Below are 72089 nucleotides of genomic sequence, written 5' to 3'. Positions count from 1 at the left end.
GTGGTGGCCGGTGGTGGTGGTTTCTCTCACCTCTCTCTCTTCTCCCCTCTTTCTCTCTCTTCTCTTTCACCCAGCGCATCCACCTAATAAGAAGCCCACCCATGGGTGCCACTGTGCATTCACAGGATTAGTTAACAAATTGACATGTGGCACACACTATTCACACATTGAAAAATAATTTTAAAATAATATGGTATTTGAAAAACTTTGCAGGTCCATAACTTTTCAACCAAATTTCCAAATTATGTGTACCACTAGTCTATGGACTCATATCGATGAGTATTTTATAGCCATACATGAGTCAAAGCTCAATTTTACATGAATAAAAAGTCAACTCCGACACCCTAGGACAATTCGAATCTCAATTTGTTTTGCTCATAACTTTCAAACCATAGATCCTTTTTCGACGTGCTACTAGTCTACGAACTCATGTCAATGCATACTTCACAACGATGTCTCAGTCAACCAAGAATTCTTGCCAAGTTAAAAAGTCAAAGTTTGACCCTTCTCGGTCAACAACGGTCAAACCTAATCAACTTCGGTCAACTTGAGAAAATTTTGACGTACTTTAAGACAGGGTGATACAACCTTCCCCTCTTACAAAAATTTCATCCTCAAAATTTTCTATGTCGCTAAAACGTATAAGAATATTGGTTGCGGATTTGTGCCTCAAGCTTCCACGTCGCTTTCTCGACTAGGTGAATCCGCCACAAGACTTTGACTTGAGAAATAGTCTTATTGACCAATACACATTCTTTGTGACCTAAAAGCTGTACTGGTAACTCCATGCATGATAGGTTTTTCTCTCAATCCAATGTCGGGAGCCTCGAACACGTGCAATAGATCTTCAATGTCTTTCCGTAGCAGCGATATGTGAAATACATTACGTACCTATGTTAACTCTTCCGAAAATGCTAACTTGTATGCCATAAAATCAATTCTCTTGATAACCTCATATGACCAATATAACGAGAACTTAGCTTCTCTCATCGGCCAAAGCATACTACTCTCATCCATGGAGACAACTTTAAGAAAATCTAATCTCCATTTTTGGATGCAAGATCCTTTCTACGCACATCGACATAACACTTTTGTCGATCTTGGGCATCCTTCAAACTTTCGTGGATGATCTTCACCTTGTCCATAGTCATCCATAGGTATTCAAATCCAATCACATTGATCATCGTATGATGCTTGTCCTTACCCACTTCACTCTAACATATTGGGGTTCGACACTGCCGTCCATATAGAGCCTTATACGAAGACATTTCGATGCTCACTTGATAACTATTATTATAACGACTTCTATCTATGGCAATTGCCCATCCCAACTTCTTCCGACATTGCATAATGCACGGTCTTAGCATATCTTGCAAAGTATGAATTTTGCGCTCGCTTGTCCATCAATCTGTGGATGAAAGGAAATACTATAATCTAATCTCGCTCCTAGTGCATCTGCTAACTTTTTTCACGATCGTTAAGTAAAAATATGGGTCTTTATTGGATTTGATGATGATCAACATTCCACATAGACTTACAATGCATCTCACGAACAACTTGGCTAGCTTCTTTGGCAAGAACTACTCTCGTACCGATAAAAGTGCGCTAACATGGTGAGACGGTCGATGATCACTCAAATGTCACAAATGTCATGGTGAGAACCACTCTCGCAATGTCGCTGCACCCTCTCAATGTGGGAAAAGTTTGTACACAGAATCCATGTTGAGATCTTCCCACTACGACATGGGAATAAACGAGGGTTAATGCTACTTTTAACGTTTATGCTTCCCGCTTTCACTTGTCAACAACTTAATTACCTTGATTCGAATTTTACAACTTCCTTTATCGTGCCAAATCACCAATGATACTTAGTGAGCATTCGATACATCCCCACATTTCCGGGGTGTACTGCATAAATCGAATCGTGTGCTTCCTTTAGGATATCCTATTTAAACTCAACGATACCCAATTCTTTAATTCTAGATTGATGATACTTAGATCTTAAGTCGATCTGGGAAACACCTTGACACCTTGGGGTTGATCGACACACATCCAAACTTGGCAATGGGTATCGATTATGGGTGGTCACCTTGTTAATTCGTTGGTAGCCAATACACACCTTAGGTTATCATCCTTTTTCTCCATAAACAGTATAGGTGCCTTTCATGATAATATGCTTGGTCTCGCAAAATGCTTATTTACCAAAGCTTGCAGTTGAGCCTTTAACTCCCTTAACTCTGATGGAGCCACACAGTATGGTGGTAAGGAAATAGGTTGGTGTCCAAGCCAATTTGACGGTGATTCGATCTCTTTTATTATTGTAATCCAAGTAACTTATCTGAAAACACCTCCGAACGGTCTCTCGCTCCAAGAATGACTTCCAACACTCACCACCTTCTTGGGCATCAACCATATGGGCTAGATACCCTTGACAACCACTCTTTGATAGCTCCTCGGCAATGAAGGTAGAAATTAACCTCGGTAAAGGCCTTCTAACTCCTCCACGAAGCAACACTTCAGGTAGGCCAAATCGCTTAAACGTTACTTCTTTATGGTGGCAATCCACAAACGTAAGATCTGCAACTACCTAATTCATATCTCAAATTACTTAAAGTCCAAAAGATCTTACCTACAGGTCTCCTTCACTCACCTGATCTTCGACAAAGAAGAGGCAATCGTTGACCCTTTGACTAGGCCATAAGGATTCCCCTTGATGATAGGTGATTTCTAGTTAGCATCTTCGAAGATTAGAGTTATTTCAACTCGAACAACGAATACGCTTCGAGATAAGGGAAATAACACTTCAAGACGATTAAAACAAGAGAATAGATGTGGATGGGACACACAAAATGTTTAGTCCCTTAGGAATACTAGAACATAGAGCTTTGATACCAATTGTTAGGACTCGTCCAAAATTCCTCACCGGAACCCTAGACAAGCTATGATCCCAAGGAAGCCCTACCAGACCCTCCAATGGAAAATCCGATAGCATCTCCCCTAAGGGTTGGACTTGCCACAAAATTTGCTATACAAAAAAATACACTTCTATATGCACCACCTTATTCCTCCGACCTTACTACAATTTATTTCCACAAGTTGCAGCACTTCAATGAATAACAGAAAATTAGTGCATAATTAAATAAATAAACGTCCAAAACAATATATAGAGTTTTACAAAGATACAACTGAGTATGGAATTTACTACTACAAAAGATAAAAGAAACAATACAAGATAGAAAGAAAAAGAAGGGAAAGCTCCTTGGACTTTCAGCAACGAACAAAGACGTCAAGCTCGCCTCCGGACAATCAATGTCTACTAACTGGGTCTAGGGGAACGAATTTAAAAATGTGATATGCTAATCATCTCAGTGAATTACCCTAACTACGACACAATTATAATAATAATAATAATAATAATCATAATATAACGATAAGATTAACTTGATTAATTAATAATAAATAAGTACTCAAATAATAAGTGGTTAAAATTAATATTTTCTTTTAAAACCCTCACAGTTCCCTCAGTTGGAAAAGTTTCCATTTTAAAACGTTTTCACAAAACCCATCATTTATACCCCAAAAATCCAGAAATAATTAATTAAATAAATTGCAAATAAAATACAATAACTTAAAGATCTAAAATTAATAATGAGAAAAAAAAATTTCCATAACAATTATTAAATTGTAACACATTGTCATAAATAAAATAAAACAACTCACAATAAAATTTATATCAGAAATAAACAAGGAAATGTTAAATAAATAAAATGCAATAAATTAAAATGCACAAACAATACAATTGATAATTTAGAACTCAAAATTTTTTAAAACACTTTAAAAACCAATTATTAATTTAGAATAAAACATCATTAGATAAAATAAAATCAAATCAAATATAATATAAATTATTTTAAAATATCAAATCAATTTAAATAATAAAACCAAGGTAAATACCTTTTAAACATTAATGAAAACATAATTAAATACATTTTAATTTTAAATACTGTTTAAAAACATTATTATTTTGGAAATCGTATCAGAAAACCACTTGATGCACCAAACTATATACCAGTGGTACCAACGGTACTCAGCGTCCCAAGCACCACCAAACAGGGGGTTAAAGAAAAAAACTGGCATACGGTCTCGTGGCATCCCACAGTGCCACTACTTACAAGCATCCTGGTCATGGAGGGGGGTGGTTATAGCCAATATCAAACTTGCCTATTCTCGGTCCGATGGCAACCACAGGACAACCTCATAAATCACCTGCGTGCTAATCACATCCACCTACGCACTAACCACATCCACATGCACGCTAATCATATCACATATATAGTATAGAACATCGGTACTGTATGGTGCGTCTAAAAATCATAAAATCAGTATATTTTTCAAATCTCAAAATCTCATAAATATCACCGGATTTATTCCATCCATTTCAACCCGTAATATTCCACATTCCTTTTTAAATCCTCATCATAAATCCATATATGTAAACCCATCGATTTGAATCCATCAATTTTATCACAATGAAACCAAAATCATAAATATTTGATGCATAAATTCATTTTTGAACATAATACTTTAAAACTATATTTTCCTCAAAAATCAAAATATAATTAAATCTCATAATTCATCAATACATAATAAATTTAAAATAAATAATTTCCTTCAAATCCATACAATCAATCCATACCGAAACTAATATTAAATCACATAAATTCATATATTATTAAAATCATAAAATTATGCACATATTGATTGTATAAAATCATAAAATTATGCATCAAATAATTAAAAGAAATCAAAACCACAATTTCTTTAATTTCCAAAATATATTTTTGGCACCAAAACATATAATAAAAATTATCACATATTGGCAATACAAATTTAGATGGAAAATTCCCTTAAATATCAAATGCATAAAACATATTTTTTTCAGATATTTAATTGTATAATATTTCAACAATAAAATCTAATAATTATTAATGAAATTCCAAATCCATAAAATCCTTAAAACCAACATATCTTATAATGCACAAATATTTAGTTACTTAATTTTAGCATCAAAACTCAAATTACATTTACTAAATATTTAACACATAAAATATTAAATCTAAACATTTATTTATCACAAAATACATATAATTTAATGCCCAAAAATAATATTGAAGGTGGGTCTCTCACCTTGAGCACGCAATTAAATCAAGATCCTCCACCGGATCAATTCTACAATTCACACATGCTCCTAAAATATCAATATTAGACAAGACCGATTAAATTAATATTTTAATCGTGTATATTGCACACAGGTATCAGGGAGACCTAACACAAATGGTATCCAAAATCCACAAACAGTATACTGAATCGAAGCTCACAACACAAGGACTAAGGATTGAGTCTCACCTTATGGAGACCAGACCCATGGTGGCCGAAATCTCCCCAGAAAGCTCTCGGACTTAATATCCTCAGATCTCACAAGCCACCTTGAATTGGAAGAAACCGACCTCAGATTTTGGGTTCAGGGGGTTCAGATTAGTGGGAAAAGATGGGCAGTGTGATCGGAAACTCGCCGGAATCAAATTTTTTGACAAGCCTCCATGGTCACCGGAAACCATTATAGCCGGCAGCGCGTCCGATAGCCACTGGCCATAATTTTTGGTGCGAAGGTAGACTGGAAGATGGGTGACTCAACGGGACCGGCAATGAGGCAAATGGAGGTCCGGTTTGGGAGAAATCAAGGTTGAAATGTTTTCGGTACTCGCCGCATAATGCTTCGATCCCGGCGCGTCGGCGGTTAGGTGGCCTTGAAATTTTCACGGTTGGCAAGAAATGGAAGGGCGGAGATGGATGGCTGGTGCATGTGGCTTAGAAATGACCGGAAGATGATCAACAGTGGTGGCCAGTGGTGGTGGTTTCTCTCACCTCTCTCTTTCTTCTCTCTCACCCGGCTTATCCACCCAATAAGAAGCCCACCAGTGGGTGCCACTGTGCACTCATGGGATTGGTTAACAAAATGACATGTGGCACATACTGTTCACACATTTAAAAATAATATTAAAATAATACAGTATTCGAAAAAATTTGCAGGTCCATAAATTTTCCACCAAATGTCCAAATTAAGCGCGCGCCTAGTTTATGGACTCGTATCGATGAGTACTTCACAGGCATACATGAGTCAAAGCTCAATTTTACATGAATAAAAAGTCAATTTCGGCACCTTACTACAGTTCAGATTTCAATTTGTTTTGCTCATAACTTTCAAATCATAACTCCGTTTTTTACGTGCTACTAGTCTACGAACTCGAGTCAATGCATACTTCACAACGGTGCCTCGGTCAACCAAGAATTCTTGCCATGTCGAAAGTCAAAGTTTGACCCCTCTCGGTCAAGGACGGTTAAACCCGGTCAACTTAAGAAAATTCCGACGTATTTCAAAACAGGGTGTTACAGGTAGTGAATAGTAGCTTTCTTAAGAAACACTTCTTAAAAAACAGAAGCAAAAGTAGAAATTATGCCAAATAAGACCTAAATGTAAGAAATATACTGACATTCCAATCACTTGTGACAGTCAATATCGAACCCATGAATTATTTTTAGAGGGGTGATGCTATGTAATGTAATGACAATTTGTTCTTTTTCTTTTTCTTTTTTTTTTTTTTTTTTTGGGAGGGGGGGGGGAGCAATTTTGGACATTTATATGTACATAAATTTTTTTCTTACACTGTAGCTAGCCCATTTAATTAGATTTTTTAAATAAATTGAATAGGTTTTTTTGTACTATTTTTCTTTGATTCTACTTTTTTAGAACAATATAATTTTAATATTTTGATAATTATTTCACATTCACAATAAATACATCATAATTTATATATAAAAAAACACAATTTAAATAAGAAAAAAAAAATATATATATATATATATATTAGATTTTGTTAGAAATTAATTAACCAAAATAAATTGAAAACTAGAAAAATAACAACAAAATTAGTCATTAAAATGGGGAATTGGCATCTCTATAATTAAAACAACATAAAATAATAATTAAAAAAATATTATTTATAAATAACTATAGTTTTTGTTTTAATTGTGTAATTATTTTGTTATTCGCTAATTGTATTCATTGTAATTGTAAACGATCATTATTTTTAAATTTTGTATTTAATAAATATTATATTGTATTTCAAAAAAAAACTATTATATTTTAGATAAATATTATAAATATATTTAATAAGTATAATTGTAAATAAGTAATATATGAAAAAAAAAATAAGATAAGTGAGAAAAAAAATGTATCCGAACTAAGAAAAAAGAAGCTGTAAAATTGGGTGGGCATGTGCGGTCCCCCCTATGCTTCGGCCTTACCAAGGTCCTTAGTGACACTGGAATGTCTTGATTTCCTAACTCTTGATGTAATAACCTTAAGTCCAGACCACAATAGCTACTACTCCTCACAAGAATGAGATTCCGTCTTCAATGCCTCCCTCACAAGGGTCCTACACTTCCACCGTCATAGTGGTACACTTCAATAATGTACAAATGGTATTCGTTGGAAGGAAACTCCTCCTCTAAAATCTTGTCACAACAAATCTCAAAGAGTATTAACTCATGTATGGTAAAAAAAAAAAAATGTGTTTGAAAAAATTTTGAGATGGGAAAACCTATGGGTTTCTTTCACTAAATGGGACAAGTGAAAACAAAGAAAACCCAAGATAAAATCACGTATAGAAACTCATAGTAAAGAGGGAAATTCAATCGAAGATCAAGATAATCAATGAAAAACTGTTTGATATTGATTTTCGACTTCTAAAACTAACAAAGTTTGTAAAAATTCAATAAGGCCCAAAAATCATTTCCCTAACCTCACACTCAAAAAGAGTAGTTTTTTTTTTTTTTTCTTTTCAATCTAATATGTTGTTCGAAGGACATAATAGGTTATTCAAACAATGGTTAAAGATCAAACCCAAACATGACAATTGTTCAAATGTTGTTCAAACAACATATACACTAGATCTAACAACTAGAAACTGACACATGATAGGAAGTTGTTCGAAACATAAATCCACTACTAAGAACTAGACATGTGGCTGAGACATTGTTCCAACGACATCTTAGCATTCTTCCAACAATATCTGAACGTCGTTCCAACAACATCTTAACATTATTCCAATAATGTTTAAAATTAGTATTTTTGACTTCTAAAAAATTATGAAATTTATTTTAAACTCAAGTAAAAATAATCCAAGTGTAAACCCAAGTAAAAACTTAAAAAGTCAATGAAAAACGAACTTGGATTTACATGAAAAAATATTGTGTTGTAAAAGTATATGCCTAATCATCTAATAAATGGAAACGAAGTTTCAATATCATTTACCAGCCTAATGAGATTCACTTACCATCCTAATGGGATTTATTCTTCGTGGTCCAATACTAAGATTAACATACTTTGAAACTCATGAAAGTTTGCAAACACATAAAAACTAACTTAATAATAATTTATTTAGAAGTTTTAGAAATAAAAATGAGTGAGAAAAAATCATGGTCATACATTAAACAAGGTCTAAATTGTAACAAATTATAAAAATTAAATGCCTAAATACCCAAATTGAAAAGTTGAAGATTTAAATTACAAAATCCTAAAAAGTGAGCATATCAAATACAATTAACCAAAGAGAGAGAGAGAGAGAGAGAGAGAAGAGTATACAAAAAAAGTTGGAAGAACTTTCCTTAACTTGTTTGATTCATAATTAATTTGGTGGTTGAAATATTCTTCAAATCTTTTTCCGTCATTCTGTTTTTCTTTGTTGCAACTTTAGCTTTGTCCATATTTATATGTCAAACCATAAATATTATTCAAATGAAAGATCATAAAAAAATTAATACATTATTATTTGTAATTAAAAATTAAAAACACTGAAATAATTGAGAAACTCCTTGTATTATTCCTACAAGTTGCATTTAATTAGAAGCTTTGCTTGTTTCCTTATTTTTAGAATCACATGGAAATTATTGGAAATAATTAAATATGCATTACATGCCTTTCATCTAGAATACCCCTCAACCACGGAATTAGGACCATCCAATGCCACGGTTTGAGACCGGCATTTTAAGGGGAAAAAAATAAAAACCTTTGGTGCATAAAATAATGTAATAGGAATAAAACTGTCAAAATGTATATAAAAATTCAAAAAAAAAAAAAAAAGCCCTAAAACTCAAACGGACAAAAGACAAAGGTGGCCTAGCATACAATAAACTAAAATGTTTGCAAAACATGCGGAGTCTTCAACATATTTTTCTTATTCCCTTTTTTTTCTTCTCATTTTTTAATCTTTTCTTTGCCTTAGTTATCTTTTTTTCCTCATTTTAAACTCTCAAGCTGGTTATTGAGACTTAATGGCAAAAGAAAATATAATAGATCAAATAAATTTATCAAAATTTTGGATAGCAACAGTGTATCTTACACAGATCTAACATTGTTTTATAAACTAGGCTTCACTTATTGTTATGTATAATTACTTTATTATTATTGTATTAAAAAATTGTTTCAGAAAAAAAAAATGAAGAGAGAAATTTTGATTCATTTCTCTTTTTTTATTTTTTCTTTTGTTAACCTTTTATATACAACAATTTCTATGTCTAAAAAAGGATGCATATGCCAATTTAAGCATATCTAATTAATACAAAGTTATTAATTGTGTCTTTTAATTAAAAAATAATTGATAAGATATTGTTATGTTTAGATATGTTATTAAAAAAAAAAGAAAAGAAAAAAAACCACACAAAAACAAATTATCATCTTATATTTTTATATTGACACCTCAGTCTCAAAAACCATTACGTTTTAATTATAGGTATGAATGACTTATCAACTAAGTAAAACTAACTTAACTTGTATTGACACTTATTACTTTTCATAAGTACTTATGTTTATTTACATATAAGATGAAGAAACAAGCACAAGCTTAGTTATCGATTTGTTGTTCCTCATTTTAAAGCCTCAACCACGTTTACGAGACTTAATTAAAAGAAAGTTATAATACATCAAATTTAATTTATCAAAATTTTGGATAGCAACATTTTATCTTACATAGATCTAACATTGTTTTATAAATTTGTACTAAGCTTTACATATTTTTATGTATAATTAATTTTTAAATAATTCAAAATATTCATAATTCAATTTTTGTGTTAATTCAATTTAAAATTTAATTAATGGTTTAATACTAACATGTAAATCAAGTCATGATATATATAACCGGCTTTGCATTAAGTTGACTCGATGGATTTGTTATTAGGAATTCATTTTATCAGATTTTGGATTATTTCAAGAATTAAAATGTAAAAATGCACTAAAGAATTTTTAGATTCAAGTTTCATTTTGGTCAAATAGAATTTTAACATTTGCGTATATTAAGAGATAATATGCAAAAGAAGGTTCTAATGCTAAAATTATTAAGTTAATTTGATATGAGCATGTTAATCTAGAAAGATGCAAATTGGACTTGAATTACTATGGTTTTATCATAGGATTTCTTTAAAAGATTAAGATATAAAAATATAATACGGGTCCTTATATAATTTACTTTACCTAAATAGAATTTTAATATTTCATTAAATATATATTTTGATATAATTTATTATATTTAAATCTTAAGATTAATAATAAAAAAAGGTTTTAATTTTAAAATCATTATGTTAATATAATCTAACAACATCTTTAACGGATATGTGAATTATAATAATAGATAGCTACATAAGCAATATTGATAGTATTTTAAGAAAATTGATCTTAAATAACAATGTTTATATGGCCTAGATGTTATCTTGATAAATGTCGACTTTTGAAGGTTCCGTCCATATTGTGAAGTTTCTTTAAAAATAAATTTTTTTTTGAAAAGTTAATTTTTTAAAGAGAAAAAGACTTTATATGCATATACATATATATATATATATATACATACATATATATATATATTATAATTAATAGTAATAAATAGTCTTCAGCATATTATCATTATAAAATAATTTTAAAATTAATTATCCATCTATATCATCTAATTTTAAACAATGTAGATTTCTATAATATATAAACACTAAAATGTTCTAAGCATTGCTTATCTATCCATCTATATGTATGTATATATATATATATATATATCAATCACAATGAAATCACATCCTTAATGTCAATAATAACATTAATATTTCATTTTTCAATTTTGGATAATATCAAAATGGTTGAAATTTAAATCTACAACAGATCAATTCGTTTTTTTTTAAATAAAATATTAATATACCACAAATCTATATTTAATTATTTTTAAATTTTAAATTTTAATATTTAATGTAATAATTTAAAAACTAATAAAAAAATATAATTTTAAAATTATAAAACTGTGATATGAATCTACTTATGCATATATATATATATATATATATATATAACACGAATATATTATTTAAATATAAGAGAGTGAGAATGGGACCGGGAGAGCGGCTGCCGACGGATATGATGAACAGTCAAACAACATCTGCTCGACAATCAATGCGATCCAGATCTGCTCAGCGGGTGGCTGCTAGTAGCATAATGAGAAAGGAGGTCAGTCCCACCGTTTTAAGTTCTAACGCAGTCGTTTTAACATCTAAATATTACTGTTTTCCGTGTAACACGTTGTCAAAGACCCTTTTTGATTTGACCAAAAATAAATAACCTCCCTCTTCTTCTCTATTTGCAGTCTTTCTTTGCTGTCCTTTTAAGCGTACCTTCACATCATAATTGACATATCCTCTGGTCCCCCTTCTTCAAACAGTTCCACTCGGTTATCTATACATATATATATATATATATATACACAAGATATATTACAAAACAACTACTTGCCCATTTATGAATCTCGCGTTTCTCTTTTTTGATGAATAATCTCGCATTTCTCTTATTCTAAAGTAACAAGGCCAAATATATATAGCTTTACAGCTAGCTAGCTAAGTGCATTTTAGATCCTGACTTGGTATTCAAATATATGAAGCAAAGGCTGTGATAGTTGTTAGAAGAAGACCTTAAAGAATGGCAGGAGGAGCATCAGAAGGACGATCTCTGGAGGACACACCAACTTGGGCAGTTGCCTTCGTTTGTTTTGTGCTTGTTTTGATTTCAATTATCATTGAACATATCCTACATTTGATTGGAAAGGTACATGAAAATCTAGCTATATATTTGAAGCTTAATTCTAACATGCCTTTTCTATGTGGGTATTTTTATTTGTGTATATATATATTTTTGAGATATCAACTAATTGAGGTTTCTCTGTACTTGCAGTGGTTGGTAAAGAGGAACAAACGAGCTCTTTGTGAAGCACTTGAAAAGATAAAATCAGGTTTTCCAAGCTAATTAATTATTATAGTAACATGAAAATCAAAATTTTGTTTTCTGGGTTTTTACATGTATTTATGATCTTATAGTTTGTTGACAATTTTCTGTATATGTTTCTCATATGTACAAATACATAGAGCTTATGCTGTTGGGGTTCATATCATTGCTGCTGACAGTAGGACAAGGACCCATTTCGAACATATGCATATCTAAAGCTATAGGTAATACTTGGCATCCATGCAATAAGAAGCAAGAGACTGAATTACTTCATCATAAGGATGAACATAAAAATTCAGATCACGAAAACGGCGGCCATAGAAGGCTTTTACTGGTTTCAGATCCCGGTGACAGTGCGCGGCGTGTTTTGTCCGGGGGAGGAGCTGACAAATGTGCTGCCAAGGTATGAATGATCTTCAATTATTCCCGTTTCCAGTTTTTTTTTTTTTTTTCCTTTTCTTTTTTTCTCTCTTTTTTTTTTTTTTTTTTTCCAAAAAGAATATAAATCCATTTTGAGTCATCAAACTTCATGATATGTAATATACTAGGTGGACAATAGTAGGCAATACAAGAATTGTTCTTTCAGTCCTAAATTGCATTCTTCGGGCTGAATAATAAAATTCTTATATATTAAAATCATATGGATGAAATACCAATAATAGGATTTTTGACATGATAAAAAGTTATACGTCAAGATAAATAAATATTTAAAATAAAATCATACACTATATGAAAATAGTATATTTATAATGTATAATTTTTTTATACATATTTCATTGTTTGGACTTTTAACTGTGTCGGGAATCTTGAGATTTTCATGTGAATAAGAGTAGGAAAATTTTTTTTTTTTTTGTTTTGTTTTGTTTTGTTTTTTTGGCAGGGCAAAGTACCATTTGTTTCAGCCGATGGCATTCACCAGCTCCATATATTCATATTCGTACTAGCAGTCTTCCACGTGCTTTACTGTATAATAACCTTAATATTGGGCAGAGCAAAGGTATGGATCTGAATCTTAATTTTCCTCTTCCCTGTAAAATATTACAATACTAATTAATTTGCAACTTGCACTTCTGCAGATGAGAAGGTGGAAAGCATGGGAAAGGGAAACAAGAACACCTGACTACCAATTTTCAAATGGTATGCTTTCAAATTTTGCCACCATCTTCATTATACATGTGATCCTCTAGCCCTTCCAAGTAGTATGATATTAAAAATGTTATAAGATTAACATGAATTGAAAATGTGTCATAATAATATTTGAACTAATAATGATATAGACCATTTTAATTGATTGCATATTATTTCTTTGAAAAATAAAATCTCGATGAATTCCTTTCAGAAATCAAACGTGATCTTAGCAGTAATATTTTTAATTGATTGCATATTATTTCTTTGAAAAATAAAATCCCGATGAAACCCTTTCATAAATCAAGCATGATTTCAGCAGTACTATTTTCATTTGACTTTAAATAAAATAAGATAAAATTAATTTATTATTAACCTCATAACAAATTTCAGTAGAAATGAAAGTGTGATTATGCGTGTCGGGTATTACTTCATAGTGTTTATTTATTTATTCTATTTACCATTATCATTATTATTATTAAGATTCAAAGTCGAAATTATTATCCAAAAACAAAGTCAATTTGCCAATTCCGGACAAATTTTGCTCATAGTTAAAGACTATGATTTATGAAGATGATATTAAATTAATACAATTTACGGCTAAAAATAAGATAACGAGTTTTCACCTAAAAAAAAAAAGAAAATGGGGTTTGTTTGTGTTGCGCAGACCCTGAGAGGTTCAGATTTGCAAGGGAGACATCATTCGGAAGAAGGCATCTGAACTTTTGGAGCCAGTCCCCTATTCTGCTATGGACTGTAAGCACTAACTCTTTTGATAATTTTTTCAGATAAAGTTACCAATTATATAGTTAATTAATATATACATGTAGCACGCCATTGCAAGCATATATTTATATATAATCGTATACAATTAATAATACCATATATAACAGCAATACAAGTAACATACAATTATATTTCTCTGGGCTGCCAAACATGATAGTCTTAATTGTAAACAAAAATAAATATTAACGTGAGTTTTGCAGGTTTGCTTTTTCAGACAATTCTTTAGATCTGTACCTAAAGTTGATTATCTGACCCTGCGCCATGGGTTTATTATAGTACGTATCCTACCATTAATAATTTTATTATGTCATTGGTTGAATACTATAGCTGGTGGTTGTATTAATAACAAGGTTAATTATATATGTACAGGCACATTTGGCACCTCAAAGTCAAACTAGGTTTGATTTCCAGAATTATATTAATAGATCTCTTGAGGAGGATTTCAATGTTGTAGTTGGGATCAGGTGGGTCATCATCACACTTGGCTCTCCATCAGCTTCTACCCCTCCACATGAAATTGACATCGATACTTTATTTTGCCAAACTTTATTTTTAATTTGGTACTTTCAAAAATGGCTTATATAACATGTCCTCAATGACGAGAGAGAACTTAATGAGCAGTTCAGATACAAGCCAGAGCCTTCGGATTATGACTTCGAACATTTATTAGAAAAATAAACAATAAAAATAAATAAAGTAACAAAGAAAAGAAAACGGCTATAGAATATGGAGACTTTCAATTTTTTGTTTTTTTATTTTTTTTTTATTTTATTTTGTTTTTTAAAGTTTTAACTTTTTTTTCCTGATTGCAGCCCCACAATCTGGTTCTTTGTTGTAGTATTCCTATTGTTTAATACAAATGGTATGCCACTGACATCTCATCTTCCCCCACTCCTTTGCTCACCAATTTTTTTATTTATGCTTTGGCTTTAAGCATGTTTTTATATTTCATGTTAACTTTTAAAATTTTGACCCTACATCGGATATTGTTATTATAAAAACATTTGTATTGATTTGATAGCAATAATTTATTAATACTCTACTATTTACAGGCTGGCGTTCTTATCTATGGCTACCCTTTGTTCCATTGATTGTAAGAACACCATTAATCCAAAAATAATTAGATTATCTTGTAATTAATCTAAGCTCCAGAAGATGGATCTAATGGCAAATATGGTATGCAGATTATCTTATTGGTAGGTACAAAGCTACAAGTCATCATAACAAAGATGGGCCTAAGGATCCAAGAGAGAGGAGAGGTGGTTCGTGGGACCCCGCTGGTTCAGCCAGGTGATGACCTCTTCTGGTTTAACTGGCCGCGCCTCATCCTCTACCTCATCCACCTTGTTCTCTTTCAGGTCATTTTCTACATAGCTCTGTAAAAATGACAATACTTTTGCGTCTAAACCTCCATCAAATCCTTAGTTATAACGCTGTTTTCCGGACATCTTTTGTTTTGCTGTAACAGAATGCCTTTCAGCTTGCTTTCTTAGCATGGACTTTGGTATGTTGTTGAATTACTCTACAAATTGCCAGACAGGCCCCAAGTTTCTTGATTTTCTTATCCTCTCCTCTCGTGTTTTTCTTCTCAGTATGAATTTGGGTTGAAATCTTGCTTCCATGAGAAGGTCGAAGATATAGTCATCAGAATATCAATGGGGTGAGTTTCCTGACTGACACAGATACATATTAGATGGTTTCCAGTAGGCTTACGGAGTGCGATTTCTGCAGGATTCTCATCCAAATACTGTGCAGCTATGTGACTCTTCCTTTATATGCATTGGTAACACAGGTGAGAATGAGAATATTTCTCTATGTTCGAATAAAATGGAATCTAAAATGCTGCATGCAGAATTCTATTTAACCAATAACCAAACCATCTATAATTACCACACATATGAAGTATGTGAAGAAAAAGTTTTCATTGTTTCTGAACCTCAAACAGATGGGTTCGAAAATGAGGCCTGCCATCTTCGACCACAAAGTAGCAACAGCTTTACGAAAATGGCACCACACCGCAAAGAAACACGTAAAGCAGAGCAAGCATTCAAGTTCAACCAGTTTGCCAGGGACACCAACACAATCCATGTCCCCCGTGCATCTATTGCGCAATCAACAAGGCGAAGGAGAAGACAGTGGTGAAACATCCCCAAGAATGTCCAATTTCAAGAATGAAGGTTGGGAGAGGGAAGGGTCCCTCTCACCACCCCATCCTCCTTCAACTCATCATGGTTTTCCAGTTCAGCATGAGATTGACATTCAAACCAGGGAATTTTCATTTGACAAATCCTAAGAGATTTGAAAGATTAGTTAAAAGGAAAAACTAATAGCCTGCAGCAATAATATAACTGCAAAACTCTATACAATCGTGGATTATCATTTTTGTTTCTTGTACATTTATTGTGAATAACAGTGGTTGGCAGAAACTCAGAAAATGTAAATATATCATAAATCTGTTGCAATCATTTTCGGTAATGCCAAGCTGATTGTCCATAGAAATTTCAATTGATGCCAGTACTTATTGCAGACGACATAACTAAATTCATTGAGAACATGCAAAATATAGTAAACTAGATAATTCAAACCCCCCATGAGCCCCAATTTACAGCAGCAAGGAATTGCCACTGTTTTAAAGACCCATATAAATGAACCACTGGCCAACGCAATCTGAATCACTCGGTTGCACCTCAAATTTGAACGTGGTCACAGTATTTTAAGATCTATATTATCAGAACAATTCATATTATAGATTATGGATCCTCTTAACATGATCAAACTTCTAGACAAATATTTATGCTCTGATCTGAAGTCGATGGAAATCATAATCCAAATGAACTAATCTACAATCAACTTCTAAACGGCCAGACAATCTTTGCATACAACTAAATTAGGTGTTGCTTATCCATTTGATTGAATATATGAAACGCTAAAACCATAACCTAGGCACCACTTTTACAACCACGATACAACTTATATTTTCAATTCCTTATGTATCAGCACTCCTATGAATGAAAGCGAATGGTAAAGATCCCAGTTCACAGTAAGATAGCAAGGCAAACAACATAGAATGTACTCAAATATAGATGATTCATCCGAAGCAAATATAAAAGTGGAACCATAAAGCATCATAACAATTGATTAAATCATACACGTGGTAATCAAGCAGAAATCATTACAAAATTTCTTATATTTGCAATTCCTTATGAATCAGAACTGCTATGAATAAAAGCACGTTACAAAATTCTCAGCATCCTAAGCCTGAGATCCTAACAAACAAGATAGCAAAGCAACATAGATTGCACTCAAATTCAAATGATTCATACAAAGCAAACATAGGACAGCAGACCATTATAGCAGCAATCAAGCAGGAACCATTAAAACAACAAAATTTAAAAACGATATAAACAAAAACTATAATATTACTTTTATAAAATGCATCAAATAACTAGTTCCAGGTTGGACCTCATAAGGATCAAATTAACTAGTTCCAGGTTGGACCTCATAAGGTTCAAATTAACTAGGAAGATATGAAATACAACAACACAAAAAAAAAAAAAAAAAAAAAAAAGGAACACCATATAGTTTGTTTATTCAGACACAGCATAAAGACTTCTTCAGAATTCACCACCACGAAGACGAAGGACTAGGTGGAGGGTCGACTCCTTCTGAATGTTATAATCGGCAAGGGTGCGACCATCCTCCAACTGCTTCCCAGCAAAGATGAGGCGCTGCTGATCCGGTGGAATACCCTCCTTGTCCTGAATCTTAGCTTTCACATTGTCAATGGTATCCGAGCTCTCCACCTCCAGAGTGATCGTCTTCCCAGTCAGGGTCTTCACGAAGATCTGCATGCCACCTCTCAGCCGAAGCACCAAATGCAGGGTCGATTCCTTCTGGATATTGTAGTCGGCGAGAGTCCTTCCATCCTCCAATTGCTTGCCGGCAAAGATCAGACGCTGCTGGTCCGGAGGGATGCCTTCCTTGTCCTGAATCTTGGCTTTGACGTTGTCAATGGTGTCGGAGCTCTCGACCTCCAGAGTGATCGTCTTTCCTGTCAACGTCTTGACAAAGATTTGCATGCCTCCACGAAGCCTCAGAACAAGGTGGAGAGTGGATTCCTTCTGGATATTGTAATCTGCAAGGGTTCGACCATCTTCCAATTGCTTTCCCGCGAAGATCAGACGCTGCTGGTCCGGAGGAATACCTTCCTTGTCCTGGATCTTGGCTTTGACGTTGTCGATGGTGTCGGAGCTCTCAACTTCTAGGGTTATGGTCTTTCCGGTGAGAGTCTTGACGAAGATTTGCATACCACCACGGAGACGAAGGACCAGATGGAGGGTCGATTCCTTCTGGATGTTGTAATCAGCGAGAGTCCGGCCATCCTCTAGTTGTTTTCCGGCAAAGATGAGCCTTTGCTGGTCCGGTGGAATACCTTCTTTGTCCTGGATCTTGGCCTTGACGTTGTCAATGGTGTCGGAGCTCTCGACCTCCAAAGTGATGGTCTTGCCGGTGAGGGTTTTCACAAAGATCTGCATACCACCACGCAGACGAAGGACCAGATGAAGGGTTGATTCCTTCTGGATATTGTAGTCGGCAAGAGTCCGACCGTCCTCGAGTTGTTTCCCGGCGAAGATCAACCTCTGCTGATCCGGAGGAATACCTTCCTTGTCCTGGATCTTGGCCTTAACGTTGTCGATGGTGTCGGAGCTCTCGACCTCCAAAGTAATTGTCTTACCGGTTAGGGTTTTGACGAAGATCTGCATTCTGACAGAAAATTGAGATTGAGAGAGAAAAAATGGAGAGAAATTGCTAGTTAAAAGAAAATCGCAATTTGCTGTGATTTCTGAGAGGATTGATATGTGGAGGCGAAAGAGAATGGGAGACGATTATATAGAAGGGGATTCAAAGGCGGTGTAGAAAAGATTAGGGTTAGGAGGAGGCCAGAAGGAAGTTTCTATCCTAATCCGAAAAGCACCGAGTCAGTTTAGGATGGCCTAATTGTGCGGTCCAGAAGTTTCTGGTTGTTGCTAGTCTTCTTCTTTTTTTTTTTTTTTTTTTCTTTTTTTTTTTCATTTATTTTTTTTTTTTTTTCAGTCAGTTTATTTAAACAGTGGTCTAAGGCCTCCCACGTCATCAATAACTGTTTTTAATTTTTCTTTTTTATTATACAGCTTCAACATCAAGATAAGATCACGGTTGAGCATCTCTTTGTTATAAAAGTATAAATTTAATTATAAAAATGGAATTTGAGATAATTTATAATTTTTAAAATAAAAAAATTAAATAAAATCTCTTATTTTTATTAAAAAATAAATAAATAAAACCTCATATTTATATATAGATCCTGTATTTTATTTCTATTTTGAAAAAATCCAACAATTTAGCCACATCCCCTGGACGAGTAACGTTTGTTTAAAAAAAAATTTCTTCAAATCATGAAATGACTTAGATATTTTGAAATTCAATAAAACATTTTAATAATTACTTATACATTTATTATTACACACATACTTATATAATTTTATCACTTTATGATTTTATTTTATCCCATATTTTACATATATATTTTTCATTTTCTATTACTCGAAACTAGATTTAAAAATATGCAGTCTAGGATTTCGAATAACTCAAAAACATTTTATTTTTACCGATTTATGATTCAGTCAAGTTAGACCTAAATTTTTGTCTAAGAATTTTGTTTTAGTAAGTATTTCTAACTCTACTTTATTGATAAACCAATCTAGAAATATGCTTTTAAGCTGAATACACACATTCCTTAAGGTGTTAGTATCAAATCTGGAAATTTTTTATGATTATATTTATTGGAAAATTTTATGGACTCTATATATCTATTATGCAGAATGTTTAAGAATTTTTCTAAGCTATTATGTTCAATCTGAAATCTCTAAAAAGTACTTTTACAGTCCTTTATTTCATTTTATATCATGTTTTAATAGGCCATAGGGGTGGGAATAAACTGAGACCTAAACCATTTGAAACTAGATATCCTAGACATTTGAATTACCTTATTTGAGAAAGAAACTGAAGATGTTATGATCTTTTATAGTTCGGACAGGAAAACTACCCTGTTTTCTACACAATGTAGATCACCTTAAAATTGTGTCTCATTGAGTGCCTTAAAGATGTCTAGTTAAGCTGAATTTTGTTATTCATGTATTTTAATATGTTAGCTTGCGATTTGAAATTATAGCTTTATTGAAAGTTTATATGAATTATGGTGAGTTTTAGAAGTTGGATGCTTGAAACTGATTTTAATATTGGGCAGTTTTGTATATTGAGCTGTGGATGTGATTTAAGATATTTGGCATTATCCTTTGGACTTGAAAATTTGCAGCAATTTACTTTATATATTTAGATTGTTTTTGGAAAATCTTAGGTTAGGAATCTCTGTCAAACTTTGGAAATTGTCCTAGCAAGTTTAGTGGTTTGATAAGATTGATAAAAGTATATTTTTGCGTTTGTACTTTAAAAATAGTTAAGTTTCAATTTTTTTCATTTGGTAAGAGTTTTAAGTGTTAGGTACATATACGGATTTATGTTATGCCCTATTTTTATAGGACTTGGCGATAATTCCAAGAATTAGCGAAGTTTCATATTTTCTAGGTAATTAAACTTGCACATGAAATCACAACTCTAAATGTGGTTAAACTATGTTATTATATATTTTGATGAGTATGTAATGATATAATTTGTATTTTGATGTTGTTGATATTGAGATCAATGTGATTAGTCTATGTTGTTTCTGTTGAACACATTGATGGTAAAGTCCACAAGCATAATATGAAAGAGATTCCAAGTATCAAAATTTCCTTGGTCTTTTAAAATATAGTAGGCATGACATTGCATCACATAGTTTAATTACTCACTAAGCTTTTAGCTCATAGAATGTTGTGTTGTGATTTTAGATAACCACATATAATACGAAATTAGTAGAAGTATCTGAAGGTATCAATCAGTCACAGCGAAGACATTACTAATGCATTTCCAAAATCCATATTTATTTTAACAGAATAGTAGCAGTTTGTATAAACTTTGGCAATAAAGTTCTTATTTGTATATGGACACCACTTGTGCAACTTTTATTACCCTACAATATTTTCGAAACTTATGTAATATAATGAGTTTAGGAAAAAATAAAAAATAAAAAATAAACCCTATTTTTTTCATTCTTGGCAAAGTAAACTTATTTACACACATGCACATATAGTTACATTCCTTGGTTATGCAGTCTAATTTATAGGAGGTTTGGACACGTGACTACAAAATTTAAACAAACCAAATTAACTAATATTTAACAAATTAAACTAAAAATTATCTAATAAAACAATGACATATGAATTATGAAACTGTTAGTTGTGCGTTAAATGTGAAAAGATCCACACAAGAGTTCAAGGTTGGCATGTGACGACGATCTCTAACAGTAACAAGAAATAAATAATTGTGATGACCTTTCCAGCTTTCTTCCCAACTTAACCCCTTTTTTCTTCATCAATAAGTTTTGCTGTTTAAGAAAAACAAATATTTTTTTTTTTTATCTATTATATAACTCGTAACAAAAGTATGTGGCCTTTAAACAAAATAATCATAATAAAAAAAAAAATGGGTTTTTTGCACCAATAAGCGAAACTCCATATGTTATAATGTTAAAACCAAGAAAGTCCAACCAAGCTTTCGGGATCGTTTCAATTATGGTTGAGAAATTACTAATTTTTTCTCTTTAATTGGTATGGCCCATATTTGGTATTAGCAAGGTTCTGTTCAATTGGAAGATAGGGTATTCGTTAATGGAAAAACTGGTGTATGCTCTAGTGATAATGGCCCAAAATCTAAAACTACTTTCCAATGCCACACAATCAAAGTTGTGACTACCTACCCACTACAGGCAATCCTTCATAAGCTAGATCTTACAAAGAGGATGGCATATGGGCAACGAGCTTGGAAAGTTTGATATCAGGTATGTCCCTTAAAATTCTATAAAATCCTAAGTGTTGGCAGATTTCGTGGCAAAATTCTAAGTATCTACCAAAGATGCAAAAACCGAGACAGACACGTTTTGGATCGAGTGGACATTATATGTGCATGGACTATCCAACTCCGAAGGAAAGCAGTGCTGGAACACCTTTGAAGAGCCCGAATGGAGACATTGTTGAGCATTCACTAAGGTTGGTTTCAAAGCATCCAATAATGAGGCAAAACATGAAGCACTGATAGCAAAACCTAGGCTAGCAGAGAGATTCAGAGCCACCTCAGTAATGATGTACAATGATTTACAACTTGTGGTTAGCCAAGTGAATGGTAGCTATTCAATCAAGCTGAGTGAAGGAGCTAATATAGAATTTTGAGAAAGTAAAGTTGAAACAACTAACGAGGAGTGAAAACAATCATGCCTAATACAAACCTAAAGTGACTTGCCTCTAAATCCATAACAAAGATTGATTTGGACCGTCTAATTACAAGTTATCAATGGAAGACCTCAACCATTTACCTATATTTGAGCTAAGAACCTTGGTATGGTGAAAATGCCACAATAAGGTGCGATATAACCTATTGATAAGTCAAATTTGAACTCCACAAGCAAAGCTTGAAAAGTTCAATATAATTCTTAAAGAACCAAAAGAATCACTCTCACTTTGAATCAAAATTGTAATCTAATTTTTATTCATGACTTTTGTGCCTTTAAATAGACAAAATAAATTACAAAGCTTTACTAAATTTACTAAAAATAAAGATGGACAAAAATTAGGTTTACGAAACCTAATTTGGTTAGGTTTAGGAAACCTAATGTGGTTAGGTTTAGGAAACCTAATTTGGCTCCTAGTTTCCTAATTTGAATGGTCTTTAATACTTTGACCAATTCAACTCTAATAAAATTAGGAAAGCAATTTAAAAACCTAATAAAAACTAAATTAGGGAAGTAAATAGGCAGCATGCCAAAATCCAATCAAGACATAAATAAAAATCAATGTTTTCCTAATTATAAAATTCAGCTTAGCTTAGTTGGAAGCCATGAAAGCGCATATCACCCTCGACATGGTAAAAGTATCATGTCACTATAGGATGCCACGTCACCATCCATGTCATCAAAACTTGCCACATCACCATGTTGTAGGATTCCTTGCATTAAGCTATCTTTTATGTTGGCATCCACCGTTCCAATCATATAGACCAATTTTGATTCATCTTCAGTAATGAACCTACTTCCTTGAGATGTGAACACTTCCTGGTTCAAACTATTTAGTACTTCTTTAAATCTCTTTGCTCTTACCCTGGTTATTGGTCCCATAGAGATTTGAAGTGGCTCTGTACTCCATCTTGGGGTGCTCCTGATCATGTCCTTATCATTCCCCTCCTCTTGAGAAGGATTTGTCCTCAAATGCACTCCATCTTGGGGTGCTCCTGATCATGTTCTTATCATTCCCTCCTTTTGAGAACGATTTGTCCTCAAATCATCACCTGTAGAAAAAGGAAATAAATCAGCGACATTAAAGGTAGCACTGACATTATACTCACCTGAAAGATCTAATTTGTAAGCATTGTCATTAAGTCTCTCCAATATTTGAAATGGACCATCTCCACGTAGCATGAGTTTAGACTTTCATTGTGCAGTAAATCTTTTATTTCTCAAATGCAACCAAACTCAATCTTCAGGCTCAAAAACAACTTGTGGGCGCCCTTTGTTTGCTTGCTTCATGTATTGTTCGGTTCTTCTCTCAATATAAGCTTTAGCCTTCCCATGTAGTTGCCTAACAAAATCAGCTTTTTTTTCCCATCCAAAGTAGCATGCTTATTCAAAGATAAAGGTGTTAAATCCAATGGAATTAAAGGATTAAAACCATATACAATTTCAAAAGGTGAAAATTTAGTGGCTGAATGTACAGATATATTGTAAGCAAATTCAATATGAGGTAAACATTCTTCTCAAGTTTTGATATTCTTACTTATCAAAGCACGCAACAAAGTAGACAATTTTATTTATTACCTCTGTTTGTCCATCAGTTTGTGGATGACAAGTAGTAGAAAATAACAATTTAGTACCCAACTTAGCCCACAATGTTTTCCCAAAGTAACTCAAGAATTTTGCATCTCTATCAAATCCAATTGTTCTAGGTATTCCATGCAACCTAACAATTTTTTTAAAGAACAAATCAACAATATAAGATGCATAATCGATTTTATGACATGCAATAACATGTGTCATTTTAGAAAACCTATCCATAACCACAAAAATTGAATCCCTACCATTCTTTGTTCTAGGCAACCCTAAAACAAAGTCCATAGAAATATCTACCCAAAGGTGGTTAGGTATAGGAAATGGCACATACAACCCATATGGTTGCAGCCGTAATTTAGATTGCTTACATTTAATGCATCTATCACAAATTCTTTCTACATCTCTTTTCATATGTGACCAAGAGAAGTGATCTTGTAGAACAGCTAAGATTTCAGCTATTCCAAAGTGTCCCATTAATCCCCCACCATGAGATTCTCTAACAAGTAAATCATGCAAAGAACAATTTGGCACACAAAGTTTATTTTCTCTAAACAAGAATCCCTCAAATCTATTAAACTTTCTCTCAGCATGCTTTTCACAAAGTTTGTAAATTTCACCAAAGTCATGATCTAAAGCATATAATTCTTTAATTTGATCAAAACCAAGTAATTTAGCATCTAAAGTAGAAAGTAGTATATACTGCGTGATAATGCATCAGCTACAATATTTTTCTTATCTTGCTTGTAGCGAATAACATAGGGAAACGTCTCAAGAAATTCCATCCACTTGTCATGGCACCTATTGAGCTTTCCTTATCCCTTTATATGCTTCAAGAACTCATGATCTGTATGAATCACAAACTCTTTAGGCCATAAGTAGTGCTGCCATGTCTCCAATGCTCTAACCAATGCATATAGCTCTTTGTCATAAGTTGGATAATTTAAGGCTGCCCCACTTAGCTTTTCACTAAAATAAGCAATTCGTTTTCCCTCCTACATTAAAACAGCACCTATATCTATTCCTGAGGCATCACATTCAATCTCAAAAGTTTTGAAAAAATTAGGCAACACCAATAAAGGAGCATATGTTAGTTTTTTAGAGTGCTTGGTCGCTGGGGTTTCCTTTTCCTCAACCAATTCGATTGTGTCAGCTCGGTCTAACATTTAGTTATAAGCTGGTTGGACAAAGATGGATTAAAGGTAAGATAGATTTGAGTTCAAATGGCACAAGACCTTTGATCCACCATAGGGCGTATTCTACCCTTATCGAATTCATTCTATTGAAGCGTAAAAAGCTCCATATCTTAAGGACTAAGAATCCCAATGCTTGTGTAAAAAATGAAAGCTAGGAGATAGTTAAGCGTCAATATACACACTTAACCACCTTTTTAGATTAGTGATCAGTGATAGGCATCCAAAAACATAATTTGACTTACGCATTGAAGTGTTTTTGGGTGGCACCATAGCGGTGCCTTGGAGACCTTCACGTTGGTTCTATTTTACAGGTACTATATTTGGAGTCGCCATTTGGAGAAGGTGCAAAATTGTGTGTCTACATGGATTATATTATTTCAAAGGGTATAAATGAAACAACTAAGGAGAAGATAATAAATTTTTGAAACCTAAAGGGAAACTTATGATATTTCTTTCAACTGGACAAAATAAATTATAATTAAGTCAAACTCAAAGAAGGTGGATGAAATTAACTTTAAATTAAAAAATTAAAAAATTAAAAACTAAGGTCATGTGCACTTCACATGTTATTTAATGGAAGAAAAAAATGGAGTTAAAGTGTGGGACTACAATTGCAAAAGTTTTGATAGTTCAAAGGGCATAAATGGTGAATATGAAGTTAAAAGAGCAAATTGCAGTTTTTGGAAGTTTGGGAGGCATTAGTGCCAAAAATCCTAAATAAATTGATGAGTAATTTATAATTGTAATCATACTTATTTTTCAGTTGACACAAATCAACTAATATTTATTAGGAAGATTTTGTTGAGATGGTTAAGGGTCCAAAAAAAGGTTTAGAAGGGTTATATAGGCTTTTAAAAACTTTCTACTTATCATTTAGCGACTATAATAATAAAAATCAACAATGTCGTTGCCCAGTTCATATCATGTCTCTATATCTTCAAACTATAAATTCACAGTGTATGTATATGTTAGCAATAAAAGATTCAATCCTTTCATAAATAGATACTCAAAAGCAATAAATTTAGCATACAATCGGGACTTAGTCCTCCTACAACATAGAATAAACCACAGTAAATTCAATGATCGAGAATTCTCTCATAAAAGATATAATGAAAAGAGTAAGTACTGAAATTTAAATAGCAAAAAAGTAAATATTCAAGCACATAGATTTTTATGTTGATACCTTATATGAGAAAAATCATGGGTGTCAACTACTACATCTAATCTAAATGTCCATTAAGTAAAGTTAAATCATAGTCATATAGTCCAATCCTAAGATCCTACTCGGCATAGTTTTGGGGAAGCCAAAAATAATTTTTAAGGCTCAAAAAATACTTTTGGGAGTGTTTGGATAAATTATAGGAAGTGATTATGGACTGCATAGGCACTTTTAACCAGATGTAGTAAATAGTAACTTCTCTCAAGAAACACTTCTAAAAAAAACAGAAACAGAAGCAGAAGCTATGCTAAACAGGGTTTAATATAAGAAATACACCAACATTCCAAGCCACTGTGAAACTCAATGACGGACCCAAGAATAATTTTCAAAGGGGGCACATTATGTAATATAATGACAGTTTATTCTTTTTCTGGAAACTTTGGACATTTGTATATGCGTAATTTTTTTTTATATTTTAGCCAGCCCATCTAATTATTTTTTTCTCTTATTCTACTTTTTTAAAAACAATATATTTTTAATATTTTAATAATGATTTGACATTCACAATAAATACATTATAATTTTACATAAAAAAATCCTAGTTTAAAGTAAATATATATATATATATATATATATATATATATATATATATATTTTAGATTTTGTTACAAATTAATTAACCAAAATAAATTGAAAACTAGAAAAATAACAACAAAATTAGTCATTAAAATGAAGAATTGGCATCTCTATAATTAAAACAATATAAAACAGTAATTGAATAAATATTATTTATAAATAACTATATAACTATAGTTTTTGTTTTAATTATATAATTATTTTGTTATTAACTAATTGTATTCATTGCAACTGTAAATGATTATTATTTTTAAAATTTGTAATTAATAAATATTATATTGTAGTTCAATAAAACTATTATATGATAGATAAATATTATAACTATATTTATTAAGTATAATTGTAAATAAGTAAGAGATGGAAAAAAAAAAGAAAAAAAAAAAAGAAAGATAAGTGAGAAAAAAAATTTGAATTAGAGATGTGTGGAATTTGGGAGGGGGAAGGGGAGAAGTGGGCCTTACCACCTAATAAATATAAAACTAAAGGGGTTGTATTCAATTTAGAATTTAAAGGATTTTAAAAATCTTTTAAAGTCTTGAGATATTCGATTTACATTTTAAGGGAATCCATACAAGTCTAATGATATTCAATTCAGATTTTGATGGATTTTATAAAAGTCCATTAAAATCTAGATGTATTTAATTAGGATTTTATAAAATTCTTTTAAAATATGGTGGTATTCAAAAAGTCATTAATTTTAAAAGATTTTAAAAATGATGGATTTTAATGGATTTGAAAGGACCTTAACAGGGAAATTGTGAAGAAAATTGTCAATATGAAATCCAGCTTTAAATCCAAATATTTCATTGGATTCTTATAAAATCTTTATGGAGTCTGTAGAATTCCATAACAATCCATCAAATCCTTTAAAGTCTATAATTCATTTTAAATCTATCAAACTCTAAATTGAATACATCCCTCTAAGTTTCCAAGTATTAACCATCCTAATGAGATTTGTTCTTCATGCTCCAGTACTAACTAAGATAAACACACTTTACAATTTAATGTTTTGACTCATGAAAAATTTGCAAACACATAAAAACTAACTTAAAAATAATTTATTTATCAATTTGAAATAAAAATGAGTGAGAGAAAATCATGGTCATACATTAAACGAGACCTAAATTTTAAAAAAAATAATAAAAATTGAAGGCCTAAGGTTCTGTTTGGCAGGGTTTTTTTTTTCTTAAAATATCTACTAGAAGTTCAAAAGCTCTTTTATCAAAAAATAAAAGTATTTGGCAAAAGTCAATAAGTATTGACCAAAAAATACTTTTTTAAGTTGTTTTAAAAAAGCCCAAATTTTAAGCTTCTCTAAAAAAGTTCTTCTTTTTTACCTTATATAGAAATTTAATAATTATTTAATATAATTTAATGAGTATTTAATGCAGTTTTTTTATTTACAACCAAACACTTATAGTAAAAGTTATTTTTCAAAAAAATCTATTATACAAAACTCTACACTAAAGCTCTACTTTCATCAGTTATACCAAATGAACTCTAAAAGTTCTTTTTCGAAAAGATCTATTATACAAAACTCTACAGATTAAAGCTCTACTTTCATCAATTATACTAAATGGATCCTAAATATCCAATTGAAAAGTTGAAGATTTAAATTACAAAATTCTAAAAAGTGAGGATATCAAAGTGCCATTTAAAAAGAGAGAGAGAGAGTATGGAAATAGAGTTGGAAGAACTTTCCTTAACTTGTTTGATTCATAATTAATTTGGTGGTTGAAATATTCTTCATATCTTTTTCCGTCATTCTGTTTTTCTTCCTTGTTGCTACTTTAGCTTTATCCCTATTTATATGTCAAACAATAAATATTATTCCAATAAGAGATCATCAAGAAATTCATACATTATTATTTGTAATTAAAAACTAAAAACATTGAAATAATAGAGAAACTACTTGTATTATTCCTACAACTTGCATTTAATTAAAAGCTTTGCTTGTTTCCTTATTTTTAGAATCACATGGAAATTAATGGAAATAATTAAATATAGATTACATGCTTTTCATCTAGAGCTGACCCCTCAGCCACGGAATTTGGACCATCCAACGACACGGTTTAAAACAGGCATTTTAAAAGGTGAAAAAAAGTAATTAAAACTTTGGAGTAATAAGAATAAAACCATCGAAATGTACACTAAAATCTAAAAAAACAATAAATAAAAAAAGAAAGAAAAAAAATAAAACTAAAACTAAAATGGACAAAAGGCAAAGGTGGCCTAGCATACAATATTAAACTAAAATGTTTGCAAAACATGCGGAGTCTTCAAAATATTGTTCTTATTCCCTTTTTTTATTCTCATTTTTCAATCGTTTCTCTGTCTTAGTTATCTTTTCCTTCTTCCTCATTTTAAACTCTCAATCTGGATTATGGACTTAATAGCAAAAGAAAATATAATATATCAAATAAATTTATCAAACTTTTGGATAGCAACATTATCTTACACAGATCTAAAATTGTTTTATAAACAAGGCATCACTTATTGTTATGTATAATTAATTTATTATTATTTTATTAAAAAATTGTCTCGGTAAAAAAAAAAAAAAATATATTTGATTCATTTCTTTTTTTATTTTTTTATATATTAACCTTCTATATACAACAATTTCTATCTCTAAATAAGTATGGATATGTCATTTTAAACATATCCAATTAATACAAAGTTATTTACTGAGAGTGATTGGAACTTTTAACTAAAAATTTATTGATAAGATATTGTTATGCTTAGATATATTAAAAAAAACACACACACACACACATAAAAACATATTATCTTATATTTTTGTATTGACACCCCTTATTGTGATGCATAATTATTTAACTATAGTTGTAAATAACTTATCAACTAAATAACTTTACTTATATTGATACTTATTTCTTTTGATAAGCACTTATATTTATATACACATAAGATGAAGAAACAAACATAACTTTAGTTATCTTTTTGTTGTTCCTCATTTAAACTCTCAACCAGGTCTCAACCAGATTTACCAGAATTAATTTAAAAAAAGTTATAATACATCAAATTTAATTTAACAATTTTTTTGGATAGCAACACTTTATCTTACATAATCTAACATTATTTTATAAATTCATCCTAAGCTTTACTTATTTTTATGTATCATTTATTTTTAATAATAAAATAAATTTAGAATTCAATTTTTTTTAATTCACTTTAAAATTTAATTAATAGTCCATTACTAATATGTATATCTAGTCATTAAGTATAAAACTGGATTTGCATTAAGTTGACTTGATCATTTGTTATTAGGAATTCATTTTATTAGACTTTGGATTATTCCAAGAACTAAAATGTAAAAATGCATTAATAGATTTTTAGACTCAAGTTTCATTTTGGTCAAATAGAATTGTAACATTTCACTAGATCAAGAGAGATAACAAGTAAAAGGAGGTCCTAATGCTAAAATTATTAGATTAATCTGGTATGAGCATGTTACTCGAAATAGATACAAAATGGACTTGAATTACTATGATTTTATTATCAGGATTTCCTTTAAAAGATTATGATTTAAAAATGTATTAATGATAATCTGGGTTTTTATATAATTCACTTTATCTAAATAGAATTTTAATATTTCATTAAATCTATATTAAGCTAGTAATTTATTTTTAAATCTTTAGATTAATAATAAAACAAGCTTGTAATTTTAAAACCATCATGTTAATATAATATTGCAGCATCATTATTGAAGATGTGGATTGTAAAAATAGATAGTCACATAAGCAATATGGATAGTGTTTTAAGAAAATTGATCTTCAATAGCAATGTTTAGAATAAAAAATCAAGCTAATATAGTCTAGACATTATCAATTTGAATGTCTACTTCATCACGTCGTGAAGTTGTTTTAAAAACAAAATTTTCTTTAAAAAGTTAATTTTTCAAAAAGAAAAAGACTTCATATATATATATATATAGAGAGAGAGAGAGAGTATAATAAATAGTTACAAATAATCTTCTACATGTTATTATTGGAATACAATAAAAAAAATTAATTATCTATTTATTTTACCTAGTTTTAAACAATATAATTTTTTATAATATATAAACAGTAATTTACATTTACTATTGAAAATGTTCTAAGCATAGTTCTATGAATCTATATATATATATATATATCTAGAGAGAGAGAGAGAGAGAGAGAGAGAGAGAGAGAGAGAGAGAGAGAGAGAGTCTAGCATCCGGTCAGTCCCGATGCTTAATTTTCGGACAAAAAACATGCCAAAATGCCGCAGCCCTTGGATTGTGTACAATAATCACTGACGGCTCCATTTTTTTCGTTCTCTCTGTAGCTCTCTCTCTCTCTCTCTCTCTCTCTCAACAATTTCTCTTCTTCTTTTTTTCCTTCTCTCTCTCTCTCATTTTTAGTTAACAAGTGCCTAAAATATCTACGAAATATGTGTTTGCAGTGGGCTTTCATGACACTTCTAGACCTAAGTTGTGGCATGAAAAATCTTATGTACATTGGTTATGCTGGTGAACCTGCGTATGCTTTTACGGTAACTAGAAAGAGGAGTACAGATCACAAAATGACTGCAGAGCAAGACAATTTCAGCTAACATTTATAAAGGTCTGTTGAAGGAAGCAATGGCAAACTCGGGTGGATTAGATGCATAAAAAAATAAATAAATAATATTTTTATTTAACTTTTCTTTTGGGTGTGTAATTAGATGCATAAAAAAAATTAAATAATTTTGAAGTCATTGTGCTTGAATAATCTGGGCAACAAATCTCTAGCAAACTCAAGTGGATTCCACACAATAAGGCTTTAATTACTGGAACTCCATGACACAACGGATCGGTTGAAGGATCGTCTACCATCTTATACATCTTCGTAAGGAAAGGAGGCAGCGAATTGGAGCTGCCCTGAGCTTCATCCATCCTAATTCCAAAATCCCTAAATCACAAACCTAAACCCCCAAATTAATAAACCCACAATAAAACATCAATCACTTCGCAGAATCCACATTGGCATCCTCGAAATCCCAATAAATATCATGTTTTCTTTCTCTGTTAGGCTTTCTTTTTTTTTTTTCCCTTGAGCTTCTCCATTTTTTGGTTTTGTGTGAGAAAGAGAAGAAGACCAAAAAAAAAAAAAAAGGAGAAAACAGAGAGATAGAGAGAGAGAGAGAGAGAGAGAGAAATAAAGAGTCAGAAAAAAAAAAAAAAAGATTATAATGGTGGCATTGAAGTAAGAAAAAAAGGTGGTGGAGGAAGAGTGGAGACAGAAGAAGAAGAAGAATAGAGAGAGAGAGAGAGAGAGAGAGAGAGAGAGGAGAGAGTCCCCATAAGCTACGAGAGAGAAAGACAGAGGAGAAAGTCTCCGATTGGCCCCACAAAAAAAATTTTAACCATCCGTTTAATCGAACGGTCAACAAAATTCCTTACAAAATATTATTTTTTTGTTCGTAGGAATTTGGTCCCAACAGTCCTAACTATAGACTCATTCTCTATATATATATATATATATATAAATAAATCAGTGTTAAATCACATCCTAATATTATATTTATCATTAATATTTTATTTTTTAACCTTTGATCACATCAAGAGCCAAAATATAAATTTATATTTATTTATCACTTGATTGATTTGTAATTTTCGAAATAAAATTTAGTATGTCATCCAATTTATATTTTATTTTTTTTATTTTTTTATTTTAAGATTTAATATTATAATTTAAAAATTAATAAAATAATACTTAATTTTAAAACTATGAAATAGTGATATGAATCTACTTTTGTGTGTGTGTGTGTGTGTTACAAATATATTATTTAAATGGGAAAGCGAGAGTGGGACTCTGTGTGTGTGTGTGTGTGTGTTACAAATATATTATTTAAATATAAGAAAGTGTGAGTGGGACTGGGACAAGGACTTCGAGCATATGCGCAGCTAAAGCTGTAGATAATACTTGGCATCCATGCAATAATAAGCAACATGATCTTAGCAGTACTATTTTTAATTGATTGCATATTATTTCTTTGAAAAATAAAATCTCGATGAAATCCTTTCATAAATCACACATGATTTCAGCGGTACTATTTTCATTTGACCTTAAATAAAATAAGATAAAATTAATTTATTATTAACCTCAATAAGAAATTTCAGTAGAAATGAAAGTGTGATTATGCATGTGGCGGGATATTACCTCACAGAATTTATTTATTTATTTATTTTATTATCATAATTATTATTAAGATTCAGAGTCCAAATTATTATCCAAAAGCAAAGTCACTTTGTCAATTTCTGATAAATTTTGCTCGTAGTTAAAGTCTATCATTTATGGTGATAATATTAAATTAATAAAATTTATGATTTAAAATAAGATAACGAGCTTTCACACGAAAAAAAATATAAAAAAAAAAATGGGGTTTGTTTGTGTTGCGTAGACCCTGAGAGGTTTAGATTTGCAAGGGAAACATCTTTCGGAAGAAGGCATCTTTTCAGATGAAGTTACCAACTATATGGTTAATTAATATTTACATGTAGCACGCCATTACAAGCATATATATATATATATATATATATGTATAGTCGTATATAATTAATAACACCACACAATTATATACAATTATATTTCTTTGGACTGCCAAACATGAAGGCCTTAATCGCAAACAAAAATATATATATTAATGTGAGTTTTACAGGTTTGCATTGTCAGACAATTCTTTAGATCTGTACCCAAAGTTGATTATCTGACCCTGCGTCATGGGTTTATTATCGTACGTATCCTGTACCACTAATAATTTTATAATGGCGCTGGTTGAATATCATAGCTGTGGTTGTATTAATAACGAGGTTAATTATATATTTACAAGCACATTTGGCACCTCAAAGTCAAACTACGTTTGATTTCTAGAATTATATTAATAGATCTCTTGAGGATTTCATTGTTGTAGTTGGGATCAGGTGGGTCATCATCACACTTAACTTCTCTCTCCATCAGCTTCTACCCCTCGACATGAAATTGACATCCATACTTTACTTTGTGTGCACGAAATTTTGGTTCTTTCAAGAGGCTTATATAGCATGTCCTCAATGACGAGAGGAGAAAATGAGCAGTTCAGAGACAAAACCAGAACCTTCGGACAATGGCTTGGAACATTTATTAGAAAAATAAACAATAAATATAAAGAAAGAAAGAAAGAAAGAAAAGAAAGCGGCCATAGAATATGGAGACTCTCAATTTTTTTTTTTTTTTTAATCTTATTTTTTAAAGTTAACTTTCTCCTGATTGCAGCCCCACAATTTGGTTCTTTGCTGTAGTATTCCTATTGTATAAGACAAACGATATACCATTGACACCTCATCTTCCTCCACTCCTTTGCTCTACCAATACCAATTTTGACCCTGTGTGGGATATTGTTATTATAAAAACATTTGTATGGATAGCAATAATTTATTAATACTCTACTATTTACAAGCTGGCGTTCTTATCTATGGCTACTCTTTGTTCCTTTGATTGTAAGCACAACATTAATCCAAAAATAATTAGATTATCTTTAAATTAATCACGGCTCCAGAAGATGGATCTAATGGCTAATACGGTATGCAGATTATCTTATTAGTAGGGACAAAGCTACAAGTCATCACAACAAAGATATCTGGTTTAACTGGCCACGCCTCATCCTCTACCTCATTCACTTTGTTCTCTTTCAGGTAATTTTCTGTAAAAATGACTATAATTTTGCGTCTAAACTTCTAACAAATCCTTAGTTATAACGCTGTTTTTCCAACATCTTTTGTTTTGCTGTAACAGAATGCCTTTCAATTTGCTTTCTTAGCATGGGCTTTGGTATGCCGTTGAAAACTTTACAAATTGCCAAACAGAACCGAAGTTTCTTGATTTTCTTATCCTCTCCTCTCATGTTTTTCTTCTCGTGTGAATTTGGGTTGAAATCTTGCTTCCATGAGAAGGTCCAATGTATAGTCATCAGAATATCAATAGAGTGAGTTCCCTGACTGATTCAGAAATATTGTATCTCCTTACGTTGGTTTCCAGTAGACTTACAGAGGGTGATTTGTGCAGGATTCGCATACAAATACTATGCAGCTATGTGACTCTTCCTCTATGTGCCTTGGTAACAAAGGTGAGAATGAGAATATTTCAATCTCGTTCGAAGAAAATGGAATCTAAAATGCTGCATGCAGAATTCTTAATTAACCAATCACCAAACCATCTATGATTACTACACATATTATGTGAAGAAAAAAATTTCATTGTTTCTGAACCTCATACAGATGGGTTCGAATATGAGGCTGCCATCTTCGACCACAAAGTAGCGACAGCTTCACAAAAATGGCACCACAACGCAAGAAACACGTAAAGCAGAGCAAGCATTCAAGTTCAACCAGTTTGCCAGTGACACCAACATAATCCATGTCCCCCTGAGCATCTACTGCACAATCAACAACGTGAACAAGAAGGCAGTGGTGAAACATCCCCAAGAATGTCCAATTTCAAGAATGAAGGTTGGGAGAGTGAAGAGTCCCTCTCACCACCCAATCCTCCTTCAACCCATTATGGTTTTCCAGATCAGCATGAGATTTCCATTCAAACCAGGGAATTTTCATCCGACACATCAGAAAAGATTCGAAGATTAGTCAAAAGAAATAACTAATAGCCTGCAGCAATAATATAACTGCAAAACTCCATGCAATCATGGATTACCATTTACATTTCTTGTTCATTTATTGTGAATAACAGTGGGTGGCAGAAATCCAGAAAATGCAAATGTATCATTAATCTGTTGCCAATTATTTTCGGTAATGTCAAGCTGATTGTATACAGAAATTTCAATTGATGCCAGCATTTATTGTAGACGACTCAACTAAATTCATTGAGAACATGCAAAATATAGTAAACTGGATAATTAACCCCCCATAAGCCCCAGTTTACAGCAGCAAGGAATTTGGCACACTCTTTTACGACCCAAATAAATGAACCAATGCCCAAACGTAATCTGAATCTCTTGGTTGAACCACAAATTTGAACGTGGTCACAGTATTTTAAGATCCATATTATCAGAATAACAATTCATATCATAAATTGTAGGTCCTCTAACATGATCGAACTTCTAGACTAATATTTATGCTCTGTTCCAAAGTCGATGGAAATCATAATTCAAATAAACTATTCTACAATCTGCTTCTAAACGGCTAGAAAATTTTTGCACACAACTAAATTCGGTGTTGCTTAACCATTTGATTGGATATATGAAACACTAAAGCCATAATCTATGATCTACTCTTAAAACCACAATACCACTTATATTATCAATTCCTTATGTATCAACAATCCCATGAACAAAAGCGAATGGCAAAAAATTCTCAGCATCTAAGCAGAGATCCGAATTAACAGTAAGATAGCAAAGCTAACAACATAGAATGCGATTCATCCGATACAAATATAAAAGTAGTACCATAAAGCAACGTAACAATGATTAAATCATACACAAGGCAATCAAGCACAAATCATAACAAAATTCCTTATATTCGCAATTCCTTATGTATCAGAACTGCTATGAACGAAAGCAGAGTTACAAAATTCTCAGCATCCTCAGCCTAAGATCCCAATTAACAACAAGTAGCAAAGCAACACAGATTGCTCTCAAATTTAAATGATTCATCCAAAGCAAACATAGAACATCATCACAGCAATCAAGCAGAAACCATTAAAACAATAATATTTAAAAACGAATTGAACAAAAACTAAAAGATTACTTTTATAAAATGCATCAAACAACTAGTTCCAGGTTGGCCTTCATTGGGACCAAATTAACTAAAAGGACTTAGAAAATACACCCACACACACAAAAAAAAAAAAAAAAAAAAAAAAAAGGACATAGTTTGCTTATTCAGACACAACATAAAGACTTCTTCAGAATTGACCACCACGGAGACGAAGGACAAGGTGAAGGGTCGACTCCTTCTGAATGTTGTAATCAGCAAGGGTGCGACCATCCTCCAACTGCTTCCCAGCAAAGATAAGACGCTGCTGATCCGGCGGAATACCCTCCTTGTCCTGAATTTTAGCTTTCACATTGTCAATGGTATCCGAGCTCTCCACCTCCAAAGTGATCGTCTTCCCAGTCAGGGTCTTCACAAAGATCTGCATCCCACCTCTCAGCCGAAGCACCAAATGCAGGGTCGATTCCTTCTGGATATTGTAGTCGGCGAGAGTCCTTCCATCCTCCAATTGCTTGCCGGCAAAGATCAGACGCTGCTGGTCCGGAGGGATGCCTTCCTTGTCCTGAATCTTGGCTTTGACGTTGTCAATGGTGTCGGAGCTCTCGACCTCCAGAGTGATTGTCTTTCCTGTCAACGTCTTGACAAAGATTTGCATGCCTCCACGAAGCCTCAGAACAAGGTGGAGAGTGGATTCCTTCTGGATATTGTAATCGGCAAGGGTCCGACCGTCTTCCAATTGTTTTCCAGCGAAGATCAGACGCTGCTGGTCCGGAGGAATACCTTCCTTGTCCTGGATCTTGGCTTTGACGTTGTCGATGGTGTCGGAGCTCTCAACTTCTAGGGTTATGGTCTTTCCGGTGAGAGTCTTGACGAAGATTTGCATACCACCACGGAGACGAAGGACCAGATGGAGGGTCGATTCCTTCTGGATGTTGTAATCGGCGAGAGTCCGGCCATCCTCTAGTTGTTTTCCGGCGAAGATGAGCCTTTGCTGGTCCGGTGGAATACCTTCTTTGTCCTGGATCTTGGCCTTGACGTTATCAATGGTGTCAGAGCTCTCGACCTCCAAAGTGATGGTCTTGCCAGTTAGGGTTTTCACGAAGATCTGCATACCACCACGCAGACGAAGGACCAGATGAAGGGTTGATTCCTTCTGGATATTGTAATCGGCAAGAGTCCGGCCGTCCTCAAGTTGTTTTCCGGCGAAGATCAACCTCTGCTGATCCGGAGGAATACCTTCCTTGTCCTGGATCTTGGCCTTGACGTTGTCGATGGTGTCGGAGCTCTCGACCTCCAAAGTAATAGTTTTACCGGTTAGGGTTTTGACGAAGATCTGCATTCTGACTGTAAATTGAGATTAAGAGAGAGAAAATTGAGAGAAAATCACAAATTTGCTGTGAGTTCTGAGAGGATGAAGATGTGGAGGCCAAACAGAATGGAAGACGATTATATAGAAGGGGATTCGAAGGGGGTGTAGAAAGAGTTTAGGGCTAGGACGAGGTCAGAAGGAAGTTTCTATCCCCATCCGAAAACCACCGGTCAGTATAGGTTGGCGTAATTGTGCGGTCTAGAAGTTTCCCATTGTTGCCAGTCCTTTTATTTTTTTTATTATTATTGTTTTTTTCAGTTTGTTTATTGAAACAGTGGACTTAGGCCTTCCCCGCGTCATCCATGACAGCTTTTAACTCTTTTTTTGGTTTTTTGTTTTTTTTTTTTTGGTAATTAAAACTCTTTTTTTGTTTATTATTATATAGCTTCGACATCAAGATAAGATCCCTTATCTTCATTAAAAAAATAAATAATAAGATCTTGTATTTATTGGAAAACATAGAATAATATATATATTTAAAAAATAATAATAACATAAACAAAGGCGTAATGATATAAAGAAATAACCTAATAATTACTTATACATTTAATATTATATACACACTTATTTAATTATATCACTTTATGATTAAAATAGTTTATCCCATATTTTACATATATATTTTTCATTTTCTATTATGTATTTACATATTTAGAAATTTTATATACTATATTAATTTTTTTTTCAAATTTTACCATATTAAATTTGATTTACATATGTAGAAATATTAAACATCTATTAATTTATAATCATGAAAATATATGTGTATATATATTTTACATAAAAATAGTAAAATTTAGGGAAAAAAAAATATGTTAAAACTTTTTATTAAATATTTATTCTACATAAATATTTTTTTTATTTTCTAACTATATATCTATATATTTTTAAATGTTAAATTTGATTTATAACACATCTGTTTATTTTTGTTAAAAAGAAAAAAGAAAAAACATCTAATTTTTTTAAACTCTGTTTTTTTCCCCCCATTGATCTACATATATAACATCTTTCTAAATGTCATGGATTCGATTCAAAGCAAAATAAATATATAAATAAACAAGATTTTTTTTGTTTTTTTTTGGTTTTTTGGGGATCTAAGCATTTAACCAGTCAAAATGATTACGCTCCATTTGGGCCCAAAACGACGCCGGATCTGCTCACCTCCTATGCACCAAAATGATCAAGAAAAAAAAAAGTTACAAGAAAAATATCCAGAAAAAAAAAAAAAAACTTTGGGACAGACCCATTCTTCTTCATTTACTAGATTTTGTTTTGTTTTTGTGAAGTGAAACTTTGGGACAGACCCATTCTTCTTCATTTACTAGATTTTGTTTTGTTTTTGTGAGTTTTCACTTCTTCTTTTTTTTTTTTTTTTTTCACTTTAGAAGAAGAACCCAACTAAAAATTATTATTATTATTATTATTTTCTTTCAAAAAGAGAAGGGAAAGAATGGCTCTGGCTAAGCTTCTCCGATGAGGCATTTAAACAGGTCCAGAAGAGGAGAAAAAGAAGAAGTGGGAATAAAAAAAATGAAGAAAAGAGGAAAATGAAGCATCGGGTTTGAATGGTGTAGAGGGAAAATCAAACAATGAAGGAGGAGGTTCAAGATCCCAAGAAATACAATTGTTTCATTTTTTCATTTATAAAATATAAATAATTATTAATTTAATTAAAATAAATTGGTTTTTTATTTTTTTTATATAATTTTTTGCACGTTTTTCAATGAATATAAGATAAAAAATTTAATTTTTCAAACTTTTAATAATTTTAATTACTATTTTATATTGTTCAGTTAAATATAACGGAAGTTAATTAACAGTAGGAATGTTTTTTAAATGTTTCATAGGATGTAATTTAAAATAGAGATAAAATACAAAGACTTAATATCAAATTGAGGAGGTGTATTTAATTAGAAATTTAAAAAATTTATATATTTAATAGAATTATTAAATTTTATAAGAATTTTATAGATTTTATATGCATTTTATCATAGTTTTATATGGTGTTTAATGGAGTTTGTGGGAATCTTTTTATATATTTTTAACATATTTTTATTAAATGCTAATGATTTCAATTTTTTTCTATATAAATTGTTTTACTATTTTGGTGAATAATATAATTTATTTTAGTAAAACAACTATACCATAAGCATAGTTCTTTTTATTATTTTTGTTTATTCATTTTTATTATATCATTAACGTTGTTGAACATTTATGATATCAGACAAATTAATTAATATTAATAAATAAGCAAACAACATTTATATAAATATTAAACTTTAATAACATCATCCTTGAAATATATTTGAAAAAATGAAAAATAGAAAGAAAAAACACTAACAAGATGAATTACAAGAAAATTAGATAAATATATCAAATAATCTTATACATCTATATTATTTATTATTCTATGCAAAATTTTATTTAAAAGAAAATAAATTCATTGTTCATTACTTTAATTTCTTGCATTTTGGACATCTATCCATATATTTGAAGCCATCGTAGTTCTCCATTCATCATCATTTTCTCGTTGTTGCTCTTGACTTTCAAACAGGTCCTCAAAATTATTTTTTTTAGTTTTTTGTGTCAATAACGATGATGAAGATTCATCATTTAACTCTATAGGAAACTCGTCAAAATGACAATCCTTGCAAAGAAAATTATGCAATCCCATACAAACTAAAACTAGCTCTGCTTGTGTCTTCAATAAAAATGGAGATGCAAACTTAAAAATTGTGAATCTAGATTTGAATATACCAAATATTCCCTCAATTATATTTCTTAAAGAAAAGCGACGGAGATTGAACAATTTAGCTGTAGTTTTGGTGTGACAACCTGGTCCAGAAAAATCTTACAAATGATATCGGACCCCTCGAAATGGAGCTAAAAATTATCGACGATTTGGAAATCCACAATCCACTAGAAAAAAATTTACCTAAAAATATAAGATATTAATAATTAATTCATAAATATTATTTTTGTAAAAATTAGTACATATATATATATATATAACAAAAATATATATACCTTGTGGCACTTTAAGTCCATTCCTTATTGATAAAGCATCATGTAGCAATTTTGAATCATGAGCTGAACCCTCCCATCCACTAAGCACGTATATGAACTCCAAATCAAAGTTATAAGCTGCTAATACATTTTGTGAAATTTTACCATAGTGATTAAAGTAGCTACTTACATTATGACCCTTTACTATTGCTGGTATATGTATGTCATCAACAGTTCCAATACAATCCTAAAAGAGATAATAAAATTAATAATTAACATATAACAGATAATAAAATTAATAATTAACATATAACATAAGATGTTAGAATAATAGTTACAACACCAATAATAACAAAACTATAACAATAATTATTATTATTACCAAAAAAAATAAATTGATAAAACATCCACTACTTACCTTGAAGTAAGGATAAAATCTTGTATCTTCTCTTATTTTACTTAGTACTATAGATTTTGGTTTTACCATCATATCTGATACTATTGTGTTCAAAGCCCTCAAAAATTTATTGAAGTTTTTGCTCATTGTGAAATGTGACCGATTAAACATTTCACGAGTCATACGATAGCGAGAATTTTAACCTATGATAAGTAAAAATGTTGCAAGCATTTCTTCAATGCAAATGAATCTTGTATCTTTCAAATATGTTTTTTCTCTAATAATTTTACATAGCTTCAAAAACACATTAAGATACATCCTATATAATTGTTAAAAATGTTCAGGATCTTCTTTCAATACTTTACGAATATAATTATATCCCTTAGGAGTGATTGGTCATCGAGCCAGTGGACGTTCTATATATTCATCACATATGCTAACCATTAGTGCATTCAATACCTCAAGTATTGCTTGAATTGCTAATAATATTAATTTAATGGTTTCATAAAATTCTCCATCTTCTTGTGTACCTCTTTCTTCCATTTCTTCTCGTTCCATTTTCTCTATTGATCTAAAACATAACATCAAATACTATTATAAAAATATAAAATGAAATAAAAATAATAATATCATAAAGGGGAAAAAAAAACTCTCTAATGAAAAAGTAAATTCAGTACAAATTGAAAAATAAAGTAAAGGAAAAAAATTTACTTAAACAAACTAAGGAAAAAAACATACCAAAACTAAAAACCTATTTCGTAAAATAGTTAATAATGTCCAAATAGCTATATATATATATTAACACTCACTCCATATTAAACGATATCTATTCTGAGTGCTTTTCAAGTAGCAGCTTCAAAAATGCATTTTTGACTTCCATTTTCTGAATCAATGCAAGTGCTTTATAGCGACCACAATTATCTAAATTTGGAGTCTCCTTAATAGTATTCCAAATATCATTCTTCTTCTCTTTTTCACTAATTTCCTTTTCTCTTTTCTCCATTAGGCTATATATTCCTCGAATTTCAATGGCAATTTTTCCAGTTGAATCCAAACCATGAAAAATTTTTCTAGAAGATTAACTGTCAAGATCCGTCCAAAATTCCTCACCGAAACCCTAGACAAGTCCTGATCCCAGGAAAACCCTACCGGACCTTCTAATGGAAAATCCGGCAGAACCTCCCCTAAGAGTTGGACTTACCACAAATTTCCTGCACTGAAAACACACTTCTATATACACCACCTTATTCCTCCCATCTTACTACATTTGTTTCCATAAATTTACAGCACTCCAAACTATTAACAGGGAATTAATGCAGTATTTAATAAAATGAGTCCAATACAGTATACAAAATATTATACAAATAAATATGAAATTAATACAATGTCCGGTAAAGAAACAATACAAGATGAAGAGGAAAAAGGAAGGAAATGCTTCTTGGACTTTCGGCAATGAACTGAGACGTCGGGCTCGCCCCAGAAGATCAACGTCTCCCAATCCTTGTACATAGAGGAACGAAATTTAGAAATATGAGATGCTAATCATCTCAGTGAGTGACCCTATCTACTATACAATTATAAAGTAACGATAATTATAGTATATTTGGTTAATTAAGAATAAATAAGTAAGTAAATAATAATTAACTGAAAATAATATTTTCTCTCAAAACCCTCACCATTCACTCCGTTGGAAAGGTTTCCCTTTTAAAACATTTTCGCAAAACCCAATATTTTATGCCCCAAAAAATCAAGGAAATATTTAATTTAATAAATAATTAATTAATCCAAATTTATAATGCAATAAATTGAAATAAAAATAACTTATAACATTTACTAAATAATTAATGCATGTCAAAACAATTAATACCGAAATATTAATAAAACTCACATTAAAACAATTCATGAATTAATTAAATAATTAAAATAAATCAATTTATTGAATAATTAAGCAAAGGAAAAATTAAATCAATTTAAAACCTCTATTCAAAATAAATGGTAAGAACATAGTAAGATCTCTTTAAAATCATCAAATCAATATAAATAGTAAAATCAAGATAAAATGCATTGTTAAAACATTTATATAAATAGGTAATTAAAAACATAATAAAATTCCATAAAATTTGTATTAAAATCTCCAATTGAAATAAATAATAAAAACAACATTAAATATATTCTAATTTAAATACTGCTTTAAAACTTTAGGATTTGAAATTTATATCAGAAAAATAATATTTGATGCACCACACTATATACCAGTGATGCCCTATGATACCCAGCGTCCCGAGCGCCATTTGGCGGGAGGTTAAAGAGAGAAACTTGCATACGGTAGCTTCGGCGTCCCGACAGCGCCGCTGCTTAAACAGTCATCCCGGCCATGAAGGGGGACAGCTTATGTGCACCATATAGAACTTGCCTGCCCTCGGTCCAATGGCAACTCACGGGAGACATTATAACTTGCGCGCTCATCCACATATACAGTACAGAACACCAGTACTGTATAAGTGCGTCTAAAATAAATAACCAAATTTATTATTAAAATACATAATTATTTCCAAAATTTACCGTGAGAATTATACCATTTTTCAAACTCACATTCCCACATTTTTCTTTAATATTCCCAGCATAAATCCATCGATAATAATATACAAATAATTTTTTCCCAAATCATAAAATCAATCAAATAATATTCCAAGAGCATAATTATATAATTTGAAACCACCAAACTTAACCAATATTTTTCTTGAAATCTTTAAAATCAAATCATGCCCAAAAATAATATTAAAACCACATGAATTTCATATATAATTTAATTCCACAAATCCTCAATACCATAAAATAATTTCCACAATGCATAAATTTATATAAATGTATTTTTTATTAATCAAAATTAATTCACAAATAAATTCCATAATAAATCAAATAATATTAATTTTACAATTCCTTTAATTATCAAATTGTCATAAAATCTAGAGTTCCATAATTTATCAAAATCAGAATATGATTTGATGCACATATACATTTCAATTTATTCAAATTATGCCATCAAAATTTCAAATATAATTTTGCTAAATATTTAACACATAAATATTAAATCCAAATATTTAATTATCACAAAATAAATATAATTTAACACCCGAAATTAATTTTGAAGGTGGGTCACTCACCTCGAGCACACAATTAATCCAAGATCCTCCATGGGATCAATTCCACGATGCACATGTGCTTCTAGAACAACAATATTATACAACTCAAATAAATTAATATTTTATTCAGATAAATAATACCCGGTACCCGGAAGGTTTAACACAAACGTTAACCATAATTTACGAGTAATACACCGAATCAAAGCTTGTGGAACGAGGATCGCATTATCGGCCTCCATTGATCCCAATTCTGCCGGTGATGGTCGGAATTTGCCGGGGAAGCATCAGCCGAACTTCACCTCCTCATAACTCGCGAACAACTTCAAATTTAAATAATTGGAGACCATATTTGATCTCAAAGGACCCAAAATAGGGGGGGAGGGGTGGAAAATTAGACTGGGTTGGCCGGAAATGGCGAGAATCACCGAAAAAACAAAATGAGTCGCCGCCGGTTTCAACCGCCGATCTAGGCGATCGCCGATCGGCCGGCTGCCAAACTTGACGCTTGAGCTCGCCAACGGCTGGGCTTCACCGGTGGTCGGCGCGTGTGGCCGTCCGGTGGCCGGAATTTAAGAAACGGCAAGGACCCAAAAGGAGGAAAAGGAAAGGAAAGGAAGAAGAAGAAGAAAGAATTTTAGGGGGGGGGGGGGGGGAGGGGGGCTGGGGTGTTTTTCCCACGTGGAGAAAGGAAAAAAAAGAAAAAGGAAACAAAGAAAAAGAAATAAAAAGAAAATAAAGAAATAATTAAATAATATTAAAATAATATTATTGTATAAAATAATAATAAAATAATATGATATTTAATCATAGTTGACATGTGGCATCGCACCGTTGTGACACATGGTACCTTTTATTAAGTCACACGTGGCACACTATTTACATATTTAAAATAATATTAAAATAATATTGTATTCGGAAAATATTACATGTCCATAACTTTTTAACCAGATGTCCAATTTAAGCGTGCCGCTATTCTAAGAACTCGTATCGACGAGTACTTCACAACCATGCGTGAATCAAAGCTCAACTTTGCATGAACAAAAAGTCAACTCCGGTACCCCTTGGACAGTTTGGATCTCAATTTGTTTTGCTCATAACTTACAAACCGTAGCTCCATTTTTTACGTGCTACTACTATGGACTCGTGACAATGTGTACTTCGTAACGGTACCTCGGTCAATGTAAAATTCCATCAGGAACAAAAAGTCAACATTTGACCCCTTCTCGATCAACGACGGTTAAACCCGGTCAACCTTGGTCAAATTTCTGAAATTTTCGATGTACTTCGGAACGGCGTGTTACATTAACTCGAGTAGCGTTCTTCTGATCAAATGAACGAGTATTCCCTTCATATTTACTTCTAGTTCATTTTCTTTGAACAGTGTTTTCCATGGGAACTTCTAAATTTGGATTGAGCTCCGACATTGATGGTTCATTATGTCCTAGTGAAGGTGCTTGGTATGATGGATCGAGTTGAGTTTGCACATATGCCTTATTAATCTCATCATATATATAGTCATCTATCCTAACATATGTACTTTTATCTTGCGCATAAATTCTTGCATCTGTATCGTCTCCCAATCCAATAGAATTTTTTCTAATAGTAGTTCCATTTCCAACAATAATTTTCAAATCCTCAAAGTCAGCAAAAGTGTCTGTTCGTAGTTGTTTCTGGTTTGGATGAGACTGACAAATATAAAAAATAAAATAAAATAAATATAATATTATGTTAACATATAAAAATTCTAAAAAATATATAAGATATAATATAAAATACATTCTCATGAAAATTCATAATCTCACCTTAAAGTAATCATCCCATATTTCATCTGTGGCGGTGAATCTTTGTGTGGTTGCATTGCATCTAAAACCAGAGTTGAAACGCATAAGTTGAGAAAATGTTTGATAACGCATTTTAAACCATTTCAAGCGACTCTGATACTGAATATAATTTTTATTATACCCAAGTGCTTCATTAAGCTTAGGAAGCATCTTGTTTTCCACTGTTAGTTTGCTAAGTACACCATATTGTCATGCCATCCACGATTAGCAGCATCAACCATCAGTTCCAACAACATATTATTTTCTTGCGAGGTCCACATGTTATATGCAGTTTTACCTTTTCGTTGTAAATCTCCCATTGTGATAATGAATATCTAAATACAAAGCCCAAGCACCCAACAAAAGTATCCAAGAAAGTTAACTCAACTAATCAAGATTCTATATTTCAAAGTGGAAAATTAAAAACAACCAAAAATCAAAACACAATATCAATATTTATATAAAGGAGGAGTCAATATATGAAACGAATTATCGTACCATACTTTTGGGAAATTTTATCAAATATATTTTATTCATAAAACTTAAACACATGATGTGCATGAACACAAGCAAAATGAGCCTATAAGATTTATGTGGATAAAATGAATTCATATAGAAACTTTAAGCCAACAATATTTCAATGAAAAAATTTCAAGGTTCAATAAGATGGTTCGGAGCATAGTAGTTGGGGTGAATCATATTGGTTCATACAAAACAACTTTATTTGAACAAATCCATTAATATACAAGATAACACCTAGAATGGAATAGTCATACTGTAGTTATCATTTAGCTATATCGTTTGAAGGATAACTGGTGATCACACATATTTATCTATATGTATATATATATATATATATATACTAGCAGTCACACATATATATTGTTCACATAAAGCAGTGATTCAACCTAGTTCTGTTTAGGTTTTTTTTTTTTTTTTTTTTTAATATTTCTGCTTTTCAAAAAAAGCTTTTTGAAAATCTTTTTTTTTTCTTTTTTGTTTTACCTTTATTAAAAGCTTTTATGAAGAAGGCTTGAAGTATTATTCACAAAAATTAACAAATATTTATAAAAATAGTATTAAGCCTTAAAAGCTAGAAATAGATTCTTAGAAGCCATGAGAACACTAGTATTTATGGAACCATCGTCATCCTTACTAGGAGAAGTCCTAATGTATAATTTATTCTTTGTTGTAAGAATCTTGAACAAGATGTAATCCAAGTTTAAGATATAAATCATAAATTTTGTTGCAATTTCATATATAATATCTTATATAAACAGAGTGTTTCAAGATGCTAGCATAGTCGTATCCTAAGATTTTCAATGACTTGTTATTTTGCAAGCTTTCAAAAATTGTTGGTATGCAAAAACAATATTATAGGATATTAATGATAATTGATTTTCAATATCAACAATATTCATATTCGTGTATATTCTCTAGAAAGTTGAGAACTATGCTTTCGTTCTTTCTTGAGTAATATCAATTAATAGTAGAATTGTATATTTTGAACTAGAGTTTTGTTTTGGAGAAATATGATTAATAATGAAGAGTTTCTAGAATGCAATTTTTTTTTTTTTAGCTTTTTCTGGTTTTGTTTTCTTAAAGTTTCTAAAGTTGATGTTACAATAGAAGTGGAATATGAGAGCATAGTAAACTTTTATTCTGATTCAAATGCTGAATATAATAAAATATTTTTTCAGGAAGTACATGTTCTTCTTACATATAATAGTAGCCAAATCATAAAATACATGTAATTCAGATCTTGCCGGGTTGAAGGCTTCCTATAATCTTCTTTTTCTATATGTTTCACATATGTCCAAGGACTCAAATCAAACCTTTATAGATATTATATTAAATAAAATTAAATCAATTACTTTTTCACTTTTTCTTTTAAAGTGGGATGGAGGCTTCCCACACCTGGGAATTTTCTTTTTCTATATGTTTTACATATATACAAAAGTCAAATCAAATTTATATATATATATTATTTTAAATTAAATTAAACTAATTACTTTTTCTTTTACCATGAACGATAATTTACTAGATTTAGGAGATGAATGTTATTATTTTTTGTATTTTCCGAAGAACAACAATGATTCGACACATTTGAAGCATAAAGAAAAAAGCAGAAAAAATTGAGTCATACCAGAAGCCCAACTCAAGCAAGGAAGCACGTGAAGAGAGGCCACCGGAAAGGTTGCCATCGGTCTGTCTGCTTAGTTTGGCAATTCGTTCATGAAATTGTCCGTCCGTTCTTCATTCTGTCTCAAGGTAGGGCTCTCCTTTGGTGTTGGATTTTAAAATCTGACGAAATCTGTATTGTGGATGCTAGATTTTTTAAGGACTTGAGTATTTATACCTAGCATTCTAAATCCAATCAAATCCATCAATTTTTAAAATTCTTACAAGTTAATGACTTTTTGAATACCAATACACTTTTATAGACTTTTAAAAACTCATAATTGAATACTATAAGATTTATATGGATTCTATAGAATTCTAAATTGAATACTTTAAGAGGGATGTATTCAATCTAGAGTTTAATGGATTTAAAATGAATTATAGATTTGAAAGAATTTGATAGATTGTAATGAAATTTCATAGATTTCATAAAGAATTTATAAGAATCCAATGAAACTTTGAGATTAAGTTTGGATTTTATGTTGACAATTTTTTTTTCATAATTTCACTGTTAAAATCCTTTCAAATCCATTGAAATCTATCTTTTTAAAATCTTTTAAAATTAATGACTTTTTAAATATCATTATATTTTAAAAGAATTCTACAAAGTCCTATTTGAATATAACTGGAATCTGATCTAAATATCATTGGATTTGTACAGATTCCTTTAAAATCTAAATTAAATACTTCCAAACTTTTAAATACTTTTAAAATTCTTCAAATTTTAGATTGAATACACCCCTCTAAAACTTTAATAAATTCCATAAAAATCTTAATTGAATACTTTTGTACTTTTAAAATCTTTTTAAATCCATCAAACTCATTATTCAATACACCCCTTTAAAACAATAAAAAGGGGGAAAAAAAAAAAACCAATTGCAGGATTTAGATGTATACTAAAACTAAAATTTATTTGATTATTTGATAATGTTTATAATTATACAACAGATTTGATAACTATTAAGCATGATATTTTGACGGCAAGAAAACTACTCAACGGTTACTTTTACAAATTTTAGAATTTGGATTCAATTCTTGCCGAGCTTTATTTTGTCTCAGAAGGTCCTATAATGCTATTTCTAATAATATTATTCACATCCTTTAAAAGAGTCTAAATTACCATATTAAAAAAAAAAGTTCTCAAATTTACAAATTAATTTTTTCAAAAAAAAAAAAAGAAATAAAAGGAATTTTTAAATTAATTTAATTGTAGTAAGAGTATAAGGATAATTTACAATTTTTAAAAAATTATGGATGACATTATTAAAAGCCCAAAGAATATTTTTATATTCAGGGATATAAACGAAACATTTCCATTTGATAATCATATAAAATGTGTTTTTAAAAAAGTTTTAATATTGATCAGCTTATATGATAAATTTTTATTATTTTTTCATATGAATCCTTTAATAGTAGTTATTTAAAATGTTTTATAGTATAAATATTCCATCAATAACTGTTCCCAATGATATAAATAATATTTTTCTTTTAAAAATAACAGTAACATATAAAATTAAGATAAAAAAATTTAAAAAATTAATTCCAAAACATATTTAAAAAAAAAAATCCTAAAACACATTAAGTAATTATAATATCTTGTTTGATATATACATGTCCAAGGTTTAATCTTTGATTTGGTACAAAATTCTCTCTCCTCCACTGTAGTCAAATCACACCAATTTCAGGATAAAAACAAAATAAAATTTATTTGATTTGGTTTGTTAAATTCTATATATATGGCCATCTTATTCACCATTAAATAGCTCAGAACTGGAACAATTGCTTTTGAATAATCCCTGAAATGAAACTTTCAAAGAAGTACCATTATAAAATCAATGTCGTGCACTACACAAATCAATTCACTTTTCAATTTTAACATCTACATTTTGAATAGATTTAGCCAAAATCTAAGTTAAACAATTTATAGAATCCATTCTTTGTACAATTTAATTGATATTCTATTTAATTCATGTTGAATCCCATTAATGTGAAAAAAAGAAGAAGATCAAAGTCACATTCAAACTAAATAATACAACTGAATAGAGTATATATGTCTGAAAAGAAAAATTAAACATTAAAAGACAAAATAATTTTGCAACTCAAATATCACAACTCAACTAAACAGATATCAAAATAGAAAACAAATGTCTAAAGTAATAAAGCAATATCGACAGAAAAGTGATGACATAACTCAAATATCTAGTTATCATCAAACCAACACCGTTAACAAGAATAAAAGGAAGAAAGAATATGAGGAACTAGGTTCCAAAATATAGTGGTATTGGCACTATACAGAGACAAAAATGGCGAGGGCACTTTAGGAATTCAAAGGGTCTTAAGGACAAAATGAGACATAATTTCTTGTATACCCAAGTGTAATTCGGCATGTACCACTCTATTACTTAACTTTCCAAAAGTACTTTGGGTAAAGATAAAATAATTTCCCAACCATAAATTTTTATATACATCCCATATGGAAAATTCGTGATTTAAATATTATAATATTTTTTAATTTAAAATAATTGGGCTTGTGCACGAGTACACACACACACACACATATATATATATATATATATAAGAAAAATAATTTTTCCATAATTTATGACCCCAAAAACACATTAAAAAAGAAATTCACTACTATTTTCCAAAAGATAAATTAATAAAAGGATTATGGACACGAAGCATTATAAGATTTCTTGGAGGTTAAAAAATTAGATAGTCTGGAACTGATATGTTATACGAATCAATCCTAAATTGAGATGCTTCATTTCAAGTGAAACAACGTAGATCTTTGTCCTTTTTTAGCCATGCTTTGGAAATCAGATTTGGGTTTTAAGCTGATTTAACTCAATTTGAAAATTGGGAATGTTAGGTAGACAGAAATGGGAAGAAAAAAAAGAAAAAAAGGTAAAGAAGTGAAACGAGAAGAAGAGGACGGGGGAGGAAAGGGGTCAATATTTTCATCCAGATTTGCAATTTATTATTTTTTTTTTTTGTGAGATGCAAATTTTCATTCTTATTTTATTGTTTTGTTTGTATTTTAATAATAGTCTTTTTATATCGTTTTAAAACCTATTTTATTATTATGTTGCATGTCATCCAATACACAAACAAGATAAATATATTCGAGCAAAAAAAAAACAAAAAAAAAACAAAACAAAATAAATATATATAAATAAAATAAAATTATATTGATTCAGCAAAAAAAAAAAATATTGCAATTTATATTTATTTTTAAAATTTAATTAATTTAAATAGCTATTTAGGAGATAATGACAGACTCCAAGCGGATGTGAAGGACTGCTTTATATTTAGGATATTAACCCAAATTTTTAAAATCCAAATAAAAAAAAATTCTTTTTTTTTTTTTGGGTTGGAAAAAGTAGTTTATTATTTATTTATATTGCGCACAGGCTGTAAAGATTTGAAACCGCTACCTTCGCTGGTTAACCCACATCACCACACGCATTTTACTTTGGGTGCGAGAAAGAAAGAGGAAAACCATCAGAAGAAGATGAGTGTGATCGATATCTTGACGAGAGTAGACGCGATCTGCAAGAAATATGACAAATACGACGTTGAAAAACAGAAGGATCTCAATGTCGCCGGCGACGATGCCTTTGCTCGACTCTACGCCTCCGTTGAAGCCGACATCGACGCAGCTCTTGAGGTTTTCCCTCACTTCTCTCTCACTCTTTTCCTTGTCAATGTATGTTCTTATTAGATCCTGTTTGGTTGCTGAGAAATCGTGAAAAAGGAAAAGTATATACAATGCTGTAAACTAAAACTTCACTTCCTATTATAGCTAATAATAGCTGATCCAGACTTATTTTGTGTGAAGAATGTGGGGAAGTTAGGACAAACTAGGGGTATGCCTTTTGTATTAAACCTAAAGATTATAGCAATTTGATTTGCAGAAAGCAGAGGTCGCTTCTAAGGAGAAAAGTAGGGCATCTGCGGTTGCGTTGAATGCCGAGATTCGTCGGACAAAGGCTCGGTTGCTCGAGGAGGTCCCAAAGCTGCAGAGATTAGCAATAAAGAAGGTCCGTCTCTACTTCTTCAATGAATTTGTTTAATCTCTATAACATTCTGGTCAATTGTAAAATGGTTATATATTTTCTCAATGATTTAACTTTATCAATTGTAAAATGGTTATATATTTTCTCAATGATTTAACTTTATTCTCTAGAGATGGGGAAATGTAGATTAAATTATGTTGGATTCCATTTTGTGTGGAGTTGAGTCGTCCTGTTCCTATTTTTTGGGATAGCCATGGGTATAATAATTTTGGGTTGGGTTGCATAATCATATGCCATTAGTTCACAGGTTAAAGGGCTTTCAACGGAAGAGCTTACTGCTCGTAATGATCTGGTCCTTGCTTTGCCGGATAGGATTCAAGCTATTCCAGATGGGACTCCAGCTGCACCAAAACAATCTGGAGGTTGGGCAGCTTCGGCTTCTCGTGCTGAAATCAAGTTTGACTCAGGTGATCTTTGAACTTTTTGTTAACTTTCTTTAGAGATTGTTTACTAGATATAATTTTTTTTATTTATTTTTTTTTAAAGTTATGTTCTATGATTTATGAGGGAAAATATCTATTGGTTCTCATGCTTCATTTTTGCATGTGTATATCATGGTAATGATAGAGGGACGGTTTGATGATGAATACTTTAAACAAACGGAGGAGTCGAGCCAATTCAGGCAAGAGTATGAAATGCGGAGAATCAAGCAGGCAAGGCACATATTTGTAAAAGTTTTTTGTTTTGTCTTGAGATTTCTGTTTGAACAGGACGCTTGAATGCTTACCATTGAAATATGTTGCATTTCCGGACATAGCTATTTATATTATTCATCTTTACGTTCCCACAGGATCAAGGACTGGAAATGATATCAGAAGGTTTGGATACATTGAAAAACATGGCCTCTGATATGAATGAGGTTGGTATCTCCTGCTATTGTTATCCTTTGCATGATTTGCAGTTGAATTAATTCTATGTTTTGTGGTGTGGGCAGGAATTGGATAGGCAAGTGCCTTTGATGGATGAGATTGATACTAAAGTGAGAAATATTGTCCCCTACTTGAATATTTCTTGGTGCTTTGGTTGGATTTCAGAAATTAATTACGTAATGCTGCTTTTTACATCAGGTTGACAAGGCTGCAGCTGACCTTAAGAATACCAATGTTAGACTTAGGGACACTGTCAACCAGGTAATTTAGCTATAAATTTCTCTATTTTATGAACTTCGATAACTTTTTGGGTTAGCTAATATGAGTTTTTTGGCTTTTTTCAGCTAAGGTCCAGTCGAAATTTCTGTATTGATATAGTTTTGCTGTGTATAATTCTGGGAATTGCTGCTTATTTGTACAAGTAAGTTATATAACTTTTTAGTCATGGACTTTTAATACTTTTTTTTTGGCATTTACGCCTACCTACAAGTGGTATGTTATACTTAGAGGCTGAATATGATGGGAGGATTTACTGACAATATTCGTTAATTTATGACTTAGGAATTAGAATTATAATTAGTTTAGTCACTTTATTAGAGTTTTCTTTTGTTAGAATTCTTTGTTCATGAGTTTCTTTATTAAGAGTTTTTATATCCTTTATGGTTGATTCGTCTCATTCTGATTTTCTCCCCTTTATTCTCTCTCTTACTTCTCTTTCTCTTTCGCTTTGCCAGTTTCTACATTAACATTTATAGATGGTTCCAGCATGACATTGAATTGAACCTTGGGGATATGGTGTAGCATTATTATTTAAATCCTTTGATGACCATTAAAATGTCTAGTTTAGCTATAGCATGATGGTGTTGTGGAACGTATCTTCAAGATGTATATCAAAAGCCAAGATGGATAATTTTAGAGATAAAAACTAATTTTTTTCTGTAGTTTTAAGAATTTGGCATAACACCTTCAAATGCTTGAAGAGAGAACTTGATGTCGTTTTATTAATTAAGATAATTGCATGATCAAAAACTGTTCTCCTATATAGACATTGCAATATTGATGCTTGTCCATAAAATTGCTATCCTTCTTTTCTATTTATGCATTGAAGAGGGAGGGGAGGGATCGCATTTAATCTAGTATTGTATTTAATTACAATTAGTTAGACATTTTTCCTTAAGAGCATTTGTCAAAGTTTATGTAGTCTGATGAGAAATACGTAATGTCCACCACCTACTGTCATCAGTTTCTAGTAAATTCATCGGTGTTCATGGAGTAGAATGTGGAATATGAATCTTTTTAAATAAATATCTTGTAGAGAACCAGGAAGCATTGTGCAAATTGGAATCTCTTACTGAGTTTGGAGTTGTTTGTACACTGCTGGTCTTTGACCTGTCTGTTGACTGCAAGGAGTTGAGGCTGATCTGTTTAACTAACTAGTAATACTCTAGGATACTTCATATTCATGTTTTATTTGAGCAATCTGATTTGATTGATCACAATCTTTGAACTCTTTAGACTTTTACCTCACTTCTGTTTGATTGTTGAATATTTGATATTTAGTGGAATTGCTTATCAAATATGCTGGATCAAGAGCTTAGTGATTTGTAATCCAATGTTTTTCTCTCATTTCTTATAAATTCAGAGGTTATTCTGATGACTTGCCTATATTTTCAGTGTACTGAAGAAGTGAGGTGACTCAAAGAGAAATTTGAACATTTCAGATGGCATTTGCTTTTCTGCAATGGTTTTCTATGGTATTTGAGTTGTATTATTTCATTGTTTATTCCATGTTTAACAGTCTTCCGTCTTTCCATGGCGTTGGTCTGGGTTTATCCTATAATACAAAGTTGTGCCTGTATAAATAATATTTTACTCTTTGCTTCAGTTTATTGTATCTTCCAATATTGACTAAGTTTTTAATTGAAGACCATTAATCAAGAATGAAGAGTGCACTCATCAAGCTTAGGGTTGAGACGATGAATGAATGACAGCAGCCTTTTTCTGGTTCTTTGATTGTTCAAAAATCATTGGTAGGACGTCCCAAATTCAAATTCTTGGCACATATAAATTTTTTTTTAAATATTTCTCCTTTCTAGGAAAGAAACAAATTGATGGAAGAAAGTTGCTTCTAGACATGCGAATGCTAAATTCCTTAATTCGCATAAAGCCATCATCAATTACGAAAACTTGAGGTATATGTAATATCATTAGTTAGTGAGAACATACAGCAAAGCCAAAGCAAACCTGAAAACAAGAAAAAGAAGAGAATAAGGAATAGATTTTTACATTCTGAGAAAGAACCAATAAACCTGCTAATCACATATACATGTTTCCAAAATAAGCAGTTTCAATTTATGTTGGAAATGTACTGACGTACTAGATGTTGGAGGTCTTATTTCAGTCAATGATTTGAGATTAAAACATTAGTTGGATAAATAGCAAAATTTAGTAATTGCCATGTTAAGAATTGTCGAACATAAGGTGGGAGCTACGCTTCCAGTAGATTAAAACTGCACCCATGTAAGCACATAAAGCTAGCTAGCTGAGAAAGTGACTGACTATTAAGTATTTAATAGTAATCCAAAGCAAATGACAATCCTAACAGCCATCACATGGCTAAGGTGACAAGAATTTGACTTGACATGTAGAAGCGGCTGTATCGTATTCACAATTAGGATAAGGATCTTTCTTAATAAAATAAAAGTTAAACCTAATAAACCATTACAATTTGAAGTGACTCGCTACAGTGCCGTCCGGTAGCACGATTCTATTTTTATTATTATCTTTTTATCTAATTATATGTATTTTGCTTATGTTAGTGGTAGTAATTATAGTTTGTTAGATATATTAAGTAATTATAAAGGACAGAAAAAGAAATAAAAAGCCAAAAACTAACACATTTGAAGTTGTGTTTAATTTGGGTTTTTTTTTTTTTTAATTTTTAATTTTTTTTATTTCCTTAATATTTTAGTTAGTTTAGAATGCTTAAAAAGTTCTAACTACCACTAACTACCACTTGAAATAAGTTAAAAATATTTAGTGGAAAAAATTATTAAAAGTAAAAACTAAAAACTAACCACATAACTAAACTACATCTAAATCAAATGCAAATGTATGTCTCAATGGGGATACAGATCTTTTGTTCTTCAAAATTCTGTCTGCAAGTCTGTTCTATTAATAAAAAATACACAGCTCATTTAAAATGTCAGCACACACTTTCTTACTTTTTTACGTCACTCTCCGCTAACTTACACTGATAGATTAAGCTTTTTTATAAATACAAAATACCAACTCAGCCCCACCTTATTAAAATTTTAAAAGAATATCATTCTTCTTTTTTTCCTTTTTTTTTTTTTTTTTTTTTTTTCTTGTGCAATTCTTCCTGTACTTCTCTCCTTCAATCATAACTTTTGTATTTTTTTAATTATTATTATACCACCTGGATTCCACCTCATTAAAGTTTTAAAAGAACCACCATACCATTCCTCTATTTTTCTAAACTTTTTATATTTATTTTTAAATTTCTTGTGCAATTCCTTTGCCATTCTTCTTTCAAACTTTTTTTTTCCTCTATTTTTCTTTTTACTATACGGCGTTGCAGCAACTTTTTTCTCTATTTTGCTTTCTACTCTACTGTGCTACAGTAACTTTTCCTACAAAGCAATCCCTTTTAAGGTTCTGTTTATGTACAGCGAAATGCACCATACAAATTATTATGGTTTGTTAATACTGATGTAGTATATTATATATGATGAAACACTAATTTATAATATGAACAAAACACATCTACCACCAAATGTAAAAATACTTTATTCACCAATATATATATATATATATATATATAAAAGAATACTATTTTTACCTCTAAAGAAATGTAATAGATGTTTCTAAATTACATAATACATTAAATAGTAAAAACAATAATATAAAACTTATTTTCAATGTTTCTATACCTGTGTCAAACTTTTATATATTCTTGTTAGTATCAATGAAATGATTGCCATTGAATCCAAATCCTTGGTATTCTTGGGGAATTGCATGCACCTATAAAAGACATAGGAATACATGTCATTTCCTATAAAAATAATGCAAACTTTAAAATAAAAAATAAAAAAAATATATATTTAATAATCTTTTGCAATACTTATTTTAATAAATTCAACATACTTGTATTCTGAATCAAATTTGCTGAAGCAGCATGATTACGAAGCTAGTATATATAATCATATTTCTCAAGCATTGCATTCCAGGCTAGGAAAATTTTTGTTCTTCTTCATAATCATATATGCAGCTACTAAAATTTTTGGCAACTCTCGAAATTTCGTAAAAACTCTATTAAGATGTTTTGCTGCATTTTGATACAATTGCCATATACACAACTGGTGACATGTTTTTGGCCATAAGTTAATACTTTTGCCATTGCTAGATCTTAGTCAATAAGAATAGTTTTTGGTTTGTTACCTGACATTACTTTTACAAAAATATCAAACAACCTGTAAATGTCTTAAGACTTTCATCATATAATAATGCAGCTTCAAATATAGTAATTTGCTTATGATGGTTCACCCCTAGAAACATAGCAAAAGGTCAACCACTTTGATTTTTCCTATAAGTTGTATCAAAGATAACTACATCACCAAAATGAGAGTACGCAATCATCATTTTTGCATCTGCCTAGAAAATATTACTTACCAAATCATCTTGATCCACTTGTATTGCATAAAAAAAGTAAGGATCTTCTAATTGCATAGATTATAAATATTCCAAAACACCACTTGTTTTTCCTACCTTCATTTGAATTGTTCTCTTTGTTTTCAAGTAATTCTTGTAATCATCACGAACAAATCCAAGATTTTCATATCCACCTACTCACTTAGCCATTAACCCCAAACTTGCTTTAGGAGCAATGCTGAACTATCAGCTAAATCTATTTCAGCTGCTTGGACAAAATTTAACTTCCTTTGAGACCTATGCAAATGACTTTTACTAGGAGTTGATGTCACATATGTATGTTGGACAATGAAATCAATAATACAATATTTACCAGTCTGATCCAAATTTATTTTCATTCTAGCTAAAAAACCAAATCTTGTTTCAACATGATTGGATTTAACATTAATATTTTGTTTATCCTTTTTCCGAAAACCTTCATAACAACAACAAAAAGTTCTATTTTTCATCTTTCCACTCTGATCTTTATGTCCCTTACTCCTTTGAATGCCAAAATCAACCTTGTAAGCATAAGCATAATAAAAGTTATAAGCGTCATGTTCACTTTCAAATTCCATTCCAACTTTTGGTATTATTTCATCCAAAATTTTAGAATGAATCGCTTCTATTTTTTATTGACTAGTTATGTTTCCTTCATCTTTTTTATCTTCATTTTCCAGTGATGTATTAATATCTTTACCCATATAACTATCATTATCCATGATCTTCAGCATTATAATTAAATATTATAAAGAAAAAATAAAAATCATAAAAATTAAATATAACTGTGTATATATATATATATATATATTCTATGACAAGCTTAATCATTTAAAAGATAATATAATACCAAAGCAAAATAAAAAAAAAATTTGAACTTTAAAATATTTGAACTTATTATAAAATATTAGAATATAGCAAGAATGCAATATCATATTCTAAAGCCTCTGTTAATAAAAACAAAGCATATAAATGAAAGAGTATATAATTGAATTTTATATGTTTTTTCTATATTGAAATTGAATATTATATAAATAAAATTGAAATCAATATTAAATATAATAATTACATAAATTTACTCAAACACATAGTTAAGAATGTTGATGAAGGGAGTAATAATCACTTTTTAAAAATGAATATAGTAGTTCAGTTGGTATAAACACTACCATCTATATTTACTATACTATTCGAATATACCAAAAGATAAGAAGGCATAAAAAAAAAATCACTTCTCAAAAACTACCATGAAGAACCCAAGTTATAATAAATAGAGAAGGTACCCTCATATATATATATATATATATTATTTTTTTTTTTTGTGATAATAGGTACAATGATAGAGACTTTGCTCGCTAAGAGGACAAAGATGCTTTGATGGTTGCTACAGCGCTCCACGGTAGAAAAAAAGAGAGAAAGAAGTTGGTGCAGTGCGCATAGAGAAAGAAGCCTTAATGGCCGCTGCTTCCGTACAGTAGAAAAAAATAATAATAATTAAAAAAGTATAAAAGTTATGGATTGAAGGAGAGAATAATGGTAATGGAATTGCACCAAAAAAAAAAAAAAAAAAAATTGACCTTCTTTCAAAACTGTAATGAGGTGGGCCCAATTGGTATAATAATAATTTAAAAAAAATATAAAAATTATAGTTAAAGTGGATCCAGCTGATATTTTATATTTACAAAAAAACTTAATCTGTCACTATAAGTTAACGGAGAATGACATAAAAACGTAAAAAAATTTATGTTCATATTTTAAATAAATAAGGTATTAATTTTTTATTAATAGGGCAGAATTGAGGATAAAATTTTAAAAACAGAAGATTCCGTTTGGATGATAGTTATAGTTTGTTAAATATCTTAAACAATTATAAATTTAAAAAAAAAAAAAAAACAGAAACTAACACAATTTGAAGTTATATTTAATTTGATATTTATTTTTATTTTTAGCTTAAGTGCCTAACAAATTTTAATTATTACTAACTAGTACTTACACATATTTAGATGACAAAAGTTACAAAAAACAAAAATTAAGAATCGACCAAAACTAATCGGCACCTAAGTCAAACACAAATGACGTACCTACATTCGAATTACATGTTCGAGTATGATCAAATTATCTAAGTGTGTAATACAAACAATATATATCTTACATCAATCAGCTCGCTTTCATTTAATAACAATATGAATTTGCAATGTTTGGATTAATTACAAATTTCTAGGCAATCTTTTAGTTTTTTTTTGAAAGAAATTTTCTACTCAACCTTGAATTATTTATATTTATATACAGAAACAGCCTTTAACTCGCAATTAACACCCAACAACTCTGCACGCTATATACTTAAATGAATCACCACACGCTGAAGAACGGTCACCATCTTGACAACCCCGTGATCTATCTTCGTTATTGCAAACCTAGGATTTTAATGAAATTGCAGTACACTCAGAAGCCATTAAAATACGTGCACGTATGTATATATGTTTATGCTCGCTGCATCACTTAGTCACATATAGCATAGACCAAGTGACTAAGTTCTTGATAAGGGAAGTTATTTGAAGTCCAGTTATGATTAATGGTGTTGAAAGCGTCAGATTGAGACTGTTCTACATCCCAACAATTCATTGCAGAGATATTATAGTCGACAACAGACACGTTTGGTTCCTTCGTCTTTTCTTGACGGCTGTTGCTTATGATCCTCTTGTTCCCTACAGAAACATTATTGCTCTCATAATCGTTCTCTCTGTAAGCTGGCTTTCTCTTCAGTGGGTTGAACAGATAGTCAGACGCAGAAACTGAAAAATGTGCCTGCTCATTTTTCTTATTTGAAGTGGAAGATTGTGTATTGTCGCTGCTTTGAAAGCTTATGCTTGAAGTTGTTTCCATGCATGGAAGCTCCTGAGACGCAAAGATGTAGGGTAACATCGGGCAATCTTTGTAGAAATAATCTCTAGCCATTTCAAGGTTGGGGTTCATACTACTTTTGGAACATGGTTTATCCACACGTTGAAAGTAACCAGCTGGTTCATAAGTACCAGCAGAGTTTAGGTCTTTCCAAGTGCTCCTGGGATTGTTGCTTTTATGCCGAATCCGACATAGAACCCAATCATCCAACTGCAGTTCAGGAAAACGAAAGCAAAAGGCTTAAAACATCGAAAGAAAAATGTTTTTCTTCACCAAAAGTTATGAAAGTTCATGACCTATGATTCACAGTGATCATATTGAAATCCTTTTTCATTACTCTCATAAAAAATACATATATAAAAGAGAATGATATCTAACACCTCAATAGTTTAAACTTTTGAAAAAGAGGTAATTCAACTAATAATATCATCATTATTATTCAAAATAATAGATATTGAAAGGAAAAAAAAAAAAAAATATGAAAAGAGATGAAACTTACCCTCATAGACCCTTTTTTCTTTGACGTCCAAAACATGGTGTCAAGCAATCTATACTCATTCATAATCCAGTCAGTCTTGATTCCTTTTGGAGGGCGTCCCTTGTAGAAGACCAGTGCTTTCTTAACCCCAATGCTTTTTGTTCCACAGGAAGTGAGAATGTGTTTGTCAGTGCCGGTAGCCTTCCAATACCCGGAACCAGCTGCTCTATTAGGCCTGGTTCCGTTTGGGTACTTCCTATCCCTTGGACTGAAGAAGAACCATTCATCTTCCCCAAAGGAAGCTTTCCCAGGTAGCTGCCAAGGATCATACTTGTAGAGATCTATCTCGGTAATGATATTAGCCGGTAGTGGGCTTGAAATGATTTTGTTCCTCAGATAGTGGACGATAAGCTCCTCATCTGATGGGTGAAATCTAAATCCAGGAGGAAGTAGAATATCTGCGTTTTGATCCCTCTCCATGGAAAAAAAAAAAGTAGTCCCTTTTGTTTCTTTGGTTGATGAAGGAACCAAAGGGAATCAGTGATGAGCCACCGAAATCATCGACCAAAATAGTTGTAAGTTTGAATTGTACTGTGCAAACGGTTATGTATATAAGGTGTTTTCTCATGCAGAAGCTGACAATGATTAATAAAATAGGATTAGGATTTGTCAATCGCATTTTTGCAAATTCATCGAAAGAGAAATGGAAAGCGATATGCCTTGTCCTAATTATAATTCATGACCGATTGGAACAGAATGATCCATAACATAAAAGAATATTATATATATATATATATATATATAAAGAAATTCTTTTACAGTTGCTAGGATCGGTAAACCATCAAGACCTTTTTATCATGTTTTAGATTTTTCCAAAACTGTTAACATTTAAAATTTATATGAGTTTAAATAAAGTTCAATTTGTTCTCCTAAAGTTTTAGTAATGTATTTTTAAATTGTAACTTTTAAAATAATTCAAGAACTAATAATAAATGATAATAAATGTTTTAATGAAAAATTTATTGAAATATCCTAATAAGAGACTATTCTATATATATAACTAGGCTCATATTAGGTTTACCTGACTTTGCCATTACAACTTTGTTTATCAACTACTTGATCATTTTAAGGATTGATATTTAAAAATGCTTTTATAGTTCATTAAGTTCTAATAATGTTTAGTATTCACTAAAACTATATTAGATCATTAATTGATTTTTAATAGCCTTTTAAAATAGTTCAAAAGCTAATAAATGAAGAATATTTGATACTAAAACTATCATGTCGACATGATGTAAATTTGACTGTCACGTTTTATATATTGAGAATTTTGATATGTTGTGAATCCAGTGATATGTAGTAGGTGTTGAGAGTTGCCACCTGTTCAATTAGGCTTTTAGTTTAAATAACATCCTCTTTTTCTTTTTTTTTTTTTTTTTGATAACGAGTTTAAATAGTATCCTTAGTATTTGACATATCACTACGTTATCATTTTATTTTATGTTGAAAATATTTTTGCCAATAGACCATAACTTTCTCTATATAAAATCAAAATACAGTGCAACTAAATTATGATAAACTGGTTATTTATATACTTCATTCTAATTTATTTGCATTATATATTGATTAAATAAAATTAAAATATTTTAATGATAAATTGTTGTTATAATATATATAGTTCATTTTTTATGATAACACTTTGATGGGATTTGATAGGAATTTACATCACATAATATGTTGTAGGAAAAAAAAATTATTCCACAATATATTGTATGATGCAAGTCTACCATCAAAATCTGTAAAAATGTTATAATGAAAGATGACTATATATATACACATGATATCATGTGTTTAAGTATAAAAGTTCTACTACAATATTCTCCAAATTAAGTACCCAATGGTCTTGACATTAGGAGAATAACTGCAAAGATTCTATAACATGATTCAATAGTTTCGATTTTGTTAAAAGCATTTATTGCCCCTAGATCGAGACAGTATTACATATTCCTATCCATAAGTATTAAACCAACCACCTAGCTAGAATTTATGATAATGCAGACGCTTCATCAGATTGAGGCTCAGGTTTTGTTAGACTACATGATCTGGGTCATCCTTGGTACTTATAGAAGGAAAGCATACTGTTCATCGGCTTATATTTGACAGAATCGTTATGCCGGTCATTCACGTATCTATCCTTTTTTGTTTTGATAAAAAGTATATTATAATTGTATGATTAACATTATTATTATTTTTTAAAACAATACCCAAAGTGATTTATAAAATTTCATTAGATATTAATTAAGAGTTGGCGCTAAAGATCAAGTATATGTATTATTGTATAGTCCATATCGATGGGTGGGGGCGACCCCATTAATTCAAGTGGTGGCCAAATGATGCTGGAGTGAAACACCTTCATCGTTGGCTGCCTCAATAATTTTGGCAACTTTAGGAAGTATATCATTATGTTGTAATTGGTCCAATGGATACAGTGTTTTGGAAGTAATGCTTTTTATATCATATGTCAGTTGGCACAACCAAATCACGTGTAGCATACTCTGGCATGGCATTCTTTATTTTATTTTATTTTTTCTAAAGGCATGGCATCCTTTATAAATTCGATGTGTAAATTCTTTTTATTTAATTAATTTTTTTATTTATTTATTCAGTTTGGGACTTAAGAGTATATATACATATTCTTCAAAATCATCGGGTTTTGGGGTTTTTTGACCCCTAGTATACCGGAAAAAGAGATAGAAAATTATTGGGGTTGGAATGCATGATCTGTAATATTGCGTATCAAGATATTATAATAGTTCCTTGCAATATAGAATACAATAAAACCATATGTGAAACGAAATGTAAGAGTTATGCATGGCCTTCAGCTCTTGCCTCTTATAGGTTAATTTGGTCATGACAATATATATGTACATCATAATTAATATGTTTAAGTTTCTTGGTCTCTTACTTAATGTTGAAAGCTACAAACATGGCTAGTTTTAAAAGATTTATTACTTGTCCAACTAAATTTTTAGTTTTAAATCAATAATATTTAACATGGCGGTATTAAAATTAATATGTGAGGACTTTTCCACATTAGAGTAGAAACAATATTTTCAACATATCATTAATCATATAATATATACATAAAAAGTTGATGATCCAGTACAACCAAAAATATAAATAAGTCATTTTTTGTTCAAATTTTATAATACAGCCTAAGAATAGGCCACGTTAAATGTAAGAAGAGTGTTAAAATACTTTTTGGAAAAGGAGTTTTTTTTTCTTACATATTTTCATGATCAAAATCTCTTTTCTCGTTTTTTTTTTTTTTTTTTTTTTTTGGTAATATAAGTCTCATATTTTCAGAATATGTAAACATTTTATTCTCATTCTCTTTGTAATTATATAATTAATAAATTTTCTTTCCCTGTTGATCCAAAATTGTTTCTCCATCAAACAATCAAAACTAAAATATTTTACTTTCCCTCTTTTCACAACACTTCCTGAACTTCGTGGTCTGAAAAAAATCTTTTATTGCTTGTACATTCTATGCACAGGGGGTAAAAACACTTTATACCTCTAAATAATGTACAATACTGTTTGTTTTTAGTTTGCCCCTCAATTTTTAAAAGGAGCTCATATTACACCATAAACATTTTTTTCCTTCCTTGTTTTCGTGTATTATCGATATTAAACATTCAAAATTAAATTATATGCACAATGATCTTATAAGTTTATGCCTTCTAAAAACTGTGACATATTGCACCATAATTTTTATTTTTCCTTATTTTGGTAATAATTAAAATTTGCCATTCAAAAGAACGGGCACAATGATCATGTGAGCTTGATGTGGCTTCCAATCTAGGAGATTTTGGAAGAATAAAATTTTGGAATGAAATAAGGGTTAAAAAAAAAAAAAAACCGAGTGAAACTAACAAATTAATAAATCTGGAACTATGCATCCCACTAAAGCAAATATATACTAACTTTTTTTTTTTTCCCCCCTTTTAATCATAAAGTTATATTAACTTGGGCGAAACTATCATATATATATATATTTTTTTTTCCCCTCAAAATTCCCTGCATTAGTTTTTACCCTACACATTTTGTTCATTTTGTCTATAAAAAGGAAAAATAATTATTTGGAATGCAATGCAACAGTTTTCAAAATCTATGGTGCAAAGTGTGTGTATATATATATATATATATAATATTGTAAAAAACATTATAAAAAGAAACTGTAAAAGACAAATTAATAAAATTATAAAATTATGCAAATCTGACTGTAGTGGTATATGTACATATATATATATGAATTTTGTTGTTACAAAATTTGTAAATTTAATAAATTAAAAATTTTTATATGGCAAATTTCAAGGATTGTGCTATCTTATTTTAGATTTTTAGATTTAAATTCAAATACAAATTAATAAGGCAATCAATCGATAAACATTTACGGCATAAAATTATGAAATTAATTAAATTGGGATAAGCATTACGACTTTAACATTATAGTGTATAATGCTAATATGGCACAATACTAAGTGGGAGCCAAAAAAGAAATGCCTACAATTTTTATAAAAAGAAAATCCAATGTAATCTGTATAATATGTGTTAAATTGATTGGCACTATTGAAGTATTTACCTTTTCTTATTAGATTTTTAATATGAAAAATAAAAATAAAAATAAATATTGTAAATTAATATTGTCATCTTGATTTACGAATCACACCCTTGTGTATTAAATTAGTAGCTTTTGAATTAAATCTTCAATTATTAACTTTTGAATTACATTAAAGATAAAAATTTGAAATTCAATTATTACTAAGATTTAAAATTCAATTATTATTTACTAAATATTAGTTTAGTTACATATATTAAAACTCTGTTCGGATAAAGTGAACTATATAGTGACAAAAACGAACTTAGATAAACTTTTAAATCTCATCTTTTGAAATAATCTAAAGGTTAAAAAGAAATTGTTAACAGTAAAATTATCATATCAACTTAAAATGAGTGTGGTTCATATTAGGTTGTCCTAATAATTTTAACATTAAAGATTTTATTTTATAATTTGATCACATCAAAAATTAAAATTTCAAATTCAACTATTAACTAAATTTAAATTTAATGACAACATTATTTGAGCAAAGTGAACTCTATAGATACTTAAATAACCATAAATAAATTTTTAAATCACAATCCTTAAAACAATAAAGAGTTGAAAAAAAAATCATGAGTCTAGTTCTATATTTATATATATACAACTTGATTTGTATCAGATTGACATGATAGTTTCAGTATTAGATGTTTTATTATTAACTATTAAATTATATTAAAAATTAAAATTTAATTGTATATATAGTTTAATTCATGATAATTACATATTTAATAATAATAGCTTATTACGCCGTTACCCATGTAATTGTTGTATATAAAAGTTTTTGCATAAAAAGAGTGAGGAAAACCGATCTTCCTATAACTGAGTATTGTCCCAAGTCAGTTAGCATCAGCTACTTTCGGTATGTTGACAATACTGTACGGTATTGCTGCCTCTGTCAGCTCACACGTCATAAATTTTGGCTTTCTCAGCTTGCCCTACGATTTTCGCAATTATGGAATTAAACATGGAGAGCCGACCGTGGATATATCATAATATCATATTTGAGTTTTATCGCAATTACCAACAAAATATATGCGTGTATTACCAAAAAAAAACAAAATATATACGTGTTTTGTTGCAATATATATACATGTTTTATTACCTCAGCTTTGGAGCTTGGACGACTGGTTATTAGGAGGGAAAAAAAAAAAAAAAAAAGAAAAAAAAAAAGAAAAAAGAAAAAAGAAAAAGCTTTGAACCACTTGCTCATAGTTAGATATTTGTACTAGGGTTAATTTTATTCATGCTATTAAATTTAATAACCATATTACATTCATTTTTAATTTAATTTTTATCACTTAAGCCAATAAATTATATCTTATTTATCTTAAAATATAATTAAATATATATGCTGCATCTGCTTTGCCTTTAGTTTAACTTTGATTTCGCTAATTGCCTTATTAATCTTCAACCTTGTTACGAGACAAATTTAATCCATTTAAATATTTTCTCCGATACACATAACCCAAATGGGTTTAAACTGTTTGGATTATATAATTTAAATATAATTATCTTTTTTGATATAAATATACTGGATGAGTTAAAATTGTTGGGAGTATTTATACCAACACTTCAGAGTTCCCGTTCATTTTTTTTTTAATTAATTTGTGCAAAAAATGGATAGAATGAAAATAAAGAAAAAAAATCTAAAGAAAACGAATAAATCGTATAAGAAAGCCAAATAGGATTGAAATTAATGATTTCCTAGTTATTTTTATCTATCTATCCCTCTTGATCGTTAAAGTCTATTGTCTCCATTTTAGGGTTTTTTTTTTATTTTTTTTTAAAATTTTTCTCAAAACTCCATTATAGTGTGCGTAATATTTTATTTTTATTCTATTTAAGTATTTAAAAGATATTTGTGACCTTTTATAAATGACATTTTTGGAATATAAAAATGTAATTAAAAAAATAGTGTGGTTATTAAATTTGGTACTGTGGATAGAACCACCTTGTATTATATATGTGTACATAGTAATTTTTTGGGCAAAGTTGAACATTTTATATTATTTGATTGAGGAATAATTACACCGAATCTATTCGGTTTTCATTCTGAAATACATGTAATTTGATATCAGTTGGACAAGGTATTTCACTTTGGATTATATATACTCTGGCACCAGTCGGGCAACATAAGTTGTTTGGCATCGTCTAATCAGGTAAAATTCTATATATACAATTAGGCTTATATTATTATCATTATCAACTCTTAATCTTAAATTTAATGCATTAGGGCCAAAAAAAAAAAAATTATTTGGTGATTTACATTTTAATACCTTGTACTTTGATCTTCAAATTTAAAATGTTCTAGATTGGATTAATTTATAATTTGTTTCACATTAGTGCATTCTCAAATTGATTTTTAAATTGACTTAATAGAAAAATTAAAAATTTTAAAAGATGGTTATTTTTTCATTAATCAAGTAATTAAACATTTACTCATCTTGTTTGTAAATTACAAAAACTAGTAAATTTTCTTAATTTTTAAACATTTTTTTAGTCAATTTGACAATCGATTTAAAAATTGGATCAATGTAAAACAAATGGTAAATTGAGGTTCGATATAGAATATTTTAAATTCAAAGATCAAATGTATAATCTGGCTAAATTATAAGGTACTAAGGTTTAATTAACTGCAAAAATTTTAGTATTTCAATATATATATATATGTATATATACGTTATTAATGCATTTTTAATCACAATTTTTATAATGATTCAACATTTATTAATGAGATCATCATAATAAAATTAAATCATCAGATCTATATGAGTTTGACTCTTTATATATATATATATATATATGTATATAGGAAAATTCTACCACCGTATATTAGTTATTGGATTATATAGGATCAGAACTTCTAACTTCATGGAATGTCATAAAATTATATGATTTCTACGTTTTAACTAAATGTGGATATCTTGATGGTAGAAAAACTATATATATATATATATATATAATTATTCATTCTCCTATGTTTTATTTCTCAAAATATAGAAGCTTTAATTTCCCTGTTTTGCTAACACTGAATGCCTTGAGACCTTGATCAATTTTATCAAGCTGGTTTTGATTTTTATAGAGCATGTATAGTTCATTCCCTTTTCCTTCATGGTGCATACAAAGTGAAATACATTGATCACTTAGTTTTAGCAGAAAATGAATATGGCTGAAACTTCGTTATGTATACAGATATTCTCCTTGGCCGTACGCAAATTCCCCATATCTAGCTATCTGAGCAAAACTCCAAGAAATAGAACATCATAGAAAACAAAAGGGGGACAAGAAAAGTCCAATTTGATAAACGAAAATTCCCTTGCATGTTTTTTTCTACTTGGAATCTCTTCCTTGCTCATTTCGCTTGTCCATATATACCAGGCATCTTCTAAAATCTTTTCCAATTATGTCTTGTTTTGAATTATAGATAAACCCAACCTACATGACGTTTCCTTCAAAAATAATCCAATAAAGGGCTTAGGAGAAAAAAATTGTCTTTAATAGTTTGAAGCGAAATAAGGTAAATAATAAGATATTCACCTAAAAACAAAAAGGGAATTAATAAGATTCTAATGAAGAATAAAGATAATTTTTAACCAATTTTCAAAATGTAGTTACTATATTTTGTGGCAAACTGCATTATATAGAAAGCAAATACTATTTGCAAAGACAAAAAATTCTTTCCTATGAGTTCAAACCGAGGTTTACTTTTTGGTCTTATCTTGCTAGGGACGTTGAGTCCAAGGAGCCTCTGTCACCATGCTATGGGAACTTTCAGTTGGTGGCCGATATTTCCACCCAGAAGTGAAAAGACAAAATAATAATAATAATAATAAATATAAATATCAAAAAAGAAAAAAGGAAAAAATAAAGTTGCTAACATTCAATAATTGTTTAATTGTTTAAGATGAATTCGTAATATTCTATTTGATTAGGTGCTGAGGAACAACTGCTTGATCAGTAAGACAATATAAATGTTTATCAAAATACACACACAAACATATATATATATATATATATATATATATAGCCTGTCTATGGTACGGACGTCTCAAAATAATGATTTTTGAAAAAATTATTGTCAATACTATCATACAAAAATGATGAATTTTTAAAAATCATCATTTTATGGGCATCTGCATAATAAAAATATACAGACGTCTGCGTTATAAAATTTATATATATATATATATCTATGTATACACCATAATATAAAAAAATATATAAAAAAGTAAGAGAATATAAAATAATATATATATATATATATATATATATACACACGTATACATACAATTAGTTTCTTGTCAAAATGTTTTAATGGATTTTTTTATTAGTATTTTATTTATTATCCCTTAGATTTCTTTAAAAACTGACAATTAAAAATGTATTTAAAATCTTATATAAATTTAGATGCGGTTTGTATAATAGAATTTTTCTATATATATATATATATATATGAAGTTTTTCTCCGCATTTGATAAAGAAATTAAAGTTAGTTAATTGTAATAATATATGCACATTATTATTATTATTATTAAATCTAACTGTATATTTGTAAAATAATAGATGATTTTTTTATTTTTATTTTTTTTTTTCTGTTGTTGTTGTTGTTGTCTTTTTTTATTTTTATTTTATTTTATTTTATTTTTTTAATGCTTAATTTGACCACTCTCTCTCCGTCATATTCTAATTTACATATATATATATAATCACCAGTCAATTTCCAAGGTAAGTAAGCGCGACTAGGATGTACTTTAGCTAGATGGAAGGTATTCGATAAAACCCAAGTCATTTTCCAAGATCTCGGATATATTTTGAGGAGAAATAATGCTTCATGGATCTTCTCTTGAAAGATCATCAGTTGGTTTCTAATTGTTTCCCAATTGAAAAATGATCATTAATTTCATATATATTTTCCAATTAATTTTCATAGTTTATTCACCACCTTGCTATTATTCAGATAATCAATCTCATATCGAGTAAGCATGGTGGTTTTACTATCAGGTTTTCTATTATCAGCTATTGAATTATGTAAATTTAAAATTAGATTTAACATTTAATTATTGATTAAATATAAATTTAATAGCATATTAAAATCATATTTCGACAAAATAAATCTATAAATAATCATAAATATAATTTTAAATTTCATATTTTTAAATTATCTAAAGGCTAAAAGAGAAAATTATGATAGTGATACCACTAGGTTGCTCATATAGGAACCTAGTTATATATATTATATACATATATTGTGTTTTGATTTATTAGAAATATAGTTTTCACCTTATGTTGAGTGTTTAATGACATAACAACTTTCAAAGGTTGCTACTTGTCTAATAAAGATTTTAGTATTAACTTATTAATTAAGGTGACATCTTTAGTATTTGATAGGTCAATATATTCCCACTTTATATTAGCCGAATATTCCCAATAGAATGACTCCTCTATTTATAAAGGAGCATTCACCATATAAAATT

At 30.3% G+C, this 72089-nt stretch overlaps 7 protein-coding genes across 7 annotated transcripts; 3 read left to right on the top strand and 4 right to left on the bottom strand.

Moving 5' to 3' along the window:
• The first annotated feature begins 11790 nt into the window (after window positions 1-11790).
• LOC107434030 (MLO-like protein 6) lies at window positions 11791-16743 on the top strand. Its single transcript, XM_048465466.2, has 15 exons — window positions 11791-12190; window positions 12317-12374; window positions 12508-12770; window positions 13248-13364; window positions 13444-13504; window positions 14160-14248; window positions 14479-14553; window positions 14648-14742; window positions 15091-15140; window positions 15331-15371; window positions 15463-15636; window positions 15747-15782; window positions 15871-15938; window positions 16010-16070; window positions 16224-16743. The coding sequence occupies exons 1-15, from the start codon at window positions 12065-12067 to the stop codon at window positions 16569-16571; spliced, it is 1662 nt and encodes a 553-aa protein (XP_048321423.2). The 5' UTR covers window positions 11791-12064; the 3' UTR covers window positions 16572-16743.
• A 936-nt stretch (window positions 16744-17679) lies between these two features.
• On the bottom strand, window positions 17680-19314 carry LOC112488804 (polyubiquitin 4). Its single transcript, XM_025066566.3, has one exon. It carries the CDS (start codon window positions 19039-19041, stop codon window positions 17893-17895), a length of 1149 nt encoding a protein of 382 aa, XP_024922334.3. The 5' UTR covers window positions 19042-19314; the 3' UTR covers window positions 17680-17892.
• Window positions 19315-34138: 14824 nt separating this feature from the next.
• Window positions 34139-36114, top strand: LOC107434036 (MLO-like protein 6). The gene is made up of 6 exons (XM_048465467.2): window positions 34139-34776; window positions 34868-34971; window positions 35072-35107; window positions 35194-35261; window positions 35342-35402; window positions 35554-36114. The coding sequence occupies exons 1-6, from the start codon at window positions 34752-34754 to the stop codon at window positions 35593-35595; spliced, it is 336 nt and encodes a 111-aa protein (XP_048321424.2). The 5' UTR covers window positions 34139-34751; the 3' UTR covers window positions 35596-36114.
• An 898-nt stretch (window positions 36115-37012) lies between these two features.
• Window positions 37013-38571, bottom strand: LOC107434035 (polyubiquitin 4). Its single transcript, XM_025067297.3, has one exon. The coding sequence runs from the start codon at window positions 38339-38341 to the stop codon at window positions 37193-37195; it is 1149 nt and encodes a 382-aa protein (XP_024923065.2). The 5' UTR covers window positions 38342-38571; the 3' UTR covers window positions 37013-37192.
• A 7710-nt stretch (window positions 38572-46281) lies between these two features.
• On the bottom strand, window positions 46282-47057 carry LOC132800035 (uncharacterized protein At2g29880-like). The gene is made up of 3 exons (XM_060812934.1): window positions 46939-47057; window positions 46720-46780; window positions 46282-46602 (listed from the first exon to the last, which is right to left on the bottom strand). Exons 1-3 carry the CDS (start codon window positions 47055-47057, stop codon window positions 46282-46284), a joined length of 501 nt encoding a protein of 166 aa, XP_060668917.1.
• A 5279-nt stretch (window positions 47058-52336) lies between these two features.
• LOC107433109 (syntaxin-71) lies at window positions 52337-55807 on the top strand. Its single transcript, XM_048464695.2, has 9 exons — window positions 52337-52588; window positions 52836-52961; window positions 53245-53404; window positions 53565-53650; window positions 53788-53856; window positions 53932-53976; window positions 54065-54127; window positions 54211-54287; window positions 55541-55807. The coding sequence occupies exons 1-9, from the start codon at window positions 52433-52435 to the stop codon at window positions 55554-55556; spliced, it is 798 nt and encodes a 265-aa protein (XP_048320652.2). The 5' UTR covers window positions 52337-52432; the 3' UTR covers window positions 55557-55807.
• A 5265-nt stretch (window positions 55808-61072) lies between these two features.
• On the bottom strand, window positions 61073-62432 carry LOC107433097 (NAC domain-containing protein 2). Its single transcript, XM_016045437.3, has 2 exons — window positions 61974-62432; window positions 61073-61684 (listed from the first exon to the last, which is right to left on the bottom strand). The coding sequence occupies exons 1-2, from the start codon at window positions 62430-62432 to the stop codon at window positions 61073-61075; spliced, it is 1071 nt and encodes a 356-aa protein (XP_015900923.3).
• Between the last annotated feature and the right edge of the window lie 9657 nt (window positions 62433-72089).

The sequence above is a fragment of the Ziziphus jujuba genome, chromosome 11, assembly GCF_031755915.1.
Source record: "Ziziphus jujuba cultivar Dongzao chromosome 11, ASM3175591v1".
Lineage (NCBI taxonomy): Eukaryota > Viridiplantae > Streptophyta > Magnoliopsida > Rosales > Rhamnaceae > Ziziphus > Ziziphus jujuba.
Note: the sequence above shows the minus strand (reverse complement) of the source record. Positions and strands in the feature narration are given on the sequence as shown.

Coding starts and splice junctions, on each gene's coding strand:
- LOC107434030 (XM_048465466.2), top strand. CDS start 12,065: ATGGCAGGAGGAGCATCAGAAGGACGATCTCTGGAGGACACACCAACT. Junction 15,141..15,330: donor CCTATTGTTTAATACAAATG/GTATGCCACTGA, acceptor TACTATTTACAG/GCTGGCGTTCTTATCTATGG. Junction 15,372..15,462: donor TACCCTTTGTTCCATTGATT/GTAAGAACACCA, acceptor TATGGTATGCAG/ATTATCTTATTGGTAGGTAC.
- LOC112488804 (XM_025066566.3), bottom strand. CDS start 19,041: ATGCAGATCTTCGTCAAAACCCTAACCGGTAAGACAATTACTTTGGAG.
- LOC132800035 (XM_060812934.1), bottom strand. CDS start 47,057: ATGGGAGATTTACAACGAAAAGGTAAAACTGCATATAACATGTGGACC. Junction 46,781..46,938: donor GGATGGCATGACAATATGGT/GTACTTAGCAAA, acceptor CTCTGGTTTTAG/ATGCAATGCAACCACACAAA. Junction 46,603..46,719: donor TATGGGATGATTACTTTAAG/GTGAGATTATGA, acceptor TATATTTGTCAG/TCTCATCCAAACCAGAAACA.
- LOC107434036 (XM_048465467.2), top strand. CDS start 34,752: ATGGCTACTCTTTGTTCCTTTGATT. Junction 35,108..35,193: donor CTTTCTTAGCATGGGCTTTG/GTATGCCGTTGA, acceptor TTTTTCTTCTCG/TGTGAATTTGGGTTGAAATC. Junction 35,403..35,553: donor TATGTGCCTTGGTAACAAAG/GTGAGAATGAGA, acceptor AACCTCATACAG/ATGGGTTCGAATATGAGGCT.
- LOC107433109 (XM_048464695.2), top strand. CDS start 52,433: ATGAGTGTGATCGATATCTTGACGAGAGTAGACGCGATCTGCAAGAAA. Junction 52,962..53,244: donor AGAGATTAGCAATAAAGAAG/GTCCGTCTCTAC, acceptor ATTAGTTCACAG/GTTAAAGGGCTTTCAACGGA. Junction 53,857..53,931: donor TGGCCTCTGATATGAATGAG/GTTGGTATCTCC, acceptor TGGTGTGGGCAG/GAATTGGATAGGCAAGTGCC.
- LOC107433097 (XM_016045437.3), bottom strand. CDS start 62,432: ATGGAGAGGGATCAAAACGCAGATATTCTACTTCCTCCTGGATTTAGA. Junction 61,685..61,973: donor AGAAAAAAGGGTCTATGAGG/GTAAGTTTCATC, acceptor CCTGAACTGCAG/TTGGATGATTGGGTTCTATG.
- LOC107434035 (XM_025067297.3), bottom strand. CDS start 38,341: ATGCAGATCTTCGTCAAAACCCTAACCGGTAAAACTATTACTTTGGAG.